Consider the following 72,089-nt stretch of genomic DNA (forward strand, 5'->3'; position numbering starts at 1 on the left):
AAAGAAGTAGGGGGTTGTAGCTCCCTTCCAGGAAAGACTGGAAAACGAGAGAGAGTTGTAGCTCTCTGTAGGTTGCAGCCTGTGTACTGGTAAAGGACTGCACCAGTAAAAAATCATTGTAAAAGGAGTTTCTAATTTGAAAGAAGATAGAGACATATTGCAGCAGGTGGTTTTCACCCACATTGGGTTTCCACCTTACATCTAGTGTTCTTTGGTGTTTTTCTTGTTCATGCTCATTATTTTATGGTACTGATATGCAAAAATAATTCAAAGTATAAATAAGGAAGATTTGCTAAAAAGAATTTGATAATACTGATTCACCCCCCCTCTCAGTATTATTTCCAACAATTGGTATCAGAGCAGGTCCTTCGGAGAAGCTTGATCGCTTGAAGGAAGATCATTCATCATGAGCAACTACGAGAGGGAAGCATCAATCAGGCCACTAATTTTTGATGGGACAAACTTCAATTATTGGAAGGTAAGAGTTACTGCCTATATTCAATCTCTTGGTACAAAAGTTTGGGATATCATAGATACAGGCTACGCTTTTCCTTCAGCTACTCCTACAGATGCGGCCGAAAAGAAGAAATATGAAACAAATGCTAAAGCAGTCAATACTTTGCTGGGATGCTTATCTCAAACAGAATTCGTAAAGGTTATGCAATATAAATCTGCAAAGGAAATATGGGACAAGATTGTCTTGAGCTACGAAGGAGATGAACAGGTAAAGTGTGCTAAACTTCAAACTCTCAGGATTCAGTATGAGAATCTCAGGATGTATAATGATGAAAGTGTGGCTAACTATTTTCTTCGGGTAGATGAGATTGTAAATTGCATGAAAAATTTGGGAGAAGAAATAAAAGAGGCTATTGTGGTTGAAAAAGTTCTAAGATCATTGTCCCCCAAGTTTGAATCTAAAGTGTCTACAATAGAAGAAAAGGAAAATCTACGAATTCTTACTATGTCTCAGCTTCACAGAATTCTAACTGCTTATGAAATGAGAAAGGGAGGTCCTTCAGATAGAAGAGAAGCTGCTTTCAAGGCTTCAGGCAAAGGAGATTATTATGAAGCAAGCCACGTCCCAGAAGAAGAAGAAGAAGAATCAAATTTTGTGAGAAATCTTCAAAGGGGTTCTGGAAGGTTCAAAGGTAAGTTACCTTTTAAATGCTTTGCTTGTGGAAGAGTAGGTCATTATGTTGCAAAATGTCCTTATAAGTTTAAAGGAAAGGAACCTGCTAGATGGAACAAGAAACAGAGTGCAAATAAGAAAAGCTACTACACTCATGAAGATAGTGATGGTCTATCAAATAGTGATGAAGATGAACAAGGTAATGAATATAAATTGTTAATGGCATTTGAAGATGATGATTATATGGATGTTATAGATGTGGATAACCTTTATGAAGAAATTACTAGACTCAAGAGATGTATTGAAGAAAAGAATATGATCATTGATACTCTACAATTTCAAATTGATGAAAAGGAAAAACATCTTGAAAAATTAGAAGGTAAAATTGTTGGTCTTAGAAAAGAGATTGAGAAAACAAAAGCTATTAATCTTAAGTTTGTCAAAAGATCTGAAACTTTGGATGAGATTATCAATGTGCAGCGGTCTCCACTAAACAAGACAGGTCTGGGCTATAATGGAGAAACCTCTCAAGCATCCACCTCAAAAAGTTATCTTGATGCAGCAAGAAGAAATGAGCAAAAGCACAATGGAGACCATCAGGTGAAGCAGGGACGAATTGCAAATAGAGACTATCAGGGGCAATCCGTCTTAAGGGTGAACAAAAGCTACAACCATCCACAGGTAAAATCTTCTCAATTTGGTTCAAGAATGGATGACAATAGAAATTACAATCATTTGGCTGGTAGACTTGATAACCGCAGAAGTTTCTTCAATGGACAATGCTTTTCTTGCCATAACTTTGGTCACAAAGCAGCTCAATGTGTTGCATATAAAACGATCATGATGAGAGAAGCTCAAAAACAAAGAAGTATGACTGGGATTACAAAAACGACCTATAACAACTTTTCAGTTCTTGAAAATGAAGTTGAATGTTCTATTTGCAATAACTTTGGTCATGAAGATTCTGAATGCAGGAGCAGGTTTCAGCAGAAAAAGGAACAAGCCTCAAGCACCAAAACATGGAGAATAAAGGAACCACAAACAGAAAGATGTGGGATAGCATTTTATGCAGAGGGACAAGAAAATCTATGGTACATTGACAGTGGATGTTCGAAGCATATGACAGGTGATAAAGAAAAACTTGAGTCATATTTTTCTTTAGAAAAAGGAAAGAAAGTTTCTTTTGGAAATGATACTCCTGCAACTATAAAAGGAAAAGGAATTGCTCAGTTAAAAGAAAAGGTCAAGGCTGGAAATGTTTTGTATGTTGATGGATTGAAGCATAATCTTCTAAGTGTCAGCCAGATGTGTGATCAAAGAATCAAGGTGATATTCAGATCAAATGGATGTCTTGTTCGTGATCTTGATACAGGTAAAACAGTGATCAAAGGTAAAAGAACTCCAAATAATCTGTACATATTTGAAGAAGGACAACAACAATGCTATCTGAGCAAGGATGATGAGCACTGGTTATGGCATCGTAGGTTGGGGCATCTAAGCTTTTCACAAATAAGGAAAGCATGCAAATATCAGGCAGTTCGCGATCTTCCAGATATCAAAATTCCTGACAACCCCATATGCAAATCATGTCAGTTTGGAAAACAAACCAGAACTAACTTTCCAGAGAAGGAAGGATCAGCTAGCATGCCTCTTGAGCTAGTACATACAGATACATGCGGTCCATTCAGGAAAAGAACACCTCGAGGAGAAGAATACTTGATATTATTTATTGAAGATTTCTCCAGGTTTGTCTGGTTAGGACTTATGAAGCACAAAGATGAAGCATTCGAAAAATTCAAATCCTTCAAAGCCATTGTTGAAAATGAATCAGGTCACAAAATTAAGTGCCTCAGATCCGACAGAGGTGGGGAGTTTACCTCAAATGAATTCTTCGATTTCTGTGAAGAACATGGGATAAGAAGAGAATTCTCTACAGCTAGAACTCCTTAGCAAAATGGAGTTGTGGAAAGAATGAACAGAACAGTCCAACAAATGGCTCGTGCTATGCTTGATGAGTCAGGAACTCCCGCAACTTTCTGGGGTGAAGCTGCACATGCTGCGGTTGTTATTCTCAACAAGACAAATGTCTAGGTGAACAACACTCAAACTCCTCATGAGCTCTGGAGTGGTAAGACTCCTTCGGTAAAGCACTTCAAAATCTTTGGGAGCAAATTCTATATCAAGAATACTGATGAGCAGCTTGGCAAACTTGAACCTAGAGCAGATGAAGGCATTCTTCTTGGTTACTCTCCACATAGCAAAGCATACAAATGCTACAATAAAAGACTTGGTAGAATTGTTGACAGTATTGATGTAGTAGTTGATGAGAAGGGATACATTCCTAGGCAAGTACATCATGAAGACATCGAAGAAGATGAAGGGTACCCTCAACGACAGAATGATGAAGAAGAAGAACCTCAAGAAGAACCAGAGGAGCAGACAAGAATAGAAGAAAAGATTCCATCCAGATATGTTCAGAAGAATCATCCAGAATCTCAGATTATGGGGCAGAAAGAAGCAGGTGTACAAACAAGAAGAACAGTTGCAGAAGCTTCAAGCTATTTGGCATTACTCTCCTCTACTGAACCAAAAAATGTGAAAGAGGCATGCAAAGATGAATGTTGGGTGAAAGCAATGGATGAAGAACTTGAGCAGATCGAAAAGAACAACACTTCGGAGCTGGTTCCTAGACCAAAGGATAAGAATGTTATTGGAACAAAATGGGTCTTCAAAAATAAATTGAATGAAAATGGAGAAGTAATTAGAAACAAGGCCAGACTTGTTTGTAAAGGGTATGCGCAGCAAGAAGGAATAGACTTTGAAGAAACTTTTGCTCCTGTTGCAAGACTTGAGGCCATCCGAATGTTCCTTGCTCTCTCAAGTTTTCAAAACTTCAAAGTATTTCAAATGGACGTGAAATCAGCCTTTCTGAATGGAGACTTGGAAGAAGAAGTATACATTGAGCAGCCAGATGGGTTCATCCTTGGAAATGATCCAAATCTTGTATGCAGATTGAAAAAGGCTCTCTATGGTCTCAAACAAGCTCCAAGGGCTTGGTACTATCGTTTGGACAAATATATTCATCAACAAGGCTTTTCAAAAGGATCAACAGATAGCAATCTTTATATAAAAGTTGAAAATGACAAATTGCTAATACTTATTGTGTATGTAGATGACATTATTTTTGGCAGCAATGAAGAAGCTATGAGTCAGAGCTTTGCCTTGGTCATGCAGAAAGAATTTGAAATGTCCTTGCTGGGAGAACTGACATATTTCCTTGGTCTGCAAATCCAACAAAAAGAAGGAGGAATCTTTTTATCTCAAACCAAGTATCTCAAATAGATTTTGAAGAAATATGGCATGTAAGATGCAAAACCAGTATGTACACCCATGGTCACAGGATGTAGCCTCAGTGCAAATGATGAATCTGCAGCAGTACATCAACCAACCTACAGATCTATGATGGAAGTCTACTTTATTTGATAGGTACCCGACCGGACATCATGCATGTAGTAGGAATAGTTGGAAGATTTCAGGCAAATCCAAAGGAGACTCATCTTCATGCAGTGAAGAGAATTTTCAAATATCTTCAAGGGACACAAAATTATGGCTTATGGTATCCTAGAGATATAGATCTCACACTTCATGCTTATACAGATGCAGATTGGGCCGGAAGCGTGGATGACAAGAAGAGCACAAGTGGTGGTGCGTTCTTTATGGGTTCCAGATTAGTATCTTGGTTCAGCAAGAAACAGAGTTCGATTGCCTTGTCTACAGCTGAAGCAGAATATGTTGCTGCTGCATCTTGCTGCACTCAACTCCTTTGGATGTTGCAGACCTTGCAGGATTTTCAAATCACTTGTACACCACCTATCTCCATCTTATGTGATAACACAAGTGCGATCAGCATCTCAAAGAATCCTGTCATGCATTCAAAAACCAAGCACATACCAATCAAGTATCATTTTCTCCAGGAACAAGTGCTTGAACAGAAAGTCAAGTTGGAGTATGTTCCTTCTAAGGAACAAGTTGCTGATATTCTCACCAAACCATTGCCCAGGGAGACTTTTGAATACCTCAGGCAAAAGCTGGGGGTTGTTGATGCATCATCTTATTGTTGAAACTCTTCTGTTTGATGGTTGTACGCATGGTTCATCTGGGGTATATGCGTACATGTGCTGGGTGGCTGATTGGTTGAAGATTGATGGCACAGGTTCAGGGGGAGCATATAATGCATTGTTGGCATTATGGAGGATGTACAGAAGGAGATCATGGAAGTAGCTGCAATATGTCTCTATCTCTTTCATGGTGGATTATGGTTCTTAGTTGTAGATCTGGTTCATATTTAGGGGGAGCATGTTCTTAGGGGGAGCATAACCCTTTGCCCTTGATGTCAAAGGGGGAGAATGAAGCTGAAGTTTTTGAGGTTGCCATCAAGTCCAAAGGGGGAGATTGTTGGCATTATGTTTCTGGTATGGCTATATGTTACAGATGTTGTACTTGATGGAAACACCCGTGGCAAGGCTCTCAATTTGTTGAAAATTAAGATGTACGCAGGAGAACAGTTCAGAAGATGCGTACCCGCAGGTACACCGTGAAGGGACCGCGGCCAGACACGCAGGTCAGCCGTTCAGGAGGTGCGTACCCCCAGTGCACTCACTTCAAGGTAGAGAAAAGCACACGGGGGGTTTGTTATATTTACCCCTTGGTATTTAGCCGACGGTATTTGTGTTACTATGGTTTTGGCTCGTGGTATTGATCCATGATTTTAGGAGGAGCTTGCCTATATAAGGCAAAGGAGATCACTTGGCTAAGTATCTTTTTTGCAATTGAATATCTTAAGATCTGAAATTTTGGGTTATGGTCTTAAAATCTTGATCTATATGTAAGTGAAGTTGAAAGCGAATTTGTGAAGGGTGATCTCTCGAGCGCATGATCAGATCTGAGCATCTGACTAACTATGCCACACTAGTGGACTGCCAATTCGGCCCTAATCAGAAGTACGCAGGTGTTTAACGGTTCAGGTGCGTGGGTACGCAGAGCAGAAACAAGAGAACAGCGTGGGTACGCAGAGCAGAAGAAGGAGAACTGTGTGGGTACGCAGAGCGACGAAGGTTCAGGTGCGTACGCACAGTAAAAGTACGCGGCACGATAGTGTCTCTGGGTGCGTACCTGCAGTAACAGTACGCGGCGCGATAGTGTCTCTGGGTGCGTACCTGTAGTAACAGTACGCAGCACGGTTGAAGAATCAGTGCGTCGACACGTAGTGCGGCAGAAGGGTCTCTGCAGGTATACGCAGGGGAGTAGAAGGTGAAGTGCGTACGCACGCAGACCAGAGAAAGAAAAACTGCGTATCTGTCTTAAGATCTTCTATTGATTGAATTTTTCTGTTGATAAGGTGTTCTGGGTTAGTTCTGTTATTGTTGATATGGTTACTGCAGTTGACTGTGTATCTTACATGTACTTGATGATCATTTGATGCTTTATGAAAAGAAGTAGGGGGCTGTAGCTCCCTTCCAGGAAAGACTGGAAAACGAGAGAGAGTTGTAGCTCTCTGCAGGTTGCAGCCTGTGTACTGGTAAAGGACTGCACTAGTACAAAATCATTGTAAAAGGAGTTTCTAATTTGAAAGAAGATAGAGACATATTGCAGCAGGTGGTTTTCACCCACATTGGGTTTCCACCTTACGTCTGGTGTTCTTTGGTGTTTTTCTTGTTCATGCTCATTATTTTATGGTACTGATATACAAAAATAATTCAAAGTATAAATAAGGAAGATTTGCTAAAAATAATTTGATAATACTGATTCACCCCCCCTCTCAGTATTATTTCCAACAGGAATCAAAATAATCACTAGTATTAAATTCATCCAACACGAACTTTGGATATCCTACTAACATATGCGTTTTTGTTGCCATGCCTAAAAACCATGGAGTTTCTTGTTGATACTATAAGAAGATGTGTGCCTATTACTCAAGAACACATTCCTTATTAACCATTGTTACCTGACAAAAACCAAAGGGACGACACAATATCAGCCTACACAAAATCCCGTACCGAAATATAATCATAACTTAGCAAATAAGTCTAAAAGATGTTCTTAATTAATAAACTTTGTATTTGGAAATATTGTTTCTTTAGCTTTAAAAAAGACTATGTTGTACAACACTTATGTTTAATTATCTAGGTAATTATATCATAGCATATGTCACACAGTAGCAATCTACAGTACCTAATGTAAAAAGACAAATTTTCTCAAGAAAATAGATTTAGAAAAGAGCTTTGAAAACTGTAAGTTTTTCGTGAAAGCTTTAATTAATTTAACAACAAACTAGTTGGAGTTTGAAAATCAAAATCATTCATAGGAAATGAATAGGACAATGGCCAAAGTCAATATTCATACAAATAAAGCTAGAGTCACTATTTCCATTGTAGATAACTAAAATTTGGGTAGTGGTCTAACAATTAGAGATTATTTTCTGGGAAGACTCATCAATACCATCATTTTTTTTCATGGTATATTGTGTCTCTAGATCCAGATAAGGTAGCTTTCCATTCTCAAGTTCTACCTTTCAAGTACTAATTTTTGGCTCACCCTTTAAAACACAATTCTACCACTCCATTTTGTTTTTTGTCAAAAGAATTCGCAGGACCTTCCCATCCTCTGTTTTACATAATCAATAACCATACATCAATGATATTAAGAATAATAGATACACAACAAAGGCCAAAGGTGTTCTTATTGTATGCCTATGATCTAGGACTCGTCTGACCTTATTGGTGCAAAGAGCTCACCCTGAAAAAATAACATCCACGTGGAATTTATAAAACTTTTTTAAATCAAGCTCCAACTAAACCAATCAACATATGAACACCCTTTTAATCAATAAAATCTCTGACTTGAAATAAAAGTGGCCTAGAATTGAATGTTATATCAACCATGTCAAGTAACTAACATCGAGTGAGAAATACAATCCGTGCATATTGGATTAGTGAAATAATTGATCTGGTAAAGCTCAAAACCAGATGACTTAGAGCTAAGAAACGCAAATAAATGACTTAGAACTAAGACATGAGGTTTCCCTTTCAACCGTGTCGTTAAATAAATCTTCTTTGTGTCACTTACCATTAAACTTTTTCTGATAGCAGGTAGAAATGGTATTGTAACATTAACCTCTGATAGTCTATTTCCACGACTACTTCTCAAGATCCACTCCATTACCAACAATTGGGTCTAGATAAGATACATGCAAAAACCATCAACATGAAAATGAAATCTACATCCTTGTAAAAAAATGGGAGGAAAAAAAATATCCACAAATTGAAATAGACTGTGGGATACCTCATTCCTACAACATGATTATCTTGTCATGAACAATAAAAAAATAAATCAGGAGAACTGTAATTTTTGCCACAATTTGACAATGAAATATATTTCATATTCTATCAACAATTGATGAAAAAAGCCAGCTAAATCTTGTCAGCATCAGGATTATAGTAAAAAATAAAGGAACCACTCCAACACATATATAATCCTAAACATAAGTATCTATACATATAAGTATTTAGTGAGGACATCATATTTTGTGAAAATATGGAAGTCAAACCTTTGAAATAACACAATTTATGGTACCACTAGCTTACAAAGTCCATTGGTTCGAGTATTTATGAATTCCATTCAGGAATTTATTCAAAGTTAAAAGTTCAAACAATTAACATGTAGCCTAAAAAAGCTCACATTTGAAAAGGAGATAACCCAAAGATGTAGAGTATATATCTCACATTTATATATCCTAATTTCTAGACATTTAAATAACACTTTTAAGCATACTATTGTGAATTCAGCCCAAAATGCTACAAAAAAAATATTGATGGTTATTTTGCTAATATAGAAGTTTTATACATGCATTTATTTAAATAGTTAGCTTGCAATCTCAAACATATCTAAGGATACACACAGTATGTTGCATATTTAGCGCTAGTGTGTGAACTTGAGAGAATGAAGTCCAACATTTAACAGTTTTCCTACAATATTCACTAGCCGAATAGGTGAACAATAGTATTGTAGGTATGTGTTATGAATATATGTATTGCAGGCCAATAAGAGTATGGTTGGAACAGTCATGTCCAACCCTTCCAAGTTTGCCTATAATTTGCACTCGTCTAATAGGTGAACAATAGAACTATAGGTGTGCATTCTGTAGAACTTACCTAAGTCCAACACCTTCAGCATAGAAATTTCAAAGAATATGTCTAGAACTGGTAGGTAATTTGCAAAATGAAAGAGTTGACTTGATTGTTTCTGGAGAATACTAGATTCTTACATTGTTCAATGTAAATTCATGACACTTTTCCAAGCTTATATTGAACAATAAGGAACCAAGCTAGAAGGTTATTTAAAGAATCCTTAGCTAGGGTAAACTGTTAGCCCTTTTTGTCAAAAATCATAAATGTAAAAACTTTAAGAAATTCAGTGAAGAGACTGTAGAAATGTTCTTATCAAACCACTAACATAAACAAAGCTAAGAAATATTGCTTTGTAAAAGAAATCTTCATGGTCAAATTAACAAGAAAGTGACCTTTTACCATAGTTAATGCACTAGTGATCATGTCGTACTGTCCTAGGGCATGCTAGGGACTACAAGGAGTGCTCGTGTACATCTAGAGAAGAGGTGGGGAGAAATCGAGTTGTAGTTAGGAGGACTACAGGTGATGAGGGGCAAATCCTTGAGGTACCCAACCTCTTGGATTATACCTTGCTATAGGAGCTCCGAAGAGAGAGTAGCAAGAATGGTGGATGTGGGTAGAGACGGATGTGGATGAAGCAACAAAGAGTCCTATAGTGTAGGAGTCCCCAGGCAACATGAGGCTAGCAGGTTGTAATAGTGTGAGCCCTAGTTGTAGTCACAAAAGGGCCCTAGATGCAGTCATAAAAGGAGACCTAGACGCAGTCTTGAAGGATCTAGCCACAGTCGAAAAGGAAGCTGTAGTTGCAGTAAAAGGAAGCCCTAACCGCAGTCAAAAGGAGGCTTAGCCATAGCAAGAGAGAGGCCTAAGATGTAGTCTAGAGAGAGGCCTAACATGCAGTCAAGAGAGGCATAAAGACATAGTCAAGAGAGTCTAGATATGCAACAAAAGGAAGGCTCTTATCAACAGCAAAGGAGGCCCTAATCCATAGCAACAGGGAGGCCCTTATCAGCCATCAAGAAGAAGCATATAGCCATAGTCAAGGAAGGTCTAAAGAATCACTCAAAGATGCCCTAGACACCATCAAAGGGAAGCCCTAACCACTGCAAGAAGGATCCATAAGACAACAAGAAAGAAGCCCTAGATGCAGCATGGAAGTCTTATGTTTTGTTGTAGGTACAACGTGTGAAAGAGAGATTGTTTTGAGTGTTGTTCTTGGGTGCTCTTGTAGGGATAAAGGATGAAGTTTGAAGTTTAAGATCATAGCAAGAAGAGGCATTTAATGTGGGTGAAATAGGATTGTTCTGTAGCCATTCTAGGAAGACTAAAGGGCTGAAAAAAGGCCGAGTATCTTGCTTGAAGCTTCAACTAAAGGATGAAACTCAAATAAAGGATGACTTAGCTTAATAAAATTCATGATGGCCTTTTACAATCAGATAATTATGAGTGAGCCCAACTCTTATTATTGGGACTTATCCTAGTGTCCTGATAGGTGGGATATAAAGGACAAATACGATCTCCCTTTCTCCATTGCATTCCTCCCACATTGAAAATAAAAAGGGGACATAATGAATTTCATATACACATACTTAGTAGATATATACTCCCAATCTCTTGCCATCTGCTAGTTGTGCTTGCTTGAGCCAGGCTAAAGAAATTAGTCAATCCAGAGCATGCATATCCCTAGTTATTCTCCATACGCCTCCGAGTGGATCTATCTATCCCTGTAGTGCCAGCAAAAGGGTTTGGGTATGGTAATGGCTACAAGCTAGTTTTTCGAAGCTCTATATTTACATCTATTTTCGCGTAGCCTTACCCTACTTTCATCTCTATGTATTCTCAAATTAAACCAACTACACAATCAGAAACTTTTTTCTTTTGTGTTATCTCAAAATACTTTTCAAACATAAAATTACAACATATTGTCACAAGGAGACTACTCATGGTTTAGCAGATCAAACTTGACATCTTACATTAACAATTTCCTTTTACGTGGTGCCAGTCTTCTGTCCATGCCTTGGAACCATGGCTAAAATGGTGTACTACATGACTGGGGGTTTGCACTGCCAGTCAACTTAATTATAAATAACTATGAGAACAAGATAACATTTTTTATATACTAGATTGCTTAAATTAAAGATTAACTTCCTGTATGAATTGTAGTACATTGATAGAAACTGAGATAGTTTCCAACAAAAATCACCCAAGAAAGTAGCAAAAGTCATAGGAGACACTTATTTCACTTTTTTGGTGCTGGTCTTTGAAGACCTCCACCATCATCATCACTTCGACATTCATCTTCCTACACCTCAAGAGCTACAGGTACTGTCACACGGAATAAGTCGATCTTGCAGACAAGATAGACCTTCCTAGAATCTAAAGAAGACCTAATGACAAGCAAACCGACCAGACACTATCTTTCTCTAAATATTCTTTGATAAACAATAGCAAACAAGTGTTTTTAGGGCCTACCTTAGGTCCAACGCAAGCTTGTGGATGCCCTCACTCCATCGATCAAAATGAGATCTTCTTCGTGAATCTGCAAACACAAACAAGGAAAACAAATTAAATAGCACCTAAAAAGCCAATTGCATAAAACACATTTAACATGAAAGTCAAGCAGTCCATGAAACAAATAACATGAGATACTTGTTGATAAAAATGAGTTTGATTGTATTAATTCAAAAGAAGAAGAACTTTACAACCTTTGCCTTGACGCTGTACAAGCTCCTCCCAGGGTCCAGCAAGAAGTCTCCTCTACTTTGACAAGTTTCACTCACTCCCCAATGAAGCCAAGAAGATGTGTGATCTCTCCTCTTAAGCTCAACTAGGAAGTCTTGATTTCACCAGCATTTACCCTCAAAAATGTTCAGCTTCTAACCTCCCTAGCAACCAACCCAATGCCTGTATTTATAGTGCAATGGAGGGAGGTTACTAGGTCCTCCTTCAAAGGGATAGCTCCTCTCATCAAGGGATTAGCTCCTTCTCTTTTGGGATGCATGAACCACCTCAGAGCGAACAATCCACGTCAAAATTCCTTCTAGAAACCTCTAGAATTAACCCAAAGTGAGTTTTTTATGATAAAACTTGCGCCTTTTGACTTTCACAGGGGTCCACACCTACACCGTTAGGGACAGAGCGGGCATGTCTGCAGTTTTTGTACACAGAAGGTGCGGGATCGCAAGTGACCATGAGAGGAAGTGCGGAACCAGAGTTATATTGATTTTTAATGTCTTTCTCTCATTTCCAAAGCTTGATTTGAAGAGCTGAGGTCTGAGACTTGCTTAGGAGGAAAATACAAGTGATGATAGACCCATACTGACTGCAAATAATCATGGTGACGATATTTTTGTGTAGCAGATTGCCCCCTAAAGTGTGAACTCTGTAGTAGATGAGGATTTATTATCATTTAGGAAGAGTGAAGTACTTTATCATTTCGAGGATCATCTTGTGGAGAGCCTGGTTGGAACCTGTAAAAACATTCAATGCAAGATATATATATGAGATCATATCATCGCTGAGGTAGGCATTCCCATACTCAGATCAAAACTGACTAGAAAACTAACTACTGCTCTGATACAGGAATGATCTTGTAAAACATCACAAGTAAAGACTCATGTGGACACAGTATGGACGCAGCCATCTGTTTATGAATAGTCCATTATATAATGAATACCAAATTCCTCGCAGCCTGGATTGTAGAAACTAGATCGAGGGTCTTCATTTCTACTTCCCGAAACAATACGATTCTATCCATGCGAATAAATGTGTTGATGTCGAACATGGTAGAAACCACTTGATTACCAGTCAATGATGTAAACTGTTAACAAGTGTGAGAGAAACCACCAGTGATGTCAATGGCTCTCAAAGTACCCAGTACAATCCATGAGATGCGAATAAATGTGTTGGTGTCGAACATGTCACGAAATCCTTTGATCGAAAGTCAATGATGTAAACTATCGTCAAAGGCGAGAAACCTGCCATTGAGGCATGCAGACTTCAAGGTACTAACGACTCCTAGATCATCTTTCTAGATAATGAGCTGATGTTGATAGAAAGCGATCCATCGTAGGCAAGCCCACAACACGAAATCATAGATCAAGTTGAAGAAATTTAGTTGCAAGGACTAACTTAGGGATGGTCAAAATGGATGACAGATATTTTGCAAATGAATGGCTTATTGGCAGTGACCTCTTGAACACATAACGATACGACAGATGGCTTGGTGACAATTGACCCAAAGTTAATACCCAGAAACTGGCTGAAGACTTTCAATGTGGTTTGATCAACTGTTAGGCAAAGGATTTCCCAACCCAGGTGAATGAAAGTGTCGTGTTCAAGAGTGGTTACAAAGTATGACAAACAAACTCATTTTTCTCTCTTTTCCCCCACCATTTTTGTCAAGTACCTCTTTATTTTTGACAAGCTTGAGGAGGATAACATTTGCTTGATTATAAGCTCATCCTTCGGATGAGTCCAACTTAGTTTAAATTCGAACCCTAAGAAGGAGTGGTTCGTTCCTATTTGTAATTGAACAGGTCCTTTACTGTGAAATTTTAACGAGTCCAGTATAGGAGAAACTCGGCGTTTTTCATTTTTAGAGAGTCTGAAAAAACTTAAGAAGACTCCAGGGTTGACCTTTTTCATAAATTTGTGTCTCCCAAGCCCGAAAAAGTATAAAATAATACTTGAGAGAACCTCTTGATCTTTTACGACCAAGGAGTACTTTTCGTTATTAGTGCCTTTGACCCGAAAAAGTAAAAAAGCGATCAACGACACGTCGTTTTATGACCGATATCGAATTTGAAACAACAAAAATCCAGCAATCTTTTCATGTTTTTAAGGTCGGAAAAGAGCTGTAAGTGGACCGTCTTTTAATTCCGTTTTAACGAGTTTAAAAGAAACACTCGGCAATCTTTTCATGTTTTAGGAGTCAGAAAAGAGCTTAAAGATGACTCTACATGTTTTTTCGTCGAAAATGATAGATTTCGCCTGAATAATCCTTTATTCTGCACAAAAACACAAACATTACTCATACCTGTTTGAAATGGATAAAAATGTCGCAAAATATCTTTTCAAAGTGAAACATAAACAAATTTGCAATTTATTTACTCAAAAAACTTATAAAAAGGGCCTTTGTCAAATCATTTTTACTGTTTGAGTTTAGGTGAGAAAATAGTGCTTTTGCTCAGAAAACTTCCTGTGAAGATTGCGGAAAATCCAACCATCGAAATCGAACGCCGTCTTCTCCAGGTAATCCACATCATCCCACTCTTCATTTTTAACAGTTTAATTTTTTGTTTTAGTCCTTTATTTCATTTTTGGGAGGGTTTTTAGGCGCAAAACCCGCGCGCGGGGGCCCGCAGGTTTACCATTGCGGGCCTACGGACCCTGACTTTTTCTCCATTGGGAAAAAGCTCCGGGTCCGCACCTTCCATGTAGACAAAGTGCAGTCCCACGCACTGTGTCTAACCTGGAGGGTGTGGTCCCCGCCGCAAGGGTTTTTAACCCAAAAATTCTCAAAAATGGACCACACAAAATATTTTCTAGCATTTTAATTTGTCTTTATACTTGATGCAGAGAGTAGATCATGCTAGATTGGTGTGAACGAGAGCACGAGGATGTGGATGCTGCTGCATGGAATCATCAGCCTTCACTTGATGCTTTGAGGGTGTGCGGCTTGTATAAATTCTGGGCCATTCTTGGCATGAGGGCTCAGGTGGATTTCTTACAGTGGCTGGTTGACAAATGGAGCATACAGGACCAGTGTTTTTTCATCGGCTGCCACCAGCTCGAAATCGAGCTGGCGGACATATATTTCTTGACTGGTTTGCCTAAGAGAGGCGAAGACTTGACTCTGCACGACACTAGGCCAGGTGGCCAGTCTGTCGATAGCCTCGGGCTAGAGTACTGCAACAGCCAGGCTAGAGACAAAGGGATAGACATAAAGATGATATCCCGTCCTGAGCTCATGGTGATTGCATTCACTGTCACCAGACTTTGCGGAGCTACCGCATTACATATTGCCACCAGATCCCAAATGCGTATGGCAGTTGATTGCTTCCAAGGCACCATCTTCAACTGGTGCGATGCTGTGTTGGCCAATGTGAAAGGCCAACTGACCAGGGCCAAGAATGGACGACTAAAGACCTTTGGTTATGGGGCTTTGCTCGTGAGTTTTGGCTTGGAGAGGGTTCCTATGCTGATCCCACAGCACCTTACTGTCGGAGTTGGGCTTCCTCGAGAGCCCAAACTGATGCGATGGGTCGCAGTCATGGCCCGTCACCCGGACGAGAGGACAGAGGTTGCTCGGTTCAAACCTGAGTATTTCCAATGGCTAGAAAACCAGGTCTTTTCTATTCAGGACTTCCCTTACGCTGGGATAGATTTTCGTGGTGACTCAGACATGGTTCTTCCACCAGGAGAGCAGTGGGACAAGTCAAGTAAAATCATTTTCAACATTTTTTTTATTTTAATTTTTTGTTATTTTTTCATCGTCTCAAAATTGATAGTAAAAATTTCAAATGTAGATGTGGGTCCATAGTGACCAGCCGCTCTCTAGCCTTACGAGAGGAGGCAACTAGTTGCACCCACACCAGCCCCACAGGACGAATCAGCATAGGTTTTGGCCGAGTTGGAGGGTCATCTCGAGCGCTTGATAGGAGATATTCCTGAGACCACTATAGATGACATTCCTCGTCGACTTCAGCGCTATGTGATTGGAGTCCCGAGACCTTTTAGGAGGTTCCTTTGCAAGGTGGCCCATGCAGTGGTTTCTTATAGAGATCATCACCAGTGATAGGATGATCGCCTATTGTGGGCACATGTGACATTTTTGTTTTTTTGTACTTATCATTTTTGCCGATCATAAGGTGTTTTTCAACCTATGATCGAGGACGATGTATTTTTTGACACACTCCTATATATATATATATCACTATTACCGGCTTATCTTGTAAATCATGTTATGGAATGGTTTTAAATTTACATGTATGATTATTGCAAATGTCTATTTAACATTCGAGAAGCAATTGCATCTGCTAATGTCTTTAAATATCTTGGAATATGCTGATATTCAATGTAATCAAATTCACGTTCCAAGAGACGCACTCTCAAAAATAATCTTAATAACACTGGATTTCTAATGGCATACACTCTATTAAGCTGTAATACAATGAGTTCAGAATCTAACCTCACTATCAAACTCCGAATCCCAAATGAAATAGATTCAGATAATAACTCAATCACTGCACTATACTCGGCAATGTTGTTCATTGTTTGACCGAGGCTTACCCCATGCATAGATACTAACTCGTCAGAGGGCGAATAGATAACCCAAGCTGCGGAAGAGATGTTCCGTGTATTACGACAAGCACCATCAGCAAAACCAATGTATGTTTGGAGAGGCACCGACATCTGCAATATCAAGAGTAAAACCAAGATAAGCAGGAATAATGATGAAAAACACTCTCTAAGCTAAGCACACTGTTTAAACTAAAACACACCAGCATAATACCTCTTCAAGTAAAGGCCATTTCTGGGTTTACCCAAAGAGTCCCCGTCAAAGTCTACCAATTCATAAGCCCCTTTGGCTAGCTTTCGCTTGACAACATAAGGACCATGCCACATAGGAATGAATTTTTCAGCGCCTAATTTATCATTAGCTTGATCGTAAACTAAGACTAGATCTCCTTCCGAAAAATTTCGAGGGGTCACATTTTGATCATACTGAGCTTTCATTCATTTTGCGTGAGTCTCGATCGCCAATGCAGCATCACGTCGATTCTCATCTAATTGAGCAAAGTATAACAAATGCTTTTCCTCTTCGGAAGTGGCTGGAAGTAACTCGATGGCCATTTGTAGTGACGGGATTTCGCATTCAATGGGTAACACAGCTTCCAAACCATAGACTAGTTGGAAAGGAGTGAACCCTGTTGATGTTTTTACTGAAGTTCTGTATGCACAAAGCGTTGAAAATAGCATGTTGTGCCAATTTGACTAATGAATCCCAATGATTCGTCGGATCATGATAACTAAAACTTTGTTGATGGATTCAACCAGACCATTCGCTTGTGGATAATAAGGGGTTGAACTATCGTGACGTAAACCAAGCTGGCCTGTAAGTTCGGTCATCATAACATTTCGAAAATGACACCCATGATCAGTGATTATCACTTGTGGGACAGCAAACCTAGCAATTATATGATTAAACACAAAAATTGCAGTTGTCTTGCCGTCTGCCTCGAATGTAGGCATTGCCTCGGCCCACTTAGTAAAATAATCTAGCGCAAGGGTGATGTATGCATGCCCCTTGGCTGAGTGAGGGTTACATGTAATAAAATTGATACCCCATTTGGCAAAAGGACCAATGGCAATTATAGGGTGGAGAGGAGCAGGTGGAGCGCGCATCTTACGATAAAAAATTTGGCAGTTGTGGCATTTTCGGACCGCCATAATACAATCTTTAAATAAAGACGGCCAGAAGTAGCCAGCGTGCAATATCTTTTGGGCTGTGGCGAACCCAGACATATGACCGCCACATGCTCTAGAGTGACAGTCATTTAGAAACCTTTCATCTTCCTCGTGAGTTAAGAAATGTCGAAAAACAGAGTCCGCCCCACGGCTATAAAGAGTATCTCCAATAATCCTGAATTGTTGGGACTGGAATCGAATTTTCCGACGTTCTGACCTTGAAATTTCTGGCCGAAAGGATTGGGTCTGGAGATAAACGATGATATCCCCATAACATGGATCTAAAGTGCTGATTAGAAACAAGGATTCGTCTGCAATGGGCTCCTCCACCACAGTTTCCGTGTCAGCATGCGGGAAGTCACACATTAATTCCGAAAAAACTAAAGGTTTCTTAGACTTAGATTTCTCAAATTCCAAGTTGAACTCTTGCAGGATAACGATCCATTTAGAGTACTTGCCCCCTAGCAATTGCTTGGTCAAAATGTAGATCATAGGGTTGCAATCCGAAATTACTGTAGTAAAATGTAGTAAAATGTAGTGACGAAAACGTTGGACAACTTGAACAGCTGCCAATGCCAATTTCTCCACATGTGAGTATTTTAGCTCAGTTGGATTTAAAGTTCGACTAAGGTAATATATCACATGTTCCGTTCCTGATTCATCTTCCTGAACTAAGACCATTCCAATGGTGGAATGAGAGGCGGCGAGATACAAGAAGTAATCATGGTTGTAGTTGGGAGGATGCAACAACGGTGCATGGGTCAACGCGTGTTTGAGTGCATCAAAAGATTTCTGAGCTATCTCATCCCAATAGAATGGTGTATTTTGTTTCAACAACCGGGTAAAACCCTTTGTAACCTCGGCGTAGTTAGGAATGAATCGTCGTAAAAAGTTTGATTTCCCCTGCAAACTTTGGAGTTGGCGAAGAATCGAAGGAGGAGGCAATTTGATGATAGCTTCGACCTTCGAGGGATCAACGCGAATGCCGGCTTTCGAAACTACAAATCCCAGTAATCGACCCGTTTCTATACAGAAGATACACTTGTGTGGATTCAACCGGATCCGATAATGCCTACACCTCATAAAAATTGCTCGTAAGTGGACGAGGTGATCAGATCGATGTAAGGAATGAGCAGGCAAGTCATCGAGATACGGCTGCATAATGTGTTTGATGTCATGAAACGCGTAAGACATCGCCCTTTGAAAAGTTGCTCCGGAATTCTTAAGCCCAAAAGGTAATTTGCAATAAGCAAATGTCCCCCATGGACAAATGAAAGACGTTTTTGGTTGATCGGCAGGTAGAATGTTGATTTGATTGTATCCAGAAAAACCGTCCATAAGGAAAATATTTCGCTGTCGGCACAATCATCAATGATTTGATCGATATAGGGAGTTGGGTAATTGTCCTTTGGACAGGCTCAATTAATGTCCCTATAGTCGATGCATATTCTTACTGTTCCCTGCTTTTTGTTAACCGAAACAATATTCAATACCCAATCTGTTAACGGGATTGGATAAATGAAACCTGCTTTCAATAATTTTTCAACTTCTGCTTTAATTGCAGCAGCTTTTCGTGGGTGAATATGACGCAAACGTTGCCGGACAGGTTTAGCATCTGGGTAAGTCTTGATCTCATGAACAACAATCGCGGGATCAATTCTTGGCATTTCCTCATAGGACCAGGAAAACACGTCGCAAAATTCTTGAAATAGGGCCTTATATAGTTGAATTTCATCATCTGTACATGAGGCACCTATATGAATGTTCTCAACAATTCCGGGCTTAACCGAAATGTCAATAGGAATAGTTCGAGAGATGTTTCCCAAATTTAACTCTGAATCAGGATGTTTCATTGGATTATGAGGTTCCTTGACATATTCAGTTGTAAAAATTGATGAGAAATCATTTTAAAAACGATCATCCTCAGGTAAAAACGAAGATCTGTGGTGGAGATCTTCCCATGGTAAACCATCTACACATAGGATTTCACGAATTTGCTCATCAGAGTGAACAAGTTCAGAAAACGTGATTAAATCTGAGGTTGATGTGAAAAGTGATTCCTCACGAACCACATTCATTAAGTCATTTTTGGTTGAATATGGGTCGGCAAACGACTGCACGGCTTCATAGGCAAGTTCATATGGACTCAAAGGCATGGCATTACCAAACGAGTCTATCTCAGATTCAGAAGGGACAATCCAAGGATCGTCATAAATAATGGTGTCTGATGTAATCATATGAATGGTTGCGAATGAAGATGATGCGTTCATCGGAGGAAAAGAAAACGTTCCCAGTAAACCGGCATCTTTAACTAGTCCTACTCCAACATCCTTATCTGGGATAGTCGTTTTACCAACATGCTGAATACTCTCCAAGGAGGCTGGGTCGGATGAAAAGTAAGCCAGCTGGTCTATTGTTACGATCTTTCCATTGTGTGGAAACTTTATTACTTGAAAGACCGATGAAACGACCGCTGTCATAGCGTAAGACCAACTTCGACCCAAGAGAAGGTTGTAATCTAGAGGGGCATCAACCACCTCCACATCTAGACTAACGGTTTTTCCTTCAACCCCTATAGGCAAATCCTGTAGAATGCCAAAAGGATGAAACCCATGGCCAACAAAGGCCTTTAGAATCATCGGGGATTGATTTAGCGAAGGAGAACCAAGTGATCTCCAGCACTGTATCGACATAATACATGTTGAGGCTCCCTCATCAATTACAGTCCGATGAATAGGCCTGTTTTTTACTATCACTGGAATCTGGAAAGCCATCTGATGAGGCAAACGCGGTGTACTATTTTCTAGATCGAAAATTATTAGGTTCGGGTCCTGAACATCAACAGCTCCTATAGTCGACAAAAGTAATTTACGTTGTGTGGGGCATGATTGCAGCACTTCCAAAGCCGACATTGCTGAGGGTGAAACAGCTAAATCCTCAACAATGTTATAATTATGAGCTGCTCTCGCATGTGGATTGAAAGCTAACTTTCGAAGTACACCCTTGGCGAGCGGTTTGATTACCAAGTCTGGATTAGGTTTCTCGATCTGTAGTGGATTGGAACCGGGAGCTGAGGTTGATGGATTAGAATGAGAAGATTCTGCTTCTTTACCATCAACAGGACTTTTACTACCATAATCTTGCGATCGAGTCGCAATCCTAACATGGGACATCATCAGTATAGGTTCTTCATTGGCATTCAAGGATGAACCTATCATCTTACTGTCTTGAGCTGGAAAGGGATCCTTCAAAACAACAGGAGTTTGGGAACCCTTGACAATCTTCACATCCTCTGCACGATGAGGACAGTCTCTTGTAAAATGTTCATCGTCACAAATGAGACAAGGATAACGAGGTTTGCGCTTTTCATCATTGGATTCTGCCTTTTTAGGTTTCTCCTTTGAACGTTTGTCCATTTTATTCTTCTTCTTTCCTTTCTTCTTCCCACCGGATTTTGATTTGGCTGTAGATGACTCTACAACGTGAATATCGGCGGAAATCTCCGCAGAAGAATCTCCTATTGGGGAATCAGGCAAGGTTATGATAGGGGAAGAATTCTTGGAAGACTTCTTCTTACTTTTAGTGTTAACCGTGCCAATCATACCATCGGCGGCATGAGATCCCGAAGGAGCTGCAGCGATTTGATTTTGCTTGGGAAGATCGGGGATTTTTTCGTGTAACGTACCCGATTGAGTATAGACCAAGTCAAGGTACTGTGTTTGAGAAATTACTTGCTCCTCAGTAACAACTCCAGCTTTAGCAACATCTTCAGTGATCTTTGGCAACAAAGATTTTACAAACCACTCAGCCAAGATCTGATCTGGAATAAATACCTTCACTAAACATCGTCTACGTCTCCACTCATGAATATGATCTGAAATATAAGTGGATGTCGATTGTTTTAGCGAAGTTAACAATTCCATGCCATTGTCATATCGGACTGGCAACTGAAAATGAGTTAAAAACGACGTGGCTAACTGACTAAAATTATAAAAAGTGCCTCGCAGTAACTCAATGTACCACTTGGCCGCGAGACCAATTAGAGTGCGCTGGAAAAGTCTAAGATGGATTGAATCATCTGTAATGGAGTTAGACGCACACCAGAGGTGGTAAGTCATCACATGGTTTGACGGGTCCTCTCCTGATTTACCTTCGAACTTGGGAATGTCACTGGGCAACTTATTCGGCATTGGCGGCCAAAACGGAAGATAATTAATGGGATCGTTCATTAGGCGCAACAAGTCAGGTAAGTCCAAAGTTGCGATAAACGGTAACTGCCGATTAGGATCCCTAATACTCTGGGTCATGAGACCAGCCCTAGGAGGAGGATGTCCAGGATAACTAGGAATAGGAATGGCGTTTGGGATATTGTATCCTCCTGGAAAACCACGATTAACCGGACCGTACTGGGGTTGTTGAGGTTGTTGATAAGTGTACCCAGGGTACGGTTGATACTGAGAAACTGGCTGCTGTACAGCAGGTCCGAATTGGTACTGCCCCTGGTACGGTTGATAAGTGAATTGTGGTTGACTTGTGACAACCGTAATTAAACCAGGTTGTCCTAAAGGCATCTGAACCGAAGTTTAAATCGTAGATCCAGACGGTGGTAAAGATGTCTGAGGAGTAGATACAGGAACAGTAGAAACTGGAGCTGTCGATACTCTAGAAGTAGGTGGGGTAGATTGAACAGATGTTGCGGTAGTTGTAGCAGTCGTTTGAGGTGGAGTACGAGGTGTACTAGGCCCAGGCTGAGAAACTACCGAAGGTACAGAAGTTTGAATGTTAGACTAGACTGGTTGCTGGGGTGAACCAGAAACTAAGGGTTGTCCAGTTTGAGATGACAACTGTACACTTGGCTGCAACACTTGTTGGGTTTGCGATGGATCCCACACTATATTCATTCCGGGGTACTGACCCATAACAGGTTGAGAATACTGAGGACCATAACCGGGTTGAGGGTAGGATTGATAATTGAAAGGTACATTTCCTGTTCCTTGAACAAATGTTTGACCTTGGGGTGGTTGGAAACTTTGGTTCGAGTATTGACCTTGGGGTTGATACCCTTGAGGCACATACTGATACTGGGGTTGACCTTGAGGTATAAATTGATACTGGGGTTGACCTTGGGGCACATATTGAGTCTGGGGTTGACCTTGAGGAACGTACTGTCCTTGAGGTTGCCCCCCAGATGCAAATTGTGCACCTTGAGGTTGCCCCCCAGGCGTTAATTGAGGCTGCCCCCCAGGCGGTAACTAGCCACCTTGAGGTTGAGGATTGGGAATAGAACCTGACATCATAAGAATTTCTTCTATGCTCAACGGCTTAGTACCATTGTTTCCAGTTAATAACCCTTGCTCAATGGGTTGAGGAGATGCTCCCGAAAAAGTACCAGAAAGTGACTCATACCCGGAGGGAATAGAAGTACCGTCGTACAAAAAATATTCGAGCGATTGAGTAAACATGGATGACTGTCCTGCCATATTGACGGGAGTATAAAAACCTCTAGGTGTTAGGTGATAAGGAGCACGAGGTGGTGAAAAACTTAACCCTGAGTTTTCTAGAAAATTAGTCGAAGAAAGATACCAAGAACTACTCCTAGGTGGACTGTAAAAAATTGATTCACGCTCCCTTAGTTCAATAAGAGGTTGATTTCAGGGATAGGGATGCCTACTTCTTCTTCCAGAGCAAGTTCTTCAATAGCAATAAGTCCAGAAGGAAGATCTTGGGTGATTACTCTTTCTACCCTAGGTGAACCAGGACCACTAGAAGTTGGAGAAACAAACCCTGATGTCGAAGTAGCAGCAAATTCACTTTCAGGCTCAGATATTTCGATTTCTTCACCTATATCACTAGTAGATGAAAAGCTACCAGCGATTTCGGAGACAGACACTGACTGTGGATTATACTCTGCTACTAACGGTTGAAAATCAAGATGTACTATCAAAGAAGATTCTCCTTCCTCAGGTGACCCAACTCTACTGTCTCTAGGAGTTACGAGGACTTTCAATCCTTCGAGCTGGCTCGGTACTTCCTCAGGAGGTTGGCCCCGAAGTCTGCGAGACGTCCTCAGTAACTCAGCCACGTTTACTAACTCAGGAGACTGGCCCCGAAGTCTACGGGACTGTCTTGGTAATTCAGCCACAGTTAAAAACTTTTAACTACTTCACACGCAAACAAAGTAAAATCTCAATGAAAAGCACCTAAAGTCTCTAAAGAACCAAACAAATTTGAATCACATACCTAAAGAATCTAGGAGATCAAACACACACAAACACTAACTTTCCAGACTGAAAACACTAGTTGGTGATGAAATCCAACATCGCAGAGTTCAATAGAGAAATGGTGGTTGGAACAGTTACCCCGGCAACTTGCTTAATGAATAGACTGGCACAAGTTTCTCCACTTAACCGTCTCGAGTGAAGAGAACCCCCCAAAAAATCCAAGTGAGTCTAGCCGATGTCTGCTCCAGGTACAGTGGGATCTTCCCACCACTGTCACCTCAGGAAGAGTCCTAAATAATATGGCCACTAAGGTTACCACCTGAGACAAATATACCTGGGGGAATAGTCTACGATCCGATACGCACGCAAGGGCAGAGTAGCAAGCTCAATCCCCTTGAAGGCTCCTTGACATAATCTAAGGTTTACCAACAAGTGACCCCAGGCTCCTTGACAATGGTTAATCTGAGGTTTACCATTTTTAATACGTGAATATCTGGCGTTGTTCCCAATGAGGAAGGATTGATTCCCACACTGGTTCGGACACGATCTCATGCTTCTCCTTTAAGAGGAGCTTTCCCAGAGCATAAATGAAACAATTGGATTTCTTCCCTACCACAAGATACAACTACTTGTTTGTTTTTACTGTCTTGGAGAGTCAATTACTCTCCTACTCCAAGACACTAGCCTAAGTTAAGTTGGTGTATCAGAGCCCTAGAAATAAAAATGTTACTAGGTGGATTTTACTTTAAGCGTTAATTTTAGTGGTTTTTGTTTAAGTCCAAAGGTGCGGAGATGAAACTCGTGGTATGAAGACTCGACTCAAAATCACTAAAAATGCACCTAAGATGATCTAAGCAATCTTTTTCTCTTCGATGAACTTCTAAACTAAGAAAGAGTTTGAGAATGCAAATACTTTGTAAACACAAATCTTTCTCAATTAAACAATTTAACAGAAGATCTTTTCCTTTCCAAAGCACTCAAAAACGAGACAACTAGTTATTTCACAAAAATTTCCCTTTTTCGTTTCAAAGAACTCAATCACTACAAAAACAAACTTTTTCCTAAAAGAGATTTTTATATTTTTTAATAAAACACTCAAAACTAATACAAATGACTAACTTTGAGATCTACAAACTATAAAAACCTATTTGAAGTCAAAGCCTACTAAAAGTCTTTTTTAAGGATGTTTTACTCAGCTAGATGCAAGCTAAGGACTAATTTATGCAGAATCACAAATCAGTCAAGAACAACTAATTTCGTTTTCTTTTTGGAAATGAAAATCCAAACTCTTAAACACAAGTTTTTCGAAGTTTTGTAAAGAGAAAATTCAAAGAAGATTCCTCAAACAAGGGGATATTTCATCAATGGTCAGACTCATAAGAAGGCTGGTAGACACTAAGGTGATCTGAAGTCCCTGCAACTTCTAAGCTCAGAGCCACTACACAACCTTAATGAAAAAACAAACCCAACAAGCAAAACTCCTAGGAATTTCAACTAAAACCCTAACACTAACGAAATCAATCCAAGGAAAGCTTCTGACAAGTTATATGCAGGTCTGGGCAGTGGATAACAATTTCTAAACACAAACTAAGCTGACTAACAGAGGAAATCTTAGGGTTTTCAAAATTTTGACAGGGTCTGCATGCCCACAGTTGGCACAGGTGCGGTCCCGCTCTGTGTTAAAACCCAAGCTGTGGCTGGGTACGCACTGTGTCAAACAGCTAGGGTGCGGTCCTCTCCCAAAGCTATGAAAAATGAAAAATAACCCTAGATCTACAAACTCTACCCAACTTTACACCCAATAAGCCAAAAACAGAAACAAAAATAGAGTTTCTCAGGTCAAAGTAAAATAAGGAAAACAATCAGATCCCCAGCAGAGTCGCCATTTTGTCACACGGAATAAGTCGATCTTGCAGACAAGATAGACTTTCCTAGAATCTAAAGAAGACATAATGACAAGCAAACCAACCAGACACTATATTTCTCTAAATATGCTTTGATAAACAATAACAAACAAGTGTTTTTAGGGCCTACCTTAGGTCCAACGCAAGCTTGTGGATGCCCTCGCTCCTTCGATCCAAATGAGCTCTTTTTCGTGAATCTGCAAACACAAACAAGGCAAACAAATTAAATAGCACCTGAAACTCCAATTGCATAAAACATATTTAACATGAAAGTCAAGGAGTCCATGAAACAAATAACATGAGATACTTGTTGAGAAAAATGAGTTTGATTGTATTAATTCAAAAGAAGAAGAACTTTACAACCTTTGCCTTGACGCTGTACAAGCTCCTCCCAGGGTCCAGCAGGAAGTCTCCTCTACTTTGACAAGTTTCACTCACTCCCCAATGAAGCCAAGAAGATGTGTGATCTCTCCTCTTAAGCTCAACTAGGAAGTCTTGATTTCACCAGCATTTACCCTCAAAAATGTTCAGCTTCTAACCTCCCTAGCAACCAGCCCAATGCCTGTATTTATAGTGCAATGGAGGGAGGTTACTAGGTCCTCCTTCAAAGGGATAAAGCCCTCCTTCAAAGGGATAGCTCCTCTCATCAAGGGATTAGCTCCTTCTCTTTTGGGATGCATGAACCACCTCAGAGCGAACAATCCATGTCAAAATTCCTTCTAGAAACCTCTAGAATTAACCCAAAGTGAATTTTTTAAGATAAAACTTGCGCCTTTTGACTTTCACAGGGGTCCGCACCTACACCGTTAGGGACAGAGCGGGCAGGTCCACAGTTTTTGTACACAGAAGGTGCGGGACCGCAGGTGACCATGAGAGAAAGTGCGGAACTAGAGTTATATTGATTTTTAATGTCTTTCTCTCATTTCCAAAGCTTGATTTGAAGAGCTGAGGTCTCATACTTGCTTAGGAGGACAGTACAAGTGATGATAGACTCATACTGACTGCAAATAATCATGGTGACGATATTTTTGTGTAACAGGTACCACTCTACCCTTGTTTCTTGAAACCTCTTTGATAGGAGTCTCTGCAACGTTCTCAGAACAAGGAATCATAAGTGGATTGGTTCTGTGAGGCATCAACTCCTCACCACTAGCTTCCATCATCAACTTACAATCTTTAAAATCAAACTGAAAAACAAATTTGCTGTAAGGAGCTTCTCCAGATGCCATTTCTATAGCTTTGGGATATTTTTTGGGGACAACAAAATGTTCTCCATTTTCATCGACATTTATTTCAACTCTACCATCCTTTACTAGAAATGATAACGCAAAGATGTTCTCTGCTGTCTCGGAAAATGATATTCTATTTAGAACCAAATTCTCTAATCCGACTTGCTTATGTTTTCACAAAATGTTAACTATTCTTGCCATATTATTGTATGTTTATGATTTTTCATCTTCTGGGGATTCCTTCACTACTTTAGGTCAAGTACTTTCTATCAGATTAGTCTGTTTTCTCTGTATGATAGCTTTCCTTTTGTTGGGTTCATTATCCATTGGTCCAAGCATAGTGCAAATTCCTGCTGCATCCTGGAAAACAAAAGGAGCTTAAAGCCCAAGATTTCTCCATGATATTTGGGTTTGATCATCATTTCCCTCCAACGACCTGCTTCCATATGCCTGGTCATTGTAGTTTCTTATAATATCACTACTACAAAAATTAATTGGAGTAGCACCATCATTGTTTTATGATTTGTTAACACTAGCAAGGATTGTGGATGTGAGATCAAAGAGTGTATCAACATCTACAAGTTGCTATTGAGGTCTCTAAATAAGATTGTGCAAGCTTTCCACTTTGCTAATTATAGCCTCAAATTTGCCAAATTCTACTTTTAAAATATTTTCTCTCTCCTCAACAATCGAAGTCTTGAGGGCATGATAAAGGGACCTTAATATACAATGTTGCACCATATTCTAATTGTTACCACTGCATGCAGTAGCATCTTCTTTCTCTCTCGGGGGATTACTATGGCCTTGTTGCGATCATTTTACCCCATGAGAGGAATCTTGTAGTGTTTGACTCAATGTTTCTTCCTCTTTAACTCAACTCTAGCTTGGGTACCAAGCCTTCTACCCATCCTTTCTATCACTTGCTTTTGGAGTTGAGAGAAATGAAAATATTCAACCAAAGCTGGAAGAAAGGGCTTGAAAGTGAGATTTTTGATTGAAAAACTGCCATGAAATGGAAGTAGAGAAAGAAAATATTTTTTTTGCATTGAAATGAGGGAGGGTAGCGAGTGGTGATTTCCCCTACCCTGAGAAGTATGATTTGTAATAAAAGATGGATGAAAGCCCACTACAGTGGATACAAAGTCCCAAGACATATGCATTATCGAATGAAATGTTTAGGTTCAGTGTGCCAATTAAGCTTGAGGATTGGGAGAAGTGGCACATGTGGGAGAGTGGCCATATTATTAAAGAATTGTTTACATTGAGGAGGGACACCATTCGAATATGGTAAGAATGTCAATTCTAAATGGTACTCATATTTTCCTCACCCTTTAGTCTGAGAAATTTGACATGGAGAGTTTCCAACACCACTTTCTCATCTATATGAGGGAGTTTACAATTTGTATATCTTTGTCTCAATCCCACAAAGAATATATTAGTGTGAGGATTCATTGTTTCATGATCCATATGTTGGATTATTTGCTGAACTTGAGATTTATAAGGAAATCTCTTTATATATCCATAATATCTCAGAAATTTATTTGAACAATTATTCTCTTGCAACAATGTTTATTGATGATAAATTGCTTGGTAATGTACACATGCATAGAAGAGTGTGGCTAATGGCATGGATACTTAGCCTTTTGGGTTGAAATGGCCACCTCTAAAGATAATATTTGAAATATCCTTTGAAATTTTCTTTGAGATGGCATCCAAGAAGTTGGAGTGAAGGCATAAAGGAACTCTATATTTTGACATATTCCACCTGAATCGCTAAACATGCAAGAGAAACTAAAACCAGGGGCTATATACGTAATAGGCCCAGTGTATAGGAAATCCAGGCTTTTAGAGGAATATTTCTGCATTTAATAATTGGACGAGGATGAATATTTCTGTTAAACTATGTGTTGTTATTGATATGTTTGGACATTTTGGGTGAACACTTGGCCCATCTTCAAGAACATCTAATAACTTTCAAGTCCAAGACAAATTTAAAGAGATCATTTATCAAATTAGTTGTCCATCTATGAAAGACAATCAAATTAGTTGTTTTCGTTTCAATATATTTTCATGCTTAGATTTTTGCTAATATGATGTCATTCGTGGACATTACTATACGGCGCTGCACCATACTCTGATTGTCACCACTGCATGTGGTAGCATTTTATTTCTCTCTCGGGGGCTTATTATGGCCTTGTTGTGATCGTTTTACCCCACGAGAGGAATCTTGCAGTGTCTGACTCAATGTTTCTTCCTCTTTAACTCTATCTTGGGTACGAAGCTTTCTACCCATCCTTTCTATCACCTACTTTTGGAGTTGAGAGAAATGTAGAAATTCAACCAAAGCTAGAAGGAAGGGCTTGAAATCTATGTTACTAGAAACTAGAAAGAGGAAACGAAATGAGAAATGACAACAGGACGAGAAACAGAGTTTGGAGGTTTCATATTCAAGAAATGAGGAGAGAGAAAATAAGATGAATATGAAACATAAAACCAAGCATTCACCATTAACATTCTTGAATATTATGGTTCATAAGTAGTTGCTCATAGGCTTTAGCTGCTCACATGGGCCATTCCTTAATACTTATAGTTATCAACAAAGCTTCCATTGCTCACATAAGCCATTCTTGAATACCCATGTTTGATCCTCTAGGCTGGAAAATACAATAGTGAAGAAACACGTGGCACCGAATTCAAGCTTGATTTAGCATTTGCATTTTCCAAATGAGTACATTATCCCACATACATTGTATATATTCTTGGATGTGACTTGAGTGGACCTCAAATTTGAGATCTATTGTAGCATTTTCCACACAGTTATTGGGTTATTATTTTTGTGGTTGGGTAACAACATGGTGGAGATTGAGTTGATCTCCACTGGATATAGAGCCAAAAATAGAGGGTTGTCTCGAACTGTTGCCACTTCCAGAACCATAAATACTACAACATGTGTTTGAAGACAAAATATAAAGAGAAAACTTTCAATACTTTATCTTTAATCCATTATAATAGAAAACTAATCTTTATAATAATATAAATAAAATATTTTAAAAGTATGGTTGAACTAGATATTAAATTTCTAGTTTGTGAGAAAAAAAATAGCTAAATTATCTAACTACTAATTTATAAAAATATATATAAAATATCTATATACATTACTAATTTATATAAGAGATTTGATCCCTTTAGTGTGTTGGTATATCCAAAATTAAGATGGATCTAGGCTACTATATATTATTTACCATAATTATTGTTAAGGTGTATAATGGCTGTCTCATATTTGTATTTGCATTGATTAAATGATTATTATATGTAATCATGTTTTATATTAATTATTTTAATGCATCATATATATGGTTTTGTGTAGTAAATTTATTTTTATGTTAAATTTTAATAGTTAAATTTAGATATTCTTTCTTGATATTAGTTATTTTTTATTAATTTTGATTTTATTCTTTTGGATCCATTCAAAATTTGTTACCTAAGTCAATGTTTCCGATTAACAAGTGTGGCTGATCAATATAAATAAGTGAAACAAATTATTAAATTGTGCTTTTTTTAATCTCCACTTAGTTAACTATTATATATAAATATCACTTCATGGTTATAACATACCAAATCATTCATTTTTTGTTGTTAAATGTGATTATGTTAAAATAACTTTTAAAAAAATGTTATCACCCATGGTTAGAACTTACCAAACATTCTTTTTTAGTCCCTAGATTTGTTTTTGTTAAAATAACTTTTGAAAAAATGTTATCATGAATAGTTTTGTTATATTCCATGGTTTTGTAGTTTATATTCATTTAATTTGCTAGTTTTTGCACATGGTTTTGTTAGACCCTCTCTTCCTAGCGAATATGTTATAATATTTTCCATTTAAACTCAGTCAAATTAAAAAATCAAATAAATAAATAAATAAATAAACATAAAATTCTCCAGCGCATGGTTCTTTCTTGTCCATGGTTTTTTCCCATGGTACTCCTAACCCATGGTTTTTGTCCATGGTATTTTTCTGCAATGTAGCCTATTCAAAGGCTAATAACTAAAGCAACCTAGATCCATTTTAACTGTGGATCAAGCATTGAGAGGATGAAATATCTTCACTTAAAGAGGTTTGAAGCTCGAGAGCGAGAGAGAGAGAGAGAGAGAGAGAGAGAGAGAGAGATAGAGAGAGAGAGAGAGATAGATAGATAGATAGAGAGAGAGAGAGAGAGAGAGAGAGAGAGAGAGAGAGAGAGAGAGAGAGAGAGAGAGAGAGAGAGATTTTATCTCTCTAGATGCTCGAGAGAGAGAGAGAGAGATTTGATCTCTCTAGATGCTCGAGAGAGATAGATCTAGGCTGGTTATTTATAAATGAAGAGGAGTATTTTCTTGTAGTAGTACTCCTATTTGTTTTGTATTTAAAATTTATTAAATGATGGATTGCTATTTTGTATTTTAATTTTTGAGACTTGTTTATTTTTATAAATTTACAATTATTTCTATTCACTATTTTTATGTAATGATGAAGCTTTCCATATGTTTGTATTATAGACATATTAATCAATATATTCTTGCGCTTAGGCATTATTATTGCAAATTACCTAACATAATCTCTCTTATCACTGATGAAAAATTTATTTATGGGATAAAACTATTAATGGGATGGATAATAGATAATTATTATTTTTTATTTATTAAATTAATGTCTTTGGTTGATGATATTTAATATTATAGATAGTCTAATAGTTGATACAAGTTTCTATAGGATGGTTTCATCAAAATTCTTTTCCAATCATTTGAAAGGTTGTAAACGAGACCAATGGAAAAAAAAATATTGTGTCCTAATGTTTATATAAAATAATAAATTAACTAGAAAAATTAACGAAATTATTTAACTACTAATTTATAAAAATATATATAAAATATCTATATACATTAATAATTTATAAAAATATATATAAAAAAAACCTTATACATTGAAATTTATAATTTTATATAAAAATACACATTTTAAATATAAGATAGAATCACTAAATCCACTTTTAAATAAAAGCAACACAAAAATAACAAAACAAAAATTGTAAAAACTTAACCATACACTGCTACACATCAATGGCTACAATTAAAAAAATAACATAACTTTAACTAATAAAATCCCTAAATAGTGAATGTTGTTAAAGATATATTAAGAACTATTGCAGGGTGTTGTCACTAGGGAGAACGCCCAACCTATATGCAACAAACCTATTCCGTTAGCACCTAAGCTAGATATGGTTGACTTCTAACCATAGACTATGAAAACGCCTTCAAAAACTATCTAGAAAACCAAACTCTGCCTTTTATGATTCATGTCGATGTCTAATTAGGAAGAGACCCATATTGCAAATGAACCAGATTAATGTTTTCCATAAAACAGTTTCAAGAAATGAACCGTTTTTGGAAAACCTAGTTTCTTGCATTAAAAAACAAAAACTACCATATAGAACACCGTTTTCTATATTGTTCCATATTTTATACGGTTTTTTTTATAAAGGAAGACTTCTATTCCGTTTCTAGTAACAGAGCAAGATTTCTGATTAAGAACTACCATGAAATGGAAAGAGAGCAAGAAAATATTTTCGTGTTGCATTGAAATGAGGGAGGGCAGGGAGTTACCCTGAGAAGTCTGCGTTGTTGTTTTTTCTATTTTCCCCATTGGGTTTTGCCAGTTTTTGTAATTTCTGGTGTGGTATGCTACCAACTACTATAAGGGTTTAACATATATTTAATATAAATTTCATTGTCAATATAGTAATTGTGGGGCTAGTTCATTTGAAGCTAAATTTTTGAAAAAAACAAAACCAAAATAGCCTAATTTTAGTTGAAAAAGTTGGTATATTGTTTGAAGCAATTGAACTCAAGGAAGGAATTAAAGGAGAGAAAGGGTACTTGTGCAAGTATTTTCTTGGGCTCTTGAAAGAAGACTAAGGCTTATGATCCTTCCATCGTGGTCCAAATTTGCCCAGTGAAAATAGATCCATGTTTTGTGAGCAAGCCATTGAAGAGATCCTCCTCAATCTTATCTCTCAATCAATCCAAACTCAACCATGAAACAATAACTGCAAGTGAATCACTGCAACATTTCATGTGAAAATATAAAACAAATTTTCAAATCAATTCTAAGAATGACAATTGATCTAGAAACCCTAAAAATCAATCCAGCGACCTGTACCTTTTTCCATATAGCCCCATGGTCTTTCCTTTTTTTTTCAACTACTCAATATTCATTCGAATACACTAAGGCAGGGAAGAAAAATTGTTCTAGTCTTTACCTTTTTTATCAACTACTCAAGATTCATTCGAATACACTAAGTCCGGGAAGAAAAAGCTACATAATGGTCTTTCCTCTTTTTTAAACTACTCAACATTCATTCAAATACACTAAGGCAGGGAAAAAACACGACAGAATGGTCTTTGCCTTCTTTTCAACTACTCAACATTCATTCGAATACACTAAGGCAGGAAATAAAACACAACAGAAATTAAATTTTTTATCTTAATGATCGTTAAATTTTTTAATTATAATTATTTATTTTTTATATATTTTAAAAACATTATATTTTATGAATATATCAAAATGTATGGAATGTATATTTTCTTATATTATTGTATACTTGTTTCAAAAAATTATATTTTTTATTTTTCAAAATTACAAGATAATTAACAATATTGTAAGTTGTAATTTTAAACAAATTTAGATTTGGATTTTATATAATTAAACAAAAAAACTATAAATATTTTTTATTAATGTTTAATTATCTAATACTAATATTATGGGTTTCCATGTTATACAACAAATGTGATTTGGTTTTATAATTATTATATCAATCTTTAAAGCTAAAAATTAACTCTTAACAATGCAAAATTTTATAACCAATTTGGATGTAGTTCATTGTTATGGCAGTAAAAAATGAATCTCATGAGTTCTGCCTTCGCATAAATCCTCTGTAATCGATTTGGTTGTAGTTCATTGTGATGGTAGTAAAAAATGAATCTCATGAGCTTGGTCCCACCCACACATTGGTATAGTTCCACCCAAGGAACCATTGATCTTTCTCCATGAATTAGTAATATTGTACCAAGAAGCACCGTAATGTATGGAATATCTATTTCCCACAATTGAAAAAATGCCATAAATCCCTCTACATGAGCATTTTTCTTCCATATTGTTGAACTAAACATGGCAAGACCTTCCTGTGGCAATAAGAATTTTTGAAACCCTCATCCTCCCTATCACAATATATCTTAGAATACATCATGTTGAAGTGTAAGATCCCTAGTAAGAATATAAGAGTGTAGGGGAACACAACCTCAAAGTCAATGGGAAGCCAAGGGGAATGGTTTGTGCATCTAAGAGGGATACCTCGATTACATAGATGTGGTTTTCTAAGCTTTTGCATTAATCAAATGTATATTTGAGGGGGAATTTAGCCCTAAAAAAATGCTTGACTAAATTTTCATACACAAGGGTTGATTCTACTTCAAATTTTGATGCTTTTTGTTTACTCACTTGAATGTCATTACATATGACTAATAATTTGCAAATCCCTGTCCCATTTGATCTCATTTCATTTCAATTATGAAGTGACTAAGCCTTGAAGTGTAGATCCTCATAGCTAAGATTTAAAAAGTATGCATTGCCTCATTTCCTCTCATTTTACTTCAGTTAAATGGTAAAACTATGCCTTAGCCCCAAACACACACATCAAAGTTTTCTACACTATAGAATCCTCTCTCTCCTAAGCTTTGCACACTACATAATCCTCTCTGTCCCTAGTATTACACTTGGTTTAGATATAATTTTCTTAGAAGAGAAGCAATGTCTCACTAAATACCTTACATGTTAACTTATCATCTGATCCCATTACATTTTCCAAGCATTGAGTACATTAATAAAATTTCAAAATTCAATTTCACACTCATTTGATGTAATCACCATGTTCCATCAATATCAGGTAAACTCTACAAATAAATGTAAGTAATTATTTTGATTTTTTTCATTGTTTCTAAATTAGCAAGTGAGAAAACTGCAGATGCATCTTTATTTTTAAAGTACAATCATCCAAAAAAACTCATCAAAGATTAAAGATAGGTTAAAAAATTTATGGAGTGAAAACTTGTTGGCATCCTCCAGAATAACACTACTTTCAGAAGCTCGGTTTAGATTTTACCACAAATGCAAGAACCAAAGTGAGAAGCTTATTTTAAAGTTTCTATAACATGATATATTATAAAAAAAATTGAAGAAGCACACAATACAAAAAAGTTTTGTATCTAGTATCATTCCAGATAGAGAAAAGTACTTGTTAGGCTATCTATGACATGAGTAAGAATTGCTATCCACCTACTTTAAAAATCATCATGGACATTTACAAATTAAAAAAGGAATTGATTAGGCTACCTATGACGAAATAAGAGTTATTCCCCACCTTTCCAAACTATCATGTACATTTAAGCTATCAGATTTTATCAACATCCTCTCTATGCTGCAACATGTTACAACTTTCCATTATATTTATGGATTATATGAGTTGATGTACTTGTAAGGTGCATAAAGTCCAAAATAATTGTCCAAATACCCATGTTTCCACTAAATTAATTGTTTAAGTAAGAGACACATTTTATTGTAGGAAGCATGCATCAATCAAACACTTTTCTACTCATAGTTTACAAACCCAACCAATTTTTCATACACAAACACATTCAAGACTAATCCACAATAACAAACAATTCTCAAAAAAATATTCTTCATCAAACATCTACCAATGCATAAACAATGAAGAGACAAGAGACACATCGAATATTGAATCAACCAGGGCCAAAACCTCTCCAAGATGGGAGGAAATCCCAAACGAGGTCTTCTTCTTATATAGACTTCAATTGACAAATACCAAGACCATGGCCTAGACCCTTAACTCAATGACCTCTCCAAGACCAAGTCACAAGCCTCCATAATTCAACTTCCTTCTTTTTCCTTGAGTCAACGATGATAAAGACTCTTCCTTCAATAACTCGACTATCCTTCAAATTCTAGTTCCATGGATCAAATCTATAGTTCTTGGGCCTCTTACATAAATGCTAGAATGTGTGGTTGACCAACCTTTTGAACCTTGATCTTCTTTGCTTGGACGGTATGAAATCTTATTATAATTTGGCATGTAACCTTTCATATCTTCTTCCTTGATTCAACTTATTGTACAGCAACAAGATCTTCGACCTTTTCTGCAGTAGATAGTTCTTCCTTCCTTCGCACGTGTGGATCTATTAGCCCTAAAATGGACCCATAAACAACACCAAAATCTTCTCTCTTTGTTTCATTCTCTTGGTTGGTTATCTTCGCACTTCTTATTACAAACTTACTTAACCAAATTTGCTTGTCCACAAATGGGGGATGAGCTACCATATATATAGTGTTTTGTCCATTAAAAACACATGCTAGGAAGTGTTAAGGAGTGATAGGGGAACACAAGGAAGCAATAGGTGAAAATAATGTATGCAAATGAATGATTAAGATTTCATGACATGAAGTGTTAGTGAGTTCCAGGTGTGCTAAGGAGGGAGTGATAAAGTATACTAGGTAGTGTTAAGGCATGTTAGAAGCCAGGGAAACATGCCAAGATGTGTCAGGTGCTAGGTTGTGCCAATGCATGTCAGGGAAACATAAAGGAGAGCTAGTTTCAAATGCATGGAAATGAATGACTAAGAGTGTGTGACAAGGAGTGTCAATGAGTTATAGGTGTGCTAAGGAGGGGATGACAAGGTATGTTAGGTGGTGCCAAGAAATCCTAGAGTGTTAGGGCGACATGCCAGGGTATTCCAATGTATGTCAGGGTGTCCCAATGCGTGTTAGGGAGTGTTAGGGAGTGCGACATAAACACAAATAAAAACTAGTTCAAAATGCATGGAAATAAATGAATAAGAGTGTATGATAGGGAGTGTTAGTGAATTCTAGGTGTGCTCAGGAGGGAGTGACAAAGTTATATGCTAGGTAGATCCAAGACATGCAAGAGTGCCATGACATGTCAAGGAGTGGTACAGTAGGGAGTGCTAAAGCATGCCATGGAATGCAGGGAACACCAACATGTGCCACATAGTGCCAACGGATTGCTATACATGCCAGGTGCTATGTCATGTCAAGATGTAAACTATGTCGCTCAGTTGTTTTATGGCCATGGTTAGACATGAGCCTTGAATTGGTAACTTCTTAAGTGGGATGAGCTAATATTAGGCATGAGTAGCCTAAGATGAGCTATAGGCCATTCTTAGGTGAACAGGGGATAGTATAGTTGTAGTAACTATAACTTGGTCAAGATGTTGTAGTAGAGGTAGGACTTGGTTGGTTCCCAAGTCTTAAAACCAATAGGGGCAGTTATGAGGGCATGATATCTAAGGAGTGTCAGGGCATGCGAAGGAACGAAAAGGCATGATAACACATGCCAGACAATGTCAGTGCATGTCGAGGAGTGTTGGGGAGTGTGAGGGCATCACAATGGAGAACTAGGTCAAAGTGCATGGAAACGAATGAATAAGAGTGTCTTCCAGGTGTCCCAAGGATGAAGTGTATTAGGATAATTTCATAATAGGAATTGCAATAGGTAAGCCTATGATTACAATAAGAGGATGGAAAATGCAATTTTAGACAAAGGGAGACTTTTGTCTAGGGACAACAATATTTTTTCAATGACTTGGTTAGGTTCTGAAGTCACAAAACAAGTAAGGCTATCTATGAGGGCATGAAAACTAGGGAGTGCCAAGGTGTGCAAGGAATGCCAGGAAGTGATAACACATGCTAGAAAGTTCAAAGGCATGTTAGTCATTCCAAGACATGCCAAGTGCTAAGGCATGCCAAGAGGTGTTAGGTGCTAGGGTGTGGTGCCAACGCATGTTAGGGAGTGACAGGGAAACACAAGGGAGGACTACTTTCAGTTGCATGTAAACGAATGAATAAGAGTGTTTGACAGGGAGTGTTAGCAAGTTCTAGGTGTGCTAAGGAGGCATTGATAAGGTATGTTAGGTAGTGCTAGGGAAACACAAGGAGGGACTAGCTTCAATTGCATGGAAATGAATGAATAATAGTGTATGATAGGGAGTGTTAGCAAGTTCTGGGTGTGCTAAGGAGGCATCTCCCAATAAATTTTGGGAGGGTTTGGAGAAAATTTTGTGTTTGGTGCAGACTTGTAATTCTTTGGCAATTTTCTGTCTAGGAGTGCAGTGAGCTCACACTGTGCTTCTTCCTCAGCGCTCCAAATGATGTAAATCAACATTTTTGGAAAGAATATGACCACATATCAAACCCCATTTTCCCACTTTCCTGGTCTGGGGTTCAGGTTTTGAGAAATTTTCAAAAAAAGAGGCCAAAAATAACCTTTCTTCCCCTCTCTTTCCATTTTGTTGCGCACCTGGAGACACCTAGGGAGAATGTCCATATCTCATCCAAAAATGGGTCATTTTGAGTGAAACAGTACTCTAAAGACATATAAACTCTACCAAATTTCCAAAAAAGGCTTCCGATCTATATTTGGACTTCAAAAGGGCACTCAAAAATAGCCTCCAATATATCGTTGTACACCTGGAAATTTCTGAGATTTTTGTAAAATTTTCACTGTGTAATTTTTTGTAATTCCTAGTTTGTCTTTGGTAAAAGTCAAAAGGGTGAAATAGATGAATTTGAGGGGTAAAAGTAGATGTGAATAATGGCTGGTTAGTATTTATAGGCCGTTTTGATGTAAATTTGACCTGATTTTAGGGAGAGAGGTTGGAGTCAAGGTTAATTGTAGAAGTCATTTTTAACTTCCCTAGACATTAGGGTTTGGTTAGAACACCTCATGGAACAGTTCCTAGAGTCATTGATTCAACCCGTGAGAGCGGGGAGATGTTTATTTAGTATTTATGTATCAGTTTCTCCATGATAAAATGGGTTGGATTTTAGAGGAGAGAACTATTGTTGCTTGTACTTGCACATTTTCTGGAAATCAAAGGACACAATTTGCAACTATTATCTAGGAATTCATGTGCAGTAAGTTTGTGATGTTATTTTTTCTTTGTTATAGCTTTATATGAAAGATATTAATCTTCTCTTTCCATTCATCAATTATTCAATGGTTTTCCTTATAGTTTATAAACAAAATTCTTTGCATAAAGCTTTGTTTTGATGGGAAAATCATTATGTGTTACTTTATTTCTTTCTTAATGAATTCATGTTTCATGCTCATTAATACCTTTCGCTTCTTCTAAAAACTACACTACACCAAAAAACCCTAAGATCCATGACAAAAGTAATGCTACCTTGCTCCTCCTTATATTTGTTGTTGTAACCCTTTGATCCTCTACCCTAGCTACATCGTTTTTCTCCCTTATCGAGCAACAAAACTCTAAATTTTCCAAAACCCACCTGAGCCTAACTATCTAGCCTAAAATCCATTACATTCCAGTCATCTCTTTGTTGTGATTTTATAGAGAGATCCCTCTATGGTTTGGTACGGCTAGCTACCAAACTAAAATCTTAGTCTGTGATAACCTCTGTCGATCTCCTCATCAGCCTCGGACATTGTGGAGGATAACAGAGGGCATGAAAACTAGGGAGTGCCAAGGTGAGGATAACAATTCCTAGAGTCATTGATTCCTAGAGTGGTCTTTCCTTTTTTTCAACTACTCAATATTCATTTGAATACACTAAGGCGGGAAAGAAAACAAGGTAGAAATTAAATTTTTAATTTGGATGATCATTAAATTTTTTAATTATAATTATTTATTTTTTTGTAAATTTTAAAAACATTATATTTTATGAATATATCAAAATGTATGGAATGTATATTTTCTTATCTTATTGTATACTCATTTCAAAAAATTATATTTTTTATTTTTCAATATTACAAAATAATTAACCATGTTGTAAGTTGTAATTTTAAACAAATTTAGATTTGGATTTTATATAATTAAACATAAAAACTATAAATATTTTTTATTAATGTTTAATTATCTAATACTACTATTATGGATTTCCATGTTATTTAAACAAATGAGTTTTGGTTTTATAATTATTATGTCAAACTTTACAGCTAAAAATTAACTGAATCTCATGAGTCAATTTGGTTGTAGTTCATTGTGATGGTAGTAAAAAATGAATCTCATGAGCCTGGTCCCACCCACACATTGGTATAGTTCCACCCAAGGAACCATTGATCTTTCTCCATGAATCGGTAATATTGTACCAAGAAGCACCATAATGGAATTTCTATTTCCCACAATTGAAAAAGCACCATAAATCCTTCTACATGATCATTTTGCTTTCGTATTGTTGAACTAAACATGGCAACAATTTCCTATGGCAACAAGAATTTCTGAAACCCTCATCCCCCCTACCACAATATATCTTAGAATCCATCATGTTGGAGTGTAGTATCCCTAATAATCATATAGGAGTGTAGGGCAACACAACCTCAAAGTGAATGGGAAGCCAAGGGGAAAGATTTGTGCATCTAAGAGGGATACCTCGATTACATAGATGTGGTTTTCTAAGCTTTTACGTTAATCAAATGTATATTTGAGGGGAAATTCAGCCATAAAAAAATGCTTGAATGAATTTTCATACACAAGGGTTGATTCTACTTCGAATTTTGATACTTTGTGTTTGGTCACTTTAATATCATTACATATAACTAATAATTTGCAAGTCCTTGTCTCATTTGATCTCATTTTATTTCAATTGTGAAGTGACTAAGCCTTGGACCCCAAATCCTCATAGCTAAGATTTACAAAGTATGCATTGCCTCATTTCCTCTCATTTTACTTTAGTTAAATGGAGCAACTATGCCTTAGCTACAAATCCAAACAACTAAGCTTTGCACACTACAGAATCCTCTCTCTCCCTGGTATTACACTTGGTTTAGATATACTTTTCTTAGAAGAGAAGGAATGTATCACTAAATACCTTACATGTTAACTTATCATCTGATCCCATTACATTTTCCAAGCATTAAGGACATTAATAAAATTTCAAAATTCAATTTCACACTCATTTGATGTAATCACCATGTTCCATCAATTTCAGGTAAACTCTACAAATAAATGTAAGTAATTATTTTGATTTTTTTCATTGATTCTAAATTAGCAAGTGAGAAAACTACAAATTCATCTTTATTTTTAAAGTACAATCATAAAAAAAAAACTCATCAAAGATTAAATATAGGTTAAAAACTCTATGGAGTGAAAAATATTGTTGGTATCCTCCAGAATAACACTACTTTCAGAAGCTGGGTTCAGATTTTACCACCAATGCAAGAACCGAAGTGAGAAGCTAATTTTAAAGTTTTTATAATATGATATATTATAAAAAAAATTGAAGAAGCACACAATACAAATTTTTTTGTATCTATTATCATTCTAGATAGAGAAAAGTACTCGTTAGGCTATCTATGACATGAGTAAGAACTGCTAGCCACCTACTTTCAAAATCATAATGGACATTTAAATATTAAAAAAGGAATTGATTAGGCTATCTATGACTAAATAAGAGTTATTCCACACCTTTCCAAACTATCATGTACATTTAAGCTATCATATTTTATCAACATCATTTCTATGATGTAACACGTTACTACTTTCCATTATATTTATGCATTATATGAGTTGATGTACTTGTAAGGTGCATAAATTCCAAAATAATTGTCCAAATACCCATGTTTCCACTAAACTAATTTTTTAAGTAAGAGACACATTTTATTGTAGGAAGCATGCATCAATCAAATACTACTCTACACATAGTTTACAAACCCAACCAATTTTTCACACACAAACACATTCAAGACAAATCCACAATAACAAACAATGCTCAAAACAAATTCTTCATTAAACATCTACCAATGCATAAACAATGAGGAGACAAGAGACACATAAAATATGTGATTAGCTAGGGCCAAAACCTCTCCAACATGAGAGGAAAACCCAAACAAGATCTTCTTATTATATAGACTTCAATTGACGAATACCATGACCATGGCCTAGGCCCTTGACTCAATGACCTCTCCAAGACCAAGTCACAAGCCTCCTTGATTCAACTTCCTTATTTTTCCTTGAGTCAATGATGACCAAGCTTCTGCCTTCAATAAATCGATTGTCCTTCAAATTCTAGTTCCATGGATCAGATCTGTAGTTCTTGGCCCTCTTGCATAAACCCTAGAATGTGTGGTTTACCAACCTTTTGAACCTTGGTCTTCTTCGCTTGGATGGTATGAACTCTTATTATAATTCAGCATGTAACCTTGCTTATCTTCTTCCTTGATTTGACCTCTTGGACAACAATAAGATCTTCGACCTTTTCTGTAGTAGATAGTTCTTCCTTCCTTCGCATGTGTGGATCTATTAGCCCTAAAACAGACCCATAAACAACGCCAAAATCTTCTCCCTTTTTTTTCCTTCTCTTGGTTGGTTATCTTCGCACTTCTTATTATAGACTTACTTAACCAAATTTGCTTGTCCACAAATGGAGGATAAGCTACCCTATACTTAACCAAATTTGCTTGTCCACAAATGGAGGATACGCTACCCTATATATAGTTTTTTGTCCATAAAAAACACGTGCTAGGAAGTGTTAAGGAGTGCTAGGGGAACACAAGGGAGAAATAGGTGAAAATAATGCATGCAAATGAACGATTAAGATTTTGTGACATGAAGTGTTAGTGAGTTCCAGGTGTGCTAAGGAGGGAGTGATAAGGTATGCTAGGCAGTGCTAAGGCATATTAGAAGCCAAGGAAACATGGCAAGATGTGTCAGGTGCTAGGATGTGCCAATGCATGCCACGAAGTGTTATGGAGTGCCAGGGAAACATAAGGGAGCACTAGTTTCAAATGCATGGAAATGAATGAGTAAGAGTGTGTGACAAGGAGTTTCAGCAAGTTCTAGGTGTGTTGAGGAGGGGACGACAAGGTATGTTAGGTGGTGCCAAGAAATGCTAGAGTGTTAGGGCAACATGCTAGGGTATGCCAATGTGTGTCAGGGTGTGCCAATGTGTGTCAGGGTGTGCCAATGCATGTCAGGGAGTGTTAGGAAGTGCAACATAAACACAAAGGAAAACTAGTTCAAAATGCATGGAAATGAATTAATAAGAGTGTATGATATAGAGTGTTAGTGAATTCCAAGTGTACTCAGAAGGGAGTGACACACTTATATACTAGGTAGTTCCAAGGCATGAAAGAGTGCCATGACACGTCAAGGAGTGGTATGGTATGATAGGTAGTGCTAAAGCATTCCATGGCATGTAGAGAATGCCAACATGTGCCACATAGTGCCAAGGGATTGTTAGACATGCCAGGTGCTATGCGATGTCAAGATGTAAACTATGTTGCTTAGTTGTTTTATGCCCATGATTAGACGTGAGCCTTGACTTGGTAACTTCTTAAGTGAGATGAGCTAAGATTGGGCATGAGTAGCCTAAGATGAGTTATTGGCCATTCTTAGGTGAACAAGGGATAGTATAGTTGTAGTAACTGTAACTTGGTCAAGATGTTGTAGTCGAGGTAGGACTTGGTTGGTTACCAAGTCTTAAAACCAATAAGGGTAGTTATGAGGGCATGATAGCTAAGGAGTGCTAGGGCATGCCAGGGAATGAAGAGGCGTGATAACACATGCCAGACAATGTCAATGCATGCCGAGGAGTGTTGGGGAGTGTGAGGGCATCACAAGGGAGAACTAGGTTAAAGTGCATGGAAACAAATGAATAAGAATGTCTTCCAGGTGTCCCAAGGACGAAGTGTATTATGATAATTTCATAATAGGACATGCAAAAGGTAAGCCCACAATTATGATAATTGGATGGAAAAAGAAATTTTAGACAAAGGGACACTTTTGTCTAGGGACAACACTATGTTTTCAATGACTTTGTTGGGTTCCAAAGTCACAAAAAAAGTAAGGTTATCTTTGAGGCATGACAACTAGGGAGTGCCAAGGTGTGCAAGAAATTCCAGGAAGTGATAACACATGCTAGAAAGATGCAAGGCATGTTAGTCATTCCAGGACATGCCAAGTGCTAAGGCATGCCAAGAGGTGTCAGGTGCTAGGGTGTGGCACCAACGCATGCTAGGGTGTGCCAGGGAAACACAAGGGAGGACTAGTTTCAATTGGTTGTAAATGAATGAATAAGAGTGTGTGACAGGGAGTGTTAGCAAGTTCTGGGTGTGCTAAGGAGGCATTGACAAGGTATGTTAGGTAGTGTGAGGGAAACACAAAGAAGGACTAGTTTCAATTGCATGGAAATGAATGAATAATAGTGTATGATAGGGAGTGTTAGCAAGTTCTAGGTGTGCTAAGTAGGCATCTCTGGACAAATTTTTGGAGGGTTTGGAGAAAATTTTATGTTTTGGTTGAAGACTTCCAATTTTTTGGCAATTTTTTATCTAGCAGCACAACGATCTCACGCTTTTCTTCTTCCTTAGGGCTCCAAATGATGTAAAATCAGCATTTTTCGAAAGCTTATAACCCCATCTCAAACCCCATTTGCCCACTTTCCTTGTCTGGGGCTTAGGTTTTGAGAAATTTTCAAAAAATATGCCAAAAATCGCCTTTCTGCCCCTCTTTTTCCATTTCGTTGCGCACCTGGATACACCTTGGGAGAATGGACATATCTCAGCCAAAAGTTGGTCATTTTAAGTGAAACAATACTCTAAAGACATCTACTCTCTCCCAGATTTCTAGAAAAGGATTCCTATCTAGATTTGGACTTTAGAAAGGCACTAAAAAATTGCCTCCAACAGCTCACTGTACACCTAGAAATTTATGAGATTTTTGTAAATTTTTCACTGAGTAATTTTTTGTAATTCCTAGTTTGACTCTGGTAAAATTAAAAAGGGTGAAGTAGATGAATGTGAGGGGTAAAAGTAAATGTAAATAATGGGTGTTTAGTATTTATAAGTTGTTTTAATGTAAATTTTACCTCGTTTGTGAGAGAGGTTGGAGTCAAAGTTAATTGTAGAAGTCGTTTTTAGCTTCCCTAGACATTAGGGTTTGGTTAGAACACCTCATGGAATAGTTCCTAGAGTCATTGATCAAACTGTGAGAGCGGGGAGATGTTTATTTAGTCTTCATGTATCAGTTTCTAAGTGATAAAATGGGTTGGATTTTAGAGGAGAGAACTATTGTAGCTTGTACTTGGACATTTTCTGGAAATCAAAGGACACAATTTGCAACTATTATCTAGGAATTCATGTGCAGTAAGTTTGTGATGTTATTTTTTCTCTATTATAGCTTTATATGAAAGATATTAATCTTCTCTTTCCATTCATTAATTATTCAATGGTTTTCCTTATAGTTTATGTTAGCACTCAGGTTGTTCCCTTTGACTCCCAAGGGAATACGGCCGAGGTAACCACTAACCAATCTTTGGGTCACAGGTTCTAGCCTACCTATGACCAGAGAGGGCTCTCTCTTTATGTTTAGCTTTGTTTGTGTAGAATTTTTAGGCTAGCTATGATGCTCAAGGTTTGTTTTTAGACTTGGTTGGATGATGATTTCAGTCAAGATATATATGTGCTCACTAGAATGTTCTAGGCCATTGGGCATGGAGTCAGTGGTCCTTTAGTTGTTTGGTGTGCTGTGTTGATACAGTAGTGATGCTGCAGAGCTGGATAAGTGTTTGAGAAACAACGCTTTGAAATTGTGATTAAGTGTGATGTATCCAGTTTATGAAAGGCAATTAAGAATCTTCCAATAAACTGATATGCAGAAAAAGTGAGAATATTATTTAGAAGCAGTGAAGAATTTCTAGATAACATTCATATTTATAGAATTAATGAAAAAACATGAGCAATTAAGAATTCATGTCCATAGTTAATTCTGAAGAAAACATTTACAGCAATAAAAGATTGAGCACAAGGTGTAACCAAACATATCCTGCACTATCCCTTTTCTCTATTGCTAGATTAGTGAAACATGAGCATGATTTAATAACATAAGAAGACAAACAGAGATTGAGAAAAACTTATTATTCCATCAGACAGCACAAGAATTCTGTAACAGCACGCATGTCATCAGCAAGACATCAAATTTTCAGGAAATCACTGAGCTGGTCCAGCCCTTTGCATTAGATAATCTGAAAGTATACAATACATTTGCCTCAGAGTGAAAATCACCAACCCCTAATGCGTTGCTAAGGGGGGTATATATACAAAATTTACATGAGAAAAAATATCAAGGAAATGACTTAATGGCTCATTAATGTTATGCCAACTCTTGGAGCTTTGTAGCTGAGAAAGTTAATGCTGTAATAACTCATCAGTGCTTTAGCTGTCCAAAATAGTCAGAAACTATTGACTTGGTGGCTGTTGGAGTCGGCTGAGGGTACGCTGTCCAAAATTTGCGTATTTTCTTATCCTTTGGGCTAGCTGTCGTTGTCCATGTGCTGAGTCACCTTTCAGCTGCCTTAAATGCTAACTTTATTTTGCTGTTTGTCTTCTAGTGAGTTGGAGCTGGCAATGACCGAGCAACTGAGGCTATCGTGGCAGAATTTGAAGCATTGCCTGCCACCAATCCTCCTTGGGCAACTGATGTCTTCGAATTTTTACTAAAGTTTCATCGGCCTCTGTATATCTGTAAAAATTTGGAGGAATTTCAAAAAGGTGCTTTACCTCATTTTCAATAAAAAATAGGCCTTCAAGTTTATTGTATAGGCTTTGTCCTGTTGGAGGCCCTGTTTCCTCAGAAGTACTGCCAGATGCAGTGATTTGATTTTCAATATAAGTTGCCATTTTGTTGGTATATTGCTCTCTGGAGATCAATCTTCCTGCACCGCTTAGTAGGCTGGGCAGTCCTTTTGCTTGCAGTGCTGCCATTTTGAGTTGGTACTCATCCACCTCAGCCTGTATTTCATAGCACTTCCTCTCCACAGTTTGTACATAATTCCTAAGAGTGAGTACCTTCTTAGCTGTGAGGACAGCCTTTGTTCTGTTGACTATGCCAATGGCTGCCAGTTCCTCCTTTTCTTGTCTGTTCAAAAAGTCTATCATTCTATTGGCCTGGTCAGGCCTGTTTCCCAGCGCTGTTTTGGCCCTCTGAATCTCTGTCTGTGCTTGGCCAATTAAATCCATTTTCTCATGTATAGTTTTAATTGACTTCCATTGTTTAGTGATGGATTGGTCAATTTTGGCCCATAGAATCCTTTTTATTTCAGCCATGGTGCTTTCCAGATTCAGCTCTTTCTCCAAGGCCTTTATCTTTTCCTTTAGGGCCTTTATTTCTCTGCCTTGTTCTGCCACAGTCATTTTTGATTTATCATATTTGGCATCCAGTTCTGCCAATTTTTCCTTGGCCTGTTTTATTTCATTTGCCTGGAGCTCCATTTCTTTAATGGCCTTAGTCAATTCTTCCACGCTTGTGCTGGAATCTGGAGCTGTTGTTGTTGCTGCTGCTTCTGTTGTGGGAGCCACTGCTGCCTCTGTAGTTGTTGCAGTGGTTGAAGTAGTTGGAGGAGCTTGGGATGTGGATTCCCCCTGTTTATCTTGCAATGCTCCTTCAAGCTCTTTCTCCAAATCGAGGACCTTCTGGTTTAGCTGCATTATGAGGTCCAGTTGCTCATCGACCTGCTTTTCCTTTTGTAGCTCTGTTGTTTGAGGGTGCTCTGTGGGCAGCAGTCTCAACCTCTTCTTCAATGCATTGAGGCCATCCTCCTTTTTCTTCATAAGGGCCCTTACACCCTTTGGATCCTTGGGATCATATCCTAGGTCGATAATGATGTCCTCAAGTGATTTTATTCTGTTGTCTTTGGCTAGGGAGGACATTCTTTCAAAATCCAACTGAATGTTGGTATTTTTCAGTGACTCTTTGAGTTCATGGGCCATGGTTGCCCTGTCCACCAAGGTTGCATAGACCATCTCTCCAGTCTGCTTGTGGAGTTCTATTTGGTCCATGGGATGGATGTCTTTGGCCATGACCTCCACCCTTGTCTTCACATAATCTGCAGCTGATTTTGGATGGGGCACTGTAGGTTTGAAATGACTGAGGATCATTTTCTCCTCTTGAATGTCATATACCGACGTTAGCCTTTCTTTTTGGGCTGGTGTTGCATTTAGAAATTGTTTGTAGACTTCCAGCCTCAGCAAGTCATTCTGTGCCTTGATTTGCTTGAAAGAAGCCTTAGTGCTTTTGGGCTTCTTGCTCTGCTGAGAGGAGGAGGACACCTCCAAACCAAGTCGTAATCCCTGCTCCTGCTGAAAGGAGCATGTACCTATATGTTGGCTGCCCTCCCTATCTTTCCTTGAACTGTCAAGGACTTCTTCAGTGATGTCTTCTACCTTTGGGGAGTCAGCCCTTTGCCTTTTGGTCTGGGGTTGTTGGGAAGATCAACTAGTAGGAGTGGACTCTTCTCTGTCTCTTTTCGTACCCCTCTCCTCCTGTGCTGGGGTCTGCAAAATTGAAGCTGTTGGTGGCTCAGTTTGTGGAGGGGGAGTCTGCTCTTGTTGCTGCTCTGGTTGCTGCTCACTTGAAGGGGCAGGCTTTTCTTTCACGGTTTCTTCTTCAGCACCCATTATTCCTTTCCCTTTGTCTGTACCTGGTGCTGCTGTAGAAGGTTCCTGTGTGGCCGGTGCAGTTGTTGTGGCCGAGGTCCCTTCTCCTGCTGAGTGCGGTCGTTTGAAGGGTACCTGCTGCACAGAATCTAGGTCAAGAGACTTTTCCAATTCCTTGACATTCTTTTGCATTATCTCTTCTTCAGTTAATTTTTCAATTAAAGTATCCTGCTGCCATTCTTGCTGGTTGGCATATTTTTCAATGTGTGGATATTTGCAATGCTTATAACCTAGTAGCCTGTACTTGACTCTTCTAGCAGTAATGAAGCCTTCAGGGTCGTAAGGGACCCACCGGAAACTGTGTGATAGCTTGTATTTGTCTTTGAGGATTAGGTCAGCATCTTCCCATCCTTCTTTTTTATTCATGATGAAGGGGCCCAAGTGGTGCTTGAACTTGAGATGGGCTTTCTTTTTGGAGCTGTGAAAGTGAGTGAGGTCAGAGTGAATTAACTGCCTATAATACTCCAAGGCAAATATCCTCATAGGCACATATTTTGGGAGCCTGTATGGACAGAGCTCACAGCCATAGACTCTGATGACTGTATGATCCTTATATAGGTACCAATCACCTATTTTGTAATTCGTGGAGAGCTGCAGGACCTTCTGTATTTTAAATGATATTCTGGGAGGAGGGGACTTCATCAATAAGCAAGAGACAGGGTATACAAATTGATCAATAAATTCACAATAGGAATAGGGTGAATTTTGGACTTCGTGAAAGACAGATGTCCAGAAGATAACAGATCTTCTTTCCCCTTTAGAGTCCAGCTTTTTGATGTAGCATGGGAAAACCTCAAACTGATAGTACATGAAAAGGTGATAGATATAAGATGAATACTTGAAGATGCCCTGTCTGTCTACTTTGCACAACTGATCATGAATCTTGTTAGCTATGAACTTGGCAAAGTTATATTTGCGGGCAGGGGGTTGGCCTGGGCTGTAAGTAGCTAACAATACTAGCATTGTTTCATCCACATGATCACTGGTTCTGTATCCCAACACATAAGCAATCATGTCCAACAATAGTCTGCCTAACTCAGTAAAATGGACATCCAAGTAGGGAGGTGGCCCTGTGGGCTAGCATTCAGGCCTCATAAATGTCTTGGTGATTTTCTGAATATCCTCACTGGTCATCTTGGCACCAGTGTCCAGCAGATAATTCATGGAAAAAGGGAACAGCAGCTCAGTTTGATCAAAGTTGAGCATCTTATTGATGGATTCAGGACTAATGTGAAAGAGGATGCTCCCAGATGGAGACTTAACAGCTCTGTGCTGTACATCATAATTTTCAGCACATAGGCGGATAACCTCTGGAAAAATGTTGACAGAGGGAAGACAGTAGTATGGCAGGTTTGACTCCCATATCCCATATGTATCTTGGCCATTCAGGTAGTCATCTCTTAATTTCCTGAAGGTCTGCAAAAAGTCCCTGTTACCCACAAAGTCTTGAATGAGGTAGTCCCTGTCAGCAAGAGGCAAGGACTCCAGGTCTTTATTTGGTGCATTTATAGGAGCAACACTGAGGGCTGTGGGTGCAGGAGCAGCCATTATGTAGTCTGAATTTGAACAAGGTGAGTGCAGTGGTTTGCAAGGTTCCTCAAAGCTTAAGTGACAGGCTTATTGTAGATAATGCTTGAAATTTTCTTCAAAGTGGAATAAGCAGGCTTGGCAGACTTGTCTCTGCTGTTTTTTGGTAAATTCACAGGGATTGTGAATTGATGAGGATGATTGCAGAGGGTGTGCGGGCTTCAATTTGGTGACATGCAGACTTGGGCCTCCACCCGGTAAAAGGGAACAATGCCGGGCAACTCAGGGCTAAATTTGTAATTTTCAAGCCGTGAATTATCATTTGAATATCAAATTCATGGAGCTGGGGCAATGTGGGTTGATTAAATTGCAAATTAAGTAGTGGACAGTGTGCAATTTAGGATTTGACCGATGCTTATTGGAGAATTCACATAGAAATGGCATGCATAGGGGCGAAACAAGGAACTTGCGGTGAATACCTGAAAAAATAGTACTGAACGTCTTCGGGCCGAGCAGGGGGAGCTCACTGCAGCTGGATTGACAAGTTATGGCAACCGCAACTTTGAATTTGATGGCTCGGAGGCAATTTCGCGGTGAACAGGTTAACAGTGGTTGCGTCCTTTTCGTGTGAAAATGACGATAAACGGCTAGTTTGGGCGTTTTTAACGACAAATTTGGACAAAAATGGTCATTGCCGTTTTTTTTCGCCAGTGACGTTAGCATGACATCATGGCGGGCCCGAGGTACGGAGGGTGACGTGGATGCTGAGCTGGAGGCCAGCTTGGCTGGACGCGGTGGTAGGGCTACATGGAGGGCCACGGGGCGTGGGGGCGCGGTGAGTGGCATTACGTCATGGTGACATGGGGCCGACGCGACAGTGGGGGGGCGATATCGGGGAGGGTGGTAAGCGGTCTCCCCGCACCACCTTTGGGCAAAGGCGGTATCGGGGAGGGGGGCTCCGAACAACCCCGCCGATCGCCACGTGTCCTGGGTACGGCCCCCAATACCGCCATCTCCCCGGAGGTTAAAGGGCGACGGGTCGGGATCTGAGATTGACCGCCCACCGTTGGATCGGGGGCGGCGGACGATCAACGGTTGGCAGGCACTGTTGATCAAAGGCGCAGTTTCGGGTTGGGTCCCGCCCAACTATTAAAATATTCAATTTAATATTTGTGGCGTGGGACTATAGGTTTTGGGGTTTTTGTGGGTTTTTCGGGGTATGAGTTAATCTGTGGGGGGAAAAAGAATTGAAAGTGGGTTTAAGCAGAGGGAAAGTGGTTTTTTTGATGAAATTCTTTAAGAAAAGAGGGGAGATGATGGATTAGGGGGAGGTTATTGCTCTAACCAGAGGTTAGAGTAATCCCATGACAGGGTTGACCATAGTCCCTGGTGGCCTAATGTCTCCCTTAACAAATTTATTTAGCTATAGTGCTAACAAGGGGGAGATATTTATACATGTTTAGGGGTTTATACACCATGGTGTTATAATAGTAGGGGGAAGGGAAACATAAGGGATTTAGTGTAGATACAGTCAGTAGTTAGTACTGGGGGGAATGAGAATGGGAAATGGTGTTTACTAAGCTTTCTTGGGAATCAAACTTAGTCAGGGAGTAGATCAAAATGAAAAGAATTTTTACACAAGAAATGTGGCTTCTTTTCAAAGAAAGAAGTCATTTATGACATCAAAATTGTATAAATGAAGAGCACAAGGAGGACTGGTTAGGCAGATCCTGCAGTCCTCATGGGAGGTTAGTAATAAACTTTGAAGGGAATGAGGGAAGTTAGTGATGACTTTAGCACTTTGTCACTTAGGCCACTGCTCTTGCCTTTCCTGCTGATGGTCACTTTGACTTACTCCAAGTGATGTCCTTGGATTTAGCTTTCTGCAACCTTCCACTGCCTACCCTGCCTATTTCCTAGCATTTTTTGTTACTTTAAGGAGGGTGCACTTCGACTTGCAAACCCTTAGGTGCCTTTTCTTTTCCTTTGGCTTTTCTTTTGATTTTCTATCTAAGGCTATCCTTATTGCTTCCAAGGCCCCAGATTAAACAGTTGGGAACCTTCTTTCTCTACCTAACTACTTTGTCTGCCAAGATTGAACTGTTTGGACAGACTTCTTTCTCTAATCTATAACAAAAATTGAAACATGGCCTGACCCAGCTTAGGTTGTTGGATCACCCATTGGGAAATAGGGCAGCATCAACCAAATGTAAATGTGTGTCTTCCATCAAAATATGAGATCTTTTCATCCCCAAAGTAGATCATATTGGCACTTCCCATGCCAATCATGAAAAATGAAACATATTGGTATAGGTAGCTAACAGTGGCTCCACTTGGGGATGGTTTTTCTTCCTGAAAGACCAAGAACAGCAGGTCAGAATGCCTTGGCCCTTGATCTGTTCTTACCAAAATTTGAAAATTCTCTCTTTGTACTTCAAAACTGGAGGCTATTACCTCTGTGGAATTTCTGGCATATAAAGCCCCTTTCTGCTTATTCGTAGTATCTTCTCAAACTGAACTATTTATGTGCTGAAAGAAAATATATACAGCTGATTATGTACAGAAGGGGAAACTCTGTTATATACGTGGAAAGTAGTCGAAATAGTGCTTCAACATCCTGCCGTTTACAGGACCTTCACCTAAGTTAGTGCCATCCAAATTTTCCAAAAAATAAGTGGTATTTCCCTGTAGTGCTTGTATGACAAAAGGCCCTCTCCAAAGGGAGTCAAATTTGCCATGCTTACCCTTGTCTTCTCTTCTTGAATCCCACTTAAGCACTTTGCCCCCTATGAAGAAATCCTCAGCCTTAGTTCTTCTGTCAAAGGCTTTCTTCAGCTTTTCTTGTAGGATTTGAACTCTGCTATACACTTGATCTCTGGTTTGCTGTAGACATATTATCTGATTGATCCTTCTCTGCATGTCATTTGGCTCAGCTTGACTTTCTTGGAGTAACTTCATGACGGGGACCCCTAGTGATGAAGGAAATATGGCTTCTAATCCATAAACTAACTCATATGGGCTGACCCCAATGGACCTCTTGGTTGTTAGTCTATCTGCCCATAAGGCATTCACAAGCTTCTTATGCCAATTCTTCTTGTTTTCTTCCAACACCTTCTTTATGATGTTCACAAGGCTTTTATTTGATGATTCAGCTAGGCCATTCCCTTGAGGGTAGTATGCAGTGGAATGGCCCAAAGTAATATGAAATTTTTGGCAGAATTTCACCATCTTCTTGGATCTAAAAGAAGCAGCATTGTCTGTTATTATCTTGTTGGGGCAGCCAAATCTAGACAATATGTTATTCTCCAAAAACGGAATGATTGTTGAATCATTTGCTTGTCTACATGGGATGGCTTCAATCCATTTGGTGAAGTAGTCTGTGGCTGTGAGGATCCATCTATGTTGGCCTGAAGATGAGGGATGAATTTCCCCAATGAAATCCAAGCCCCATTGCTGAAACGGTCTCTCTGTTGCAATAGGCCTCAGAGGGAGTGGCAGTAACTTTTTCTTTCCCTCAAATATTTGACATTTGTGGCATGAGGCAGAAAAATTTTTAACATCAGAGAACAAGGTGGGCCAATAGTAACCAGCCCTCAGTATTTTATCCACAGTGGACTTCCAATACAAGTGTCCACCACAATCACCTGCATGAAATTCTTCCATGATTTTGTTAGTCTCACTCTCAATTAAGCAGTTTAACAATATACCCTCATGGTTTTTCCAAAGCAAATTGCCACCCATTACACAAAATTTTGAAGCTTTCATTTTTAGGAACCTACATTTAGTTCTGGACAATCTTGGCGGAGCACATAGGTTTTGTAACACATAACATATATCAGAATACCAAGGGGATTGTTCAAAGGCTACGTTGATCTTTGGAGTCGCCAGCTCCGGTTCATTGTCCAGTTGGTTAATGTCTAAGGCTTGAAAGTTTGCTTCTGTCATTAGTTTGGCCAAACCTTGCCCTTTTATCAGTTTTGTAGGTTTTATTTCAATATCAAATTCCAATATGTTGGCAATCCATTTTCCTCTTCTGCCCTCTAAGTTCTCTTCAGCAAGTATGTCTTTCACAATGGGACTTGGTACATAAGCTATAACATGGGAGTATAGGATGTAAATCCTAAAGTCTTTGATGGCTTTGACCAAAGCATAAGCTTGCTTCTCCATGATTTGATATTTCAGAGGTGCATCTCTAAGAGCTCTACTAAAGAAAGCAATGGGTTTCTCATTTCCTTGGTCATCTTTCTGTAATAAGACAGCAGCAATGGTATGCTGGGAGGCAAAAGAGAAAATGATGAATTCTCTATCAAATTGAGGATTTGTTAAGACTGGAGCTTGGGTAAGGGCATACCTTCAAAAGCTTGATTTGCTTCTACCGTCCATTTCACTTTTGAATCCTTTTTTAGCATGTTATTTAGCAATCTGCTCAATTCTGCCAAATTTGGGATAAATCTCCTTAGGAAGTTGATCTTCCCCAGGAATGCTTGTAATTCTTTGATGTTTCTAGGGTGGGGCATTTGTAAGATAGCCTCTATCCTATCTGGGTCAATTCTAATGCCATCCTTTGAAATGATGTGACCTAACAGCTTACCTTCTTCTAAACCAAACAGGGATTTCTTGGGATTTAAAAAAATTCCATATTTCCTACAAGTTATGAATATTTGCCTTAGATGTTTCAAATGTTCTTGGCCAGACTTTGAGAAAGGTGTGAGATCATCTAAATAAATGACAAGGAAGTCATGAATCTCTTTAGCAAAAGCAATATCCATTGGTCTTTGAAATGTAGCCCCTGCATTCTTCAATCCAAAAGGCATTTTTACATATTTGAAGGTTCCCCATGGGGTTGTAAATGTTGTTTTGTCCTGATCATCAGGGTGAACTAGGATCTGGTTGAAACCTGAGAATCCATCAAGTAAAGAAATTCTTGAGGCCCCCACTACTCTTTGCAAGATGTGATCCATCTTGGGTAAGGGGTAATTATCTTTCAAGGACACTTGATTCAAGTTCCTTAGATCAACACAAAGCCTTATTTCACCAGTTTTATTTCTTGTAGGAACCAAATTTGAAACCCAATCAGAAAATCTGATTGGTGCTATGATGCCAGCCTTAAACATTTTTTGTACCTCTTGCTCCATTGCTGGGAGAAGCATAGGATTGATTCTCCTCAATTTTTGCTTAAAGGGTTTTTGATTTGGCTTGAGAGGGATAGTGTGTTGAATAACAGAGGTGTCATAGGATTTTAAATCCTCATAACTCCATGCAAAGACATCTTGGAATTCTTTAAAGAGGTCAATGTATTTAGGCTTCTGACCAGGTGGTAAAGATGCAGACAATTTAATTATCTTGGGTTTTTCTACAGTTCCAATGTTACACTCTTCTATGGTAGTATTGAGGGGCTGCAATTTCGGTTTTCTAGGGACATCATTTGAGTCAAAAATGTCCTCTAATGGGGCTAGGCCTGTTGGAAGAAAATTGTCTTTCCATTGTATAACTTCATCTTCAGCACCAGCTATTTCCTCAGAATGTAATAGTTCAAGTTCTTGTATTTTCTCCTGGTCAAAGTTTGTTGGACAAAGCATTTGATTTGCTGCTTTGAGTGAGGTATTTGTTTGGTGTTGTTCACCTAGTATTTGTGAATCACTTGCAGCCTCAGTATCAATGTTTAGTCCTGAAAATTCTTGCTGCAAAGTTAAGAATTGATTTATATGGGTATCATCCTCAAACAATTGCGAGTCCTTGACATTGTTTGGGACAGAAGGTCTGCATTTTACCTCGGCTATAAAGCAATGCTGGGGTTCAAAAGGAAGTTTACAAGTGCTTGCAAATGTAGCCAAACTATGAGATGCAGGTTATGGGTTCTGGGAATTTTGGCAATTTGAAATTCAGTGAAGGACTTTAGTAGTTCAGCAGCAGCAGATCTATAAGATCTCAGTCTTTTGTCATTGGTGACAAAATTACCCTTTACCTGTTGGATAACTAGGTCTGAGTCTCCTAAGATTGAAACTTTTATGGCTTGTAAGGATTTTACTAGCTTGAGGCCTAGTAAAAGAGCTTCATATTCTGCCATATTGTTGGTGCACCTGAAGTTTAACCTATAGGCTCAGCCTTCTGCATGAATCTTTTGTTTATTATGTATCCAAACCCCTGCTCCTGCCCCTAATTTGTTGACCGACCCATTGAATTCAAGAAACCAGAGGACTTCTTGGTTAAGGGAAGAATTGTCAACTGTTATGGGAGTTAGCATCAACAACTTGGGATCTTGGCTTACATTTGGTTTTCCTTCTTGAACAGTTTTGTTAATTGATTTCTCAGTCATTATTTCTTGAACAACAGTTTCTTCATTTATATGCTGATCTTGTTTGAGTGTCTGGTTTTCTTCATCATTTGTGGGACCTGTATTATCATTGAAGAGAATATAGGAGTCTATGTCAGAATGGACAGCATATATGGGAAAGTTTTGAGGTTTTTCTTCACTGCTGACCATGTATTTCATAAGTGATTCTCTATATAACCTCTTGGGTTGACCAAAGACTGAGATGGTGGCATATGACATGTCTAATTGTAGGGAACCTTGGAGTTTAGCCCCCCATGATCTTGATAAGAGCATCCCATATTTGGGTGGGATATCAGCAACTACAACATCCATTAGAATTGTTTTATTTGGGTATTGAACAAGGGAGACACATAAGTCTTTTATTAAGCCTAAGCACTTAACTTGGCTGGAGTCAAATGAGAATAGGTCCTTATATGGTCTTGTAATATCTAGATTCAATCTCTCCATGACTGATTTAGGCATCAGGTTGTGAGAGGCACCTGAGTCAAACATTGCATTGTGTAGTATCTTATCATGAACATGCAGGCTGACATAGAAAGCTAAGATCCCTGTAACTGCTGTCTTTCCATCAACCTCTGGACCGAAAAGCAATTCTGGGGTGTCATCCAACACATTGACATTATCTTTATTACGAGTAAGTTGTAGGGACTTCTTGATTTGTTGTTTATAAATGTCATGCTTGGCTAGTTCTGAAAGAGGAATAGCTACCTTCAATTTGCCAATTTCAGCTTCTAAGTCAAAGGGTCTTTCAGATTGGATCTTGGTGTTGTGGGTGACAGCCTTTTCCTTGTTCACTAGGTTTTCTTCTTGATTCTTATCTTGATCTTGAGGCTTGTCCTTCTTACTCATCTCTTAAGGAGTGTTACTTGGATTGGGCTGCAAGGGTGATGTAGCCATAGGCTGTTGTTTTGAAGGCAATGGTTCAGTGACTTCTTGAACGGTTACTTCATTTGTAATTGAATCAGTTGTGTCATTTGGTTCTGTGACTATGGCTCTTTTGGGCTGTTGGCTATCCTTTGTTTTTTCAGGCTGTGTTACATTTATAGTTCTACTTCTTAGCTTTTATTGCTTATGAACATCATAAATAGCCGTGTCATAGCCTTGTTTAAAGTCAAATGACTCACCTGACCTGGTTTGGAATTGCTGAATGTCATCATCTTTATGATCCTCTTGACTCAAAAAAACTCGCTGCTCATCATTCAGGCCCATCAGGTTGATGTGGGTGTCATCTGTTTGCTCATTCAAAGTGGATGCCTCAGTATAGTTTTCCTGGAACGGAGGTCTTATGTCTGGATCAGAACCGGCCTTGCCAACGTTTGGGTTTTGATTTCTCCTAAAATTGGGATTTCTGATAGGGTTATTTTGTGGTGCTTCCCATGATGACTTTCTCTCAACTGATTCTACTCTATCACCCAATCTCTTCATACCAGTGAGTATTGCATCCAGTTTTTGATCAAAGGCTGAGGGTTCTTCTTTGAAGGTGGTTCTCTTTTCCAATCTTGCCCTGTTTCTTTTGGCAATCAGGTTAGCCTCTACTGTGACAGCAACCTTTTGGGCATCTTCAAGGGTTTCAGGGGCTCTTTCCTTCAACTGATATGCCATATGAGGGTCAAAACCATCAGGAAATTTGTACAAGGCTAAATCAGGAGGAGGTCTTAAATTCTGTGGTATTGTGTTATATACATTGTTGAATCTTGCACAATACTCCAAAATGGTCTCTTGAGGACCTCGTTTGATTGTATCATATTCACCAAGTATGTGCAGGGGATCTTTCTTTTTCTCCCATCTGATAGTAAAGGCTTGATAAAGCTCATCAGGAGTTGTGATGGTATTTACAGCCAGTGATCTAAACCAAGTTCTTACATCCCCTGTCAGGCTCTGAACAAAGATTCTCATTCTCACACTGTCATCATCTATTTCATAGTTCTCAAAATAGTCTTGCATCCTTTTGGCATGCTGAATTGCTGTGAAAGGGCCAGTGGAGTCAAAATATGAGATCTTGGATTGGTAGTCCTGAGGTAGAGCTGCAGCATTAGCAGGCAACTGTAGGGGTGCATATCTATTAGCCATATTTGTAGGATTTATAGGATTGACAGGGATAACTGGGATAACATGAACGACTAGTACAACAGGGGTAATGGGAACGGTAGAAACTAGAGTGTTGGTCAAGGGAATATGTGCAGTGGATGGAGGTGTGAAAGGAGGGCTTTGAGATGTGGATGGTGAACTGGGGGAATCAGGGGTAGACCGAAATAGAACCTTGATTGGAGTTGGAACAGGGTTTGGGTAAGCTGTCTCAGGACTCAAATCAACAAGAGTTTCCTGTCCTTGCTGCTTCCTAATGATTTTAGGGATTGTATTAGGATTTTCAAAAACAGTTGGTGGATTGGGGTCAGGATTTGACTTTGTATATCGCAGATTCTTCTTGGGAGCCAGCTTCTGAACTTGTTTTTTTGAGTATGTTTTTGGAATATTTTTGTGTCTACAAGGGCCAGACAAGATTTTGAAATGGCTGTGTATATCTTAAAGCTAGCATGAAGATTGACTGAAGCAGCTTTAAGAAATATACAGAAATTAGAAAATCCTGAGGAGGTCCCCAGCGGAGTCGCCAATTATGTTAGCACTCAGGTTGTTCCCTTTGACTCCCAAGGGAATACGGCCGAGGTCACCACTAACCAATCTTTGGGTCACAGGTTCTAGCCTACCTATGACCAGAGAGGGCTCTCTCTTTATGTTTAGCTTTGTTTGTGTAGAATTTTTAGGCTAGCTATGATGCTCAAGGTTTGTTTTTGGACTTGGTTGGATGATGATTTCAGTCAAGATATATATGTGCTCACTAGAATGTTCTAGGCCATTGGGCATGGAGTCAGTGGTCCTTTAGTTGTTTGGTGTGCTGTGTTGATACAGTAGTGATGCTGCAGAGCTGGATAAGTGTCTGAGAAACAACGCTTTGAAATTGTGATTAGGTGTGATGTATCCAGTTTATGAAAGGCAATTAAGAATCTTCCAATAAACTGATATGCAGAAAAAGTGGGAATATTACTTAGAATCAGTGAAGAATTTCTAGATAACATTCATATTTATAGAATTAATGAAAAAACATGAGCAATTAAGAATTCATGTCCATAGTTAATTCTGAAGAAAACATTTAGAGCAATAAAAGATTGAGCACAAGGTGTAACCAAACATATCCTGCACTATCCCTTTTCTCTATTGCTAGATTAGTGAAACATGAGCATGATTTAATAACATAAGAAGACAAACAGAGATTGAGGAAAACTTATTATTCCATCAGACAGCACAAGAATTCTGTAACAGCACGCATGTCATCAGCAAGACATCAAATTTTCAGGAAATCACTGAGTTGGTCCAGCCCTTTGCATTAGATAATCTGAAAGTATACAATACATTTGCCTCAGAGTGAAAATCACCAACCCCTAACGCGTTGCTAAGGGGGGTATATATACAAAATTTACATGAGAAAAAATATCAAGGAAATGACTTAATGGCTCATTAATGTTATGCCAACTCTTGGAGCTTTGTAGCTGAGAAAGTTAATGCTGTAATAACTCATCAGTGCTTTAGCTGTCCAAAATAGTCAGAAACTGTTGACTTGGTGGCTGTTGGAGTCGGCTGAGGGTACGCTGTCCAAAATTTGCGTATTTTCTTATCCTTTGGGCTAGCTGTCGTTGTCCATGTGCTGAGTCACCTTTCAGCTGCCTTAAATGCTAACTTTATTTTGCTGTTTGTCTTCTAGTGAATTGGAGCTGGCAATGACCGAGCAACTGAGGCTATTGTGGCAGAATTTGAAGCATTGCCTGCCACCAATCCTCCTTCGGCAACTGATGTCTTCGAATTTTTACTAAAGTTTCATCGGCCTCTGTATATCTGTAAAAATTTGGAGGAATTTCAAAAAGGTGCTTTACCTCATTTTCAATAAAAAAATAGGCCTTCAAGTTTATTGTATAGGCTCTGTCCTGTTGGAGGCCCTGTTTCCTCAGAAGTACCGCCAGATGCAGTGATTTGATTTTCAATATAAGTTGCCATTCTGTTGGTATATTGCTCTCTGGAGATCTGTCTTCCTGCACCGCTTAGTAGGCTAGGCAGTCCTTTTGCTTGCAGTGCTGCACAACTGATCATGAATCTTGTTAGCTATGAACTTGGCAAAGTTATATTTGTGGGCAGGGGGTTGGCCTGGGCTGTAAGCAGCTAACAATACCAGCATTGTTTCATCCACATGCTCACATGCTAACAATAGTCTGCCTACCTCAGTAAAATAGACATCCAAGTAGGGAGGTGGCCCTGTGGGCTGGAATTCAGGCCTCATAAATGTCTTGGTGATTTTCTGAATATCCTCACTGGTCATCTTGGCACCAGTGTCCAGCAGATAATTCATGGAAAAAGGGAACAGCAGCTCAGTTTGATCAAAGTTGAGCATCTTATTGATGGATTCAGGACTAATGTGAAAGAGGATGCTCCCAGATGGAGACTTAACAGCTCTGTGCTGTACATCATAATTTTCAGCACATAGGCAGATAACCTCTGGAAAAATGTTGACAGAGGGGAGACAGTAGTATGGCAGGTTTGACTCCCATATCCCATATGTATCCTGGCCATTCAGGTAGTCATCTCTTAATTTCTTGAAGGTCTGCAAAAAGTCCCTGTTACCCACAAAGTCTTGAATGAGGTAGTCCCTGTCAGCAAGAGGCAAGGACTCCAGGTCTTTATTTGGTGCATTTATAGGAGCAACACTGAGGGCTGTGGGTGCAGGAGCAGCCATTATGTAGTCTGAATTTGAACAAGGTGAGTGTAGTGGTTTGCGAGGTTCCTCAAAGCTTAAGTGATAGGCTTACTGTAGATAATGCTTGAAATTTTCTTCAAAGTGGAATAAGCAGGCTTGGAAGACTTGTCTCTGCTGTTTTTTGGTAAATTCACAGGGATTGTGAATTGATGAGGATGATTGCAGAGGGTGTGCGGGCTTCAATTTGGTGACATGCAGACTTGGGCCTCCACTCGGCAAAAGGGAACAATGCCGGGCAACTCGGGGCTAAATTTGTAATTTTCAAGCCGTGAATTATCGTTTGAATATCAAATTCATGGAGCTGGGGCAATGTGGGTTGATTTAATTGCAAATTAAGTAGTGGACAGTGTGCAATTTAGGATTTGACCGATGCTTATTGGAGAATTCGCATAGAAATGGCATGCATAGGGCGAAACAAGGAACTTGCGGTGAATACCTGAAAAAATAGCACTGAACGTCTTCGGGCCGAGCAGGGGGAGCTCACTGTAGCTAGATTGACAAGTTATGGCAGCTGCAACTTTGAATTTGATGGCTCAGAGGCAATTTCGCGGTGAACAGGTTACCAGTGGCTGCGTCCTTTTCGCATGAAAATGACGATAAACGGCTAGTTTGGGCGTTTTTAACGACAAATTTGGACAAAAATGGTCATTGGCGCTTTTTTCGCCAGTGACGTCAGCATGACGTCATGGCGGGCCCGAGGTACGGAGGGTGACATGGACGCTGAGCTGGAGGCCAGCTTGGCTGGACGTGGTGGCAGGGCTATGTGGAGGGCCACGGGGCGCGGGGGCGCGGGGAGTGGCATTACGTCATGGTGACATGGGGCCGACGCGACAGTGGGGGGGCGGTATCGGGGAGGGTGGTAAGCGGTCTCCCCGCACCACCTTTGGGCAAAGGCGGTATCGGGGAGGGGGGCTCCGAACAACCCCGCCGATCGCCACATGTCCTGGGTATGGCCCCCAATACCGCCATCTCCCCGGAGGTTAAAGGGCGACGGGTCGGGATCTGAGATTGACCGCCCACCGTTGGATCGGGGGTGGCGGACGATCAACGGTTGGCGGGCACTGTTGATCAAAGGCGCAGTTTCGGGTTGGGTCCCGCCCAACTATTAAAATATTCAATTTAATATTTGTGGTGCGGGACTATAGGTTTTGGGGTTTTTGTGGGTTTTTTCGGGGTATGAGTTAATCTGTGGGGGGAAAAAGAATTAAAAGTGGGTTTAAGCAGAGGGAAAGAGGTTTTTTGATGAAATTCTTTAAGAAAAGAGGGGAGATGATGGATTAGGGGGAGGTTATTACTCTAACCAGAGGTTAGAGTAATCCCATGACAGGGTTGACCATAGTCCCTGGTGGACTAATGTCTCCCTTAACAAATTTATTTAGCTATAGTGCTAACAAGGGGGGGATATTTATACATGTTTAGGGGTTTATACACCATGGTGTTATAATAGTAGGGGGAAGGGAAACATAAGGGATTTAGTGTAGATATAGTCAATAGTTAGTACTGGGGGGAATGAGAATGGGAAATGGTGTTTACTAAGCTTTTTGGGAATCAAACTTAGTCAGGGAGTAGATCAAAATGAAAAGAATTTTTACACAAGAAATGTGGCTTCTTTTCAAAGAAAGGAGTCATTTATGACATCAAATTTGTATAAATGAAGAGCACAAGGAGGACTGGTCAGGCAGATCCTGCAGTCCTCATGGGAGGTTAGTAAGAAACTTTGAAGGGAATGAGGGAAGTTAGTGATGACTTTAGCACTTTGCCACTTAGGCCACTGCTCTTGCCTTTCCTGCTGATGGCCACTTTGACTTACTCCAAGTGATGTCCTTGGATTTAGCTTTCTGCAACCTTCCACTGCCTACCCTGCCTATTTCCTAGCATTTTTTGTTACTTTAAGGAGGGTGCACTTGGACTTGCGAACCCTTAGGTGCCTTTTCTTTTCCTTTGGCTTTTCTTTTGATTTTCTATCTAAGGCTATCCTTATTGCTTCCAAGGCCCCAGATTAAACAGTTGGGAACCATCTTTCTTTACCTAACTACTTTGTCTGCCAAGATTGAACTATTTGGACAGACTTCTTTCTCTAATCTATAACAAAAATTGAAACATGGCCTGACCTAGCTTAGGCTGTTGGATCACCCATTGGGAAATAGGGCAGCATCAACCAAATGTAAATGTGTGTCTTCCATCAAAATATGAGATCTTTGCATCCCCAAAGTAGATCATATTGGCACTTCCCATGCCAATCATGAAAAATGAAACCTATTTGTATAGGTAGCTAACAGTTTATAAACAAAATTCTTTGCATAAAGCTTTGTTTTGATGGAAAAATCATTATGTGTTACTTTATTTTTTTCTTAATGAATTCATGTTTCATGCTCATTAAGACCTTTTGCTTCTTCTAAAAACTACACTACACTGAAAAACCCTAAGATCCATCACAAAAGTAATGCTACCTTGCTCCTCTTTATGTTTTTTGTTGTAACCCTTTGATCCTCTGCCCTAGCTACCTCGTTTTTCTCCCTTATCGAGCAACAAAACCCTAAATTTTCCAAAACCCACCTGAGCCTAGCTATCTAGCCTAAAATCCTTTACATTCCAGTCATCTCTTTGTTGTGATTCCATAGAGAGATCCCTCTATGGTTTCATAGGGCTAGCTACCAAACTAAAAGCTTGGTCTGTGATAACCTCTATCGATCTCCTCATCAGCCCGGGACATTGTGGAGGATAACAAAGGGCATGAAAACTAGGGAGTTCCAAGGTGTTCTAGTGAATGTAATATTACCAAGTCGTGGAAACATTTAATGCTAGTTGTAAGGTCATGACTGCCAAGGTGTGTTAGGGAATGCTAGGGCATGCTAACATGTGCCAGATAGTACAAAGACATGTCAAACAAGATAAGATGTGCCAAGTGCTAAGGCATTCCAAGATGTACAAGGGTGTGACAATGCAAGCCAGGGACTGTCAAAGGAAAAAATGGAGGAACAAATTAAACTACAAGAAAATGAGCACATAATAGGGTTAATAAGTCATCAATTTACCTTTTCCATGAGGGGCATGCTAGAAAAACCAACACTAGGTGCCAATGGGTGCCAAGTGCCAAGTGTCAATGCATTCTAAGTGCCAAATCTTCCTCCGTTTCTTCTCATCTAGTTTCCAGTAATTGATCTCAAATAGCTTTAATATTAAACCATACCAAATCATATCAAGCCATCTCAACGCATGCCAAACATGTTAATACTTGCCAAGTGCGAACACGTGCCAAGTGCCAATGTGTGTCAGGGAGTGTGATACATGCTATGAAGTGGAAGAGCATATCGAAGAGTGCTAAGGTGTGCTAGAGAGTGCCAATGCATGCTGAGGAGAGTTAGGCAGTACTAGGAAAACATAAGGGAGCACTAGGTCAAAATGGATGGAAGTGAATGAATAGAAGGGTGTGTTAGGGAGTGTTAATGAGTGCTAGTTTTCATGCCAAGGAGGGAGTGACAATGTATGCTAAGCATCGGTAAGGTATGTCAGGGAATATCAGGGAGTGTCAAGAAGTGCTAGAGTGTGCTAAGTATTTTTGGGGTGTGCTAGCATGTACCAAATAGTGCCAAGGCATTCCAAGAGCTATGACATACTAGGATGTGCATGGTGCCATAGTATGCCAATATGAGGCAAGGATTTTCAAGGAAACAAAAGGAATAACCAAGATAAAATGCAAGGAAATGAACATGTAATAGGGTTAATAAGTTAGGACTTTATCTTTTTCAAAATTGGCATGCTAAGCACACTAATAATATGTTCCAATACATGCCAAGTGTCAATGTGTGCCAAGTGCTAATGTTTTTGAATGCAATATTATGCCAAGGTGTTTCATGGCATGCTAACACATGATAGAGGAGTGCTATGCTATGCTAGGGCATGCCAACATGTGCTTGGGCGTCCTACTCATGGAAAGGTGTTGTAGGTACAAAGATGTTCCAAGACATGCGAGCTGCCAAGGAATGTTAGTGTACTATTCTAAAGCATGTTAAGGTATGCCATGAGTGTTGAGGAGGGCTAGGTCTCTCTCATTAATAGAATTGATAGAGCTTGATTATGTATTAAATAATATAGTTCCTACACACACTAGTGGAACTTTATTTAAAGGAAATTTTCTAGATAATAAACCTAATAGAGATAAATCATGTGTTGACTCATAGGAAAACTATATTCTTATGACTTGAGGGAAATTATACACACTAATTAATTCTTAACAAATTGACTGACTATTATAACCACTATGACCTTGGAAACATAATAAAAAGGACTCCACAACAATGGTCTTAAATTGTTATCTTTTGGCAAAAAATATAGTAAGAAGCACATAACTTCATCAAAAATCATTGGAATGATCAATGATGACGAACATTTTTTGACCATCACCAAAAGTAACCACAAAGAGCATTGGTGAGGTTCAATAAAATATCGCCGCTAGAAGTGTCACCAAAAAGATAATTAGTGATGGGACTCTAACGATCCTCACCAAAAGTGTCACCAAAGAGAAAATTAGCGACGGGCCTTTAACGACCCTCACCAAAAGTGTCAGTGAAAATTGATTTGGTGACAAACCTTAAAGGACCATCACTATATACAGTTACAACAATGATTTTTTAAAGACCATCACCATATGAGACATTGGTGATGGATGTTAAGGGTCCCTCATAGGAATGAAGCATCATAAAAAACTCATTGGAATGATCAATGATGACGAACATTTATTGACCGTCACCAAAAGTAACCAAAAATATCATTGATGATGGTCAATAAAATATCGTCACTAGAAGTGTCACCAAAGAGAGAATTAGTGATGGGAATTTAATGACCCTCACCAAAAGTGTCACCAAAGAGAGAATTAGTGATGGGTCTTTAATGATCCTCACCAAAAGTGTCATTGAAAATGGCTTTGGTGACAAACCGTAAAGGACCATAACTATATACACTTACAACAATGTTTTTTTAAAGACCGTCACCATATGTCACATTGGTGATGGACCCTAAAGGTTCATCACAGGCATGACCATCGCCAATGACCTTTTTTCTTGTAGTGTTATCATTCATTGTTTGCGTTGGTTCCAAAAAGGAGAGGTAACATTTTCAGTTGCTTTAGACGAGCAGCATGTAGGATTAGGATGTTCCCAATGAGATTTGAGCATTTGTCCAATACTCCCTGTCAATTTTGGATTTTCATTGTGGGTTATTGCTTGAATTTTTATCCGGTTTGACATTTGATTGACAACAAAATGCCTTACTTTTATAAATGATTTGTATGTTAATTTTTAATATTATTTAAGAAATTTGTCTTCAGTAGCCACACTTAAAACAATGGATTTCACACTACCAAGTTTAAGGTTTGGTTTATGTAATTGGTTAAAATTTCCCAATATTTATATCATATCTCATGTGTCAGGTTTGGGTTATTTATTTGGTAAAAATTTCCCAAGATTTATATCATATCTTAGCCTTTTGAAATGCATGCCTTCATTCCATTCAAATGTAACACATCCCAACAAGGATGAGCCCTATTAAGCTCACCAACTCTGTTACTATGCTTCATGAATCATAATTCAAATGGACTTTGAATTTGATTCCTTTCCTTAACTAAACAATATTAAGAAAACTCCTCCCAGTCAAGCTCAACCCCAAGTCATACTCAAAATTTTGACATGTGAATAACATTGCCTTGGTAGCAAGTTTGGCAGCCAAGTACTTGCAAGTCAGCCAAGACTATCCGTTTTTAAAAAAATTTGATCATATCCTTAAACTATTAGCACTTGGGTTCCCTCATTAAAGAGAATATCATTCTATGATCTTGATAATTGGTCTATCAAAGCACTAATGGGGCGAAATATGAGTTAAGGAGTAGAGAAATCAATTTTCCTACACATTTACTAGAATATTTTGAACTTTTGGGGGCTCATCACGTGACACTACCATCACCACACCAGCATTTTTTAGTAAATTGCCACTACAAGAGGCATCCACTGATTCACGTTCCTCAACCCATGACCATAAATATGATTCTTCCTAAACATTTTCCCTAGATTATGATAAGCATATATAGTCCTAATCATCATCAAGTATGGATTTTCTTTCTTCACTAGTGCTCCACCTTCCTCATTCCAATTATAAATAAGCATATGTTTCTCTTGCATGCTTCCCTCTCATTGCAAAGTTATACCCATACCTAACATCCTCGTCTTGATCTTGGTTTTTTATGCTTCTCTTCCACTTCTAAGCTAAGAAATTGGAAAACCATTACCTCCCTACCATCCCAAATAGATAAACCATTTTTCCTACACTATCTTTCAAGCTCCACAAGAGGAATACTAAACAATTCTCGAGTTGTTGCTCCCTCTCTAATCGCTAGAGCAGAATATTGATTTGGATAAGATCCGTCTGTTATGTACGTAAGATTGGCTTCACAACTATCAATGTCCTTCAATGGTGGGGCATATCCACATATTGAATGAAAAGGAGGGACACCTAAATTTCCAAACCGAAGAAGGGTAGCTCTTAGTCCATTCACATAAGCATCTAAAAAGTGGAACAAATCCGACCAAACCTGGAGAAATTTCATCACTCTCTCTTGCAAGGAAACCATAATATAAATGTGAAAAAATTCACAAAATGATCGACGTAATCATTACACTAATTCTGATATTTTTTTTATGAGTAAAAATTACCAGTCACCTTGCTAATTGATGACCAATAAGGCGCTTCATATTCATACATGATTCTCTTCATCATTACTATCCTCAACATGTTATATTATTTAGCTTGAGATTTTTTGAATTGGCAGGCGTGTTTTCCCACATTTCTATTTTTATATCCCACACAATTGGAATCCTGCTACATTTGGCCTCCTTTGCTTCCCTAGGTTACATGTGTTAAAGAGGGTACAAAACACTAATGATATGTTCTTTTTCCATAAGTTCTTCTCATTTTTTCCATGGATTCTGTGGAAACTTTATTCATGCCAATTATGTGGCAAGAAACAATGTTCGATTATTCATTTTTATCATCTCTTGTTTATAAGTTAGCGTGCTTCTATTATACTAGTTCATTACGGATATGTCATGCAAAGATCAAGTTGAGTGGGTTTTACATTTGATTTCCATTGTAGTCAACAACTAAATATATATGTTTCCTGTTAGGTTGGACGATGGGTTGACACACCTTGATTTCCACTAGTGCTCTCTTTTTCATATACTATCACAAGTGCACAAATACAAACTCACTTTTTTTTACGTGGATAAGTAAATGATGACAGCTTTGTATTTTGTAGTGACAAGGATAACTATGTATTGGAGCTATACCTTGAGCCTTTGAATTCATCCTTTCCTTACCCAACACGACCATCTCCTATTGGTAAGGGAGTTCAATTTATGAACCAACATTTGTCTTCGATACTATTTCATGATAAAGAGATCACGCAACCATTGTTGGCTTTCCTTGAAGCACACAAATGCCAAATCCATGTCATTTTTATTTCCTTGGTTAGTATATTGAATCATTGTGTTTGATAGTTAATTCATTATTATTCTATGCCAACAAATCTCTATCAAACAGTAGAGAAGGATGACCTGGCTATTTTAGAGATATATAATATGAATTTATTAAATATTCACAGGGTTATTTCGATTCTCATCTTTCTGTTTCACGTCTTTAGAGAAAACTATATATTCAAATACCAACTCAACTCAAACCAAACTAGAATAGAGAATCCTAGTTATGAAGATGTTTCTCTCTCCATACCTTGTAATTACATTTTTTTTTTTAATTATACTTCAATTTCACAAATAATAATGACGATTTATATATTTCTTTTAGCACCAAATTGACATCACGGTAATCATATGACTATCCCATTAAATATGACGTAAAGATGATTCAAAGAATATCTCCTTTAGCTTGAGCACATGGAAAAGTAATTTCTGAGGTGTGAGGTTCTATTAGAGGCACTGTTTGTTTGTTTGTTTTGGTTAGAAAATGGGTTTCTCTTACTTTTAAGTGACTTTCAATTTATCATATCTAGCATGTTGAGAAATGTGAAAGAATAATGTGTGAGATTTATCTTGCAGAAATTGATGCAGAAAGAAAGGATATAGAGTTTAACCAAGCTACAATCTGCTTTGGTAATGGCAGAGGGACATCCTAAAAAATTACCTAAGAATACACCATATACATAGTTTGAACATAAGTAGTATATGGATTTTTCTTTTGTAGATATGTTCTTTTTCTTATCAAACATATCACAACAATACAAATATTGATACTAGAGGACCTCATTGAGGTCAATTTTTATGATTTCCTACTTGATTGACACATTCTCATGATAGGAAGGCCTTAAATACGAATTAATATGTTCCCAAAACAAATTATATTCAAAGTTTATACATATAAAAGATAAAAAAAAATGTCAATGCCTTCATTTGATTATTACTTGACTCTGGTGGGGGCAGGTTACATGAAATTTTATTGGAAGAATGATGGGGAGACAATATAAATATCGCGTCTTAGATATGATTCATCTGTTCTTGGACATCTTTCAGGCACTTCATCCATCGACTTTGGAAATGTTTCTAGTAAGTATTCCTATGGTTTTTAATGTTGTGATTCTTTCACCTCATGGTTATTTTGGGCAAGCAAATGTTTTAGGAATGCCTGATAAGATATTGATTGATAGGCAAACATTTTTTTTATAATTGCAATGTCCATTCCATGATATCCTGTATTTATTGTTTGATTGTATTTTGAACGTTTATTTTGATTTTGCTTTGTATTCTAACTATGAAATTCAAAATACTTGGTATTATGTTCATTTAAACAACAACCAAAGCTTCAAGATGAAATTAATATTACACGATATTGATTGAATTCCTTTTAACTATTTTGCGTTGAAATATTTTGATGACTTCAAAAAAATTTACTTTCATGCTGTTATTTGAGCACATGCTATTTATATACCTGATCAAGTTCATGCATTTGAGAACAAACTATTGTTGTGAATAAAATGACAAGGATTAGACATCAAACCTCATATTATTTGTTTTCACAAGTTATTTACATCTTGAGATTTTTACCATGTAACTTAGTTGGCATGATCGTGCCTAAGCTTTTTGTGAAGGTTGAATACTAAGTTACTAAGGTGTTATTTTCTATGGTGACATTTATTTGTTTATACAAGTCATCTGGCAACATAGTGGCCACTATCGCTCAACTAAGGGGAACTTGTTTGAGTTTCTTGCTTTTATGGGGAAGAATGGCTTTAACATTGTTGATGTTGAGGTATATGTAATATAAATTATTTATAGTCTACTTTTGTTTATATTATAGTGTTCATCATCTTTCATGTCTTACAGTCTCCATTGTATCTTCTTTTGTTTTCAGAAAAGCAACTCAGTATTGATGGTAAGCAGCAATGTTTAAAGAAAGAGGAGAACACTAACACTGGAGCGACAAATAAAAAAAGCGAGAGAAGAGAAATGGTATAGTGATACCCTTAAAACCAATATCTCACATACGACACACACATAGACACTGTTGTTCAAGTCTTCATAGTTGGTGAATTCACCTGCAATGACTTGGCAGCACAATGATAATGCTTTGTAGTGATGAAACAACATTTCATGTGTAAACTGTAGTCTAACCAATGTTAAGTTGGAAACTCATATTATAATACTTGACATTTCATATAATAGAATTTATGTGGTTGAAATTATTTATAGTTTCACATGATACTATTTAGTATTTTAATTGACATATGTAATTTTGAATTTCCATATTAGATGAACTAGTGTACATTGTATGACTTTCTTTTAATTTAGTCACAAAGTCATACTAATTAATTTACGTTTCTTAAGAATGAACACATAAATCAATCTAAAACTACTAAAGTAGTAGTTTATATTGATTAATGATGAACACAAATAAAATGAATATATGACTAAATTAGTCACTTATATAATGAATATGAAACTACCAAAAATAAGTGACTACTACAAATGATAAATTTTTCATTACAAATGACAAGTAAATTTTTCATATATATGAGTATTAGTAACTAATTTACAGTATCTTATAACACGACAAAAATTTAGTAATATTTGTTTGGTCATTAATTGGTTTCAAACTATGACTAAATTTTTCATATATATGACTATCAATAGCTAATTCACAGTATTCTATAACATGACCAACATTTTTGTCATATTTCTTTGGTCATTAATTGTGGAAATTAATGACTAAATCAATGGCTAAATTAATGACCAATTTTATGACTAAATACACTACTAGACGATAAAATTGAGACATCAATTAATTGCTAAGCTAAAATGAAATAAAAGTTTTTCACGTTATAAGATACTGTAAATTAGCTAATACTGGTCACCGAATGAAAAGTGGTCATTTATATGAAAATTTTAGTCGTTGTTTTAGTAACTAATTAGCCATTTTGTACTAGTGATTATTCAGTTTTGATTATTTTCATTGTTGCACTCACTACTGCAACTCTGATTATTTTCATCGTCCACCACCTTTTTCCATCCTTTTAAGTTCCCATTGAGCACAAACATTTCATTTTCTGGTTTTACACATTATAGAGGAGAGAACTCTATCAAAAATTTGAAGACGTTTGAGGATAGCCAAGAACCCATCCTATAGAGGGGGACTGGTAACATTTATTTTTCCC

Source organism: Pinus tabuliformis, chromosome X (assembly GCF_031772625.1).
Source record: "Pinus tabuliformis cultivar Carrire ecotype Pingquan chromosome X, CPIR1, whole genome shotgun sequence".
Lineage (NCBI taxonomy): Eukaryota > Viridiplantae > Streptophyta > Pinopsida > Pinales > Pinaceae > Pinus > Pinus tabuliformis.